Source organism: Parasteatoda tepidariorum, chromosome 9 (assembly GCF_043381705.1).
Source record: "Parasteatoda tepidariorum isolate YZ-2023 chromosome 9, CAS_Ptep_4.0, whole genome shotgun sequence".
NCBI classification, from domain to species: Eukaryota; Metazoa; Arthropoda; class Arachnida; order Araneae; family Theridiidae; genus Parasteatoda; species Parasteatoda tepidariorum.
The window spans coordinates 63040766-63112854 of NC_092212.1; the positions used below are offsets into that span (position 1 = coordinate 63040766).

The window sequence follows — 72089 nt, forward strand, 5'->3', positions numbered from 1 at the left end:
CAGAAAACCTTGAGTTTTATTTCGAACTTGTAGCAAAAGCAAGACAGGCAGATGCAGAAATAGCAGAAAAGAAAAAGGAAAACCTATCAAGTGTTCACATTCAATCAGTTCCAATCGTAGAAGTAATCGACACGCAAGATATAAAGGATATAGAAAATAAAAGAAAAAAATCTCTGAGACGAAAGTTGAAATATTTAACAAGTTGTTTTCGATTCAAAACCAAACAAAAATAATGAATGCAAGCGTAATCAATCTTTCATGTTTTTTTCTGGTTCTATTTCATTTTATGTGTTTGAATATAAGAGCTATGTGTGCACAAGAACATGCTGTGAACCAATAACTGAGCTGAAACCTGTTAGGCTCGAAATGTGCTAAGGGTGCAAACGTCAAAGAAGAACTAAGTCATTTGAAGAGAGAGGAGAGAAATAACAATTTGAGAGAAGAAATGATGAAAGGGAAAAGAAATTAAAGATCATATATCAGGTTTGAAGATAAGTTGAATCTAAATAAGCCGGAAAATTTTAAGCGAATGAGGAATGTTTAAAAAAAAGTATTAGAAGAAAAGAAAATAAGTAAATGGATGATTTGAAGTGAATTGGAATAAAAGAAGAGAGTTTGAAGTAAAAGAAGAGATTAAGATAAAAAAAAAAAGAGAGTGACGTGCTTTTAAAAAAATAGAGCGAAACAGTGGGTCATGCATATGTCTGAAACAAAATTTATCTGGAAATTCTATGACAGCATGAAAAAACTCAAATTTTATTTTATAGGTATTTATTACCTAGCTTTTTTAATGTATCAGGTTTGAATGTACTCACATAACAGAACTTCATAGGAGCAACAGATTTAGGCATATCTTTACCTATGTTTTAAGGTATTTAATTACCTTTTAATAGAAAGTTTTCGTAATTAGGAGGAAAAAAAGCTAGTACAATGATGAATTATTTAGCTCAACTTGACTCACTGTTTAGAGAAAGAAGCATCAAACATCAGGAATAGAGAGTTGAAAATTATCATTGAAGAAACATTAGAAAGAAACATCAGATCTAGTACATAAATGAGACTCGTTTAGATTAAAGATGCATCAGGAATGCATAAATAAGTCTCGTTGGAACTGAAAAACATCAGGAAAAGAGAATTTAAACTGGTACACAGTAAAGAAAAATGATGTATTGATCAGTAAGACTAGTTGAGATTGAAAAACGCGCAAGATCAGGAATGGTACATCATGAATTGAGAAATAAAACTTCGTCAGATACGTGAAACATCAGGAATAGAGAATTAAATTTTGAACAGATTAACGAAACATCTTGAATAGATAAGTAAAACTCATTGAGAATGATGAAACCTCAAAAAAATAACATCAGGACTGATTCACCATGCATTGATAAATAAGACTCGTTTTGCTTGAGAAAACATCAAGAAGAGAGAATTAAAACTAGTACAGATTAAAGAAACGTCTTGAATGGATAAATAATGCTAGTTGTGTGAGATTGAAGAAACTTCAGTAAGAAGCATCAGGAGTGGTAAAGATTGAAGACGTTTAAAAAGATATGGAATGCTTTGAGTTTTGGTCGCAAATGCGAAGAAAATTGTCACCATGTGTTAGTAGAGAAAGTAAATGTATTTTGTGCACCTGCTAAAATCTATAAAAAAATCATATAATGGAAACGCCGCAAAAAAGTAAAAAAGAAAATCGTCTCTTGTGTTGAAAACAGTCTCGTGTCTCGGACGAAAAAAAACAAATAAGAATAAAAAGAAAAAGAAAGAAGTTTCATAAAAACAAGGAATTTTATCAAAGAAGCAAAAAAAGAACTTGAATTTCAGCTTAGATCAGATTTATATGGCTTCATATGCTAGATTAGAATATTCATTTATTATATTACATCAGATTTTACTGTTCAAATATGTTATTTAATTTTTAGGTTTAAATAAACAACTTCAAAATTCTCTCTGAATAATTTTATTTAATCATTGTTTTAGTCATTGACTTATGTAACCTATTGCAGTTTTATTATTTTGCAGCATTATACTGCATATTTACATTAATTATTTACATGTAAAATATAATAAGCATTTCCATGGTCTCTATTTCTAAATTTAGTATGGCATATTTATAAATATTACAGTATTATAATAAATCATAAATATACAGGCATTACTTTTTTACGTTTATAAGAATAATGCAGATATATAATTCATTTTTTTAAGACATTCTCGCTTTTTATAAAAAGAATTTAGATTATTCAAGCAAACGATAGTCTTGATAACTGGTAACGTAATCTAAAGTAGCTTCACGAATTTAGCATTTCATGCCTTGGTGCGATATGTTTTCATTAATTATTTACATGAATAGCGTAATTATATGCAACACATTTCTGTTATCATTATTTTCCAATTTAAATATACTTATTATAAGTAAACAAACCACAAACGAATAAGAAAATAATGAATAAGAAAATAAATAATAAAATAACATTGTGTAATAGATAGTAATATAATAAAATATGTAGTATTATAATATAATATAAAGTATTATAATATAATAATAAGTAAATATGATAAATAGTACTTCGACGTTTCTAGAAAAATGCATATAAAAATTATAACTTCCTGGATATTTTACATAAAAAGTTTTCATCTGATTTTTCATGCACGTAATTTTACAAAAACATATTAACATTTTTCTTGTTCATATTACATTTCTCTTGTTAAATATACATGAAAAAAAAATGCGTAAGATAAAATTAGGCTGGATAACTGAGAATAACTTGGAATGTGCCAATCCAATGGTTTGACCATTCTCACTTAGAAACAAAATAGTTTCTTAGAAAATTATTTTCACTCTTATTTAAAGTGATTTTAATGTGATTTTCTACGTGTATATTTACATTAATTATTTATATGCACATTATAATTATGATACTAAATATTTCCATTTCCTATTTTTCAACTTAATTTTTACTTTTTAATAAATAGTGCTCAACTGCTTTATTTTTTTGCATTACTAGAACAATGCAGGTAAACATTATTGTACTTAGTTTTAAGAACTAAAATTAGATAATAAGACTTTTATTTGAAATTTTTTATATATATGAATAAAGAACATTTACAGAAATATTTGATTTAGTTATTTATATTTATAGCACAAATTAGCTACAGCACATTTTCATCATCATTTTTCTTAACTTTTTTAGAATAGTAATCAATTGCATCATTTTTTTTTTTGAATTTCAATACTGTAAAAAATTTAGCATCTAACTGCGGAAAATGTACTGGCGCGCTGAGGGCAGCGTACGTAAAATTCATTTTTACAGTAAAATTTTATGTACTAATTTTTGTAGTATTTATTTAATTACTGTGATTCGTATGGATTTAATTACAGTGATTTGTAAGTAAATATTACAGTAAAAACTATGGTATTGCAGATTTTTTTCGTAAAATGTTACTGTAAAAATGGATTTTATGCTTAAAAGTATTGACACCCTTAGTGCCAGTACTTTTTAAGATACTTTGAAATTTTTTATTGAGTAGTATAATGCAGATAAGAATGATTATGATGTGTTTTAAGTGTGGAAATCAGAAAAATAAGTTTTCATATAAATAATATGCAATAAATTTTATCTTACCTTATTTTAAAACAGCTCAGTACATGATCCAACTTTATTATTTCATGCATTCAAGATAATTGTAATGGAACAAACTGCTGTAAGACTTAATTTAAATTACCCCCACCTTGAATAATGTTCAAAGTGAAAGCTATAATTGATAAAAAATTCCCATTGTAGATTAAACAGGTAGGGGTAATCATACGCATTTGATAAAAAATAAACCGAAAAGCCTCGTACCTTATCTGTAAGAAAAATGATAAAAAAAAATGACTGGAACTGTCAAATAAGTTTACAATCTTTCAATATAATAAGGGTCTTATTTCTAATGTAAAGCAGATAGGTTTTGACTCTGTCTCAAGTCTTCATGATTACCTTACAATCTTTTTTTGTTATTTATTAATTTTCCTTTGTTTATTTATATTTATTTATTTATTTTGCTCATACTGATTTATAAGTCGAAACTAACAAATATTAAAGTAAAAGATTCCCATTTGTTTTCTCCATTTAACACATGTTTGGTTCCACAAATAAAAGAGTTCCTTAAATAAAATTAAATTAAACAGGGAATAATGACTTTTTAAAAAAAATTTCAATAATTTTCATTGAATTTTAGTTCAGCTGACCATCTTTTTGCCACTTGGCACATCCAATACTCCACAATTTTTCGAGATTTAATTTAACCTCTTAAGGCCCATCGGCTATTATTTTGGAAGATATTTGGAATTATTTAATGTACAAAAATATACTTTTAAGAAAATATTCCGTTTGTATCCCTATACAAAAAGATTGTCAAACTAAAAATATTATTGTATATACTACCAATACATACCAACATACCAGCCAACATATGTATAGATCAACCGTATTGCCATACGTAGTACATACCAACCTATAAATATGTATATTTATAGATTTTTTATTATATATATGTATATTATATAGGTATATTATATGTATACTATAAATATGTATATTTATAGGTTGGACTGTTTAATTACAACTGAAAATTATAAAGAAGAGTTTAAAAAAAATCTATTTAAGTAACCTTTTAGAAAATTTCGTGTTCCTAATATTGGAATCTAGTGGATTTTGTTTTATAATCAAAATTTGTAGAAATACATTATACAAATATCCTACAGCATACAAAGAATGCTAAACATTAAAATTTCTGGTTTTTTTACACAGGAAATAAAAATAACTATAAAAGTTAATAAAGTTTAATTCAGTGATTCAGTTTTTAAATAAAAATATTTTAACGCATTTTTGGGTGGGTTTACCTTCTTCCAAGCTACATATTTCCAGGACTGCCAACACTCTGAGCTACAAGCATGATGCTATAGGCAGAATTTATGAAAAAAAATTTATTAACTAAATTGCTTAATACATTCTCTACATTTTTGATAGAAGTTTCAAAATTAAATGTATCACATTAATGTAAACAAAATTGGTTCATTCAGTTGGCATTTTTTGTGACATTTGTAGAAGGGTTTTTAACTTCAGGCAGTTTAAGCTTTTTTTTCTCATTCTGTGGTAGGTGGGATGATTTTCGTCCTGTAATAAATCTCTTTTGAAAGAAACCAGCTGTAAGAATTGTCAAAAGCGAGAACATCTGAGAGAAAAACAATAAACATTGGTTATGAATACACATTGGTAATATAATTTTTATTTTGTATCAGTTTACTGATTATTATATAGGCAGTTATAAGAGCAATTAGCTGAAAGTTATTTAATATGAAATAAATGTTTAAAATTTCTTATAAGTATTTAAATTTAGTTAAAGCTTTCTTTATACTTCAACAAGAGAAGTTTATTATTTTTGAGCGATGTTAACACACGGTGGAAAAAATTATGTAAAATTTTGAACAGTAAAGTTATTGTTACGTAAGGTAATGACATTTCTGATTTAAAAAAAAGCAACTCTGACAATCTAAGCAGCAATATACGGCATTTAAACCATTCATTTGGTACTTTCTTCTCTCCTATGGTAAAGGTATACCGGAAATTCGTGTTTTTAAAATTATAGTATTTATTACCACACATTTAATAAGAAATATAAAAGTCAATTTTACCGAATAAATGGTTTTTATGCCATGTTTCAAGGTTATCATGATTAAATTGCCAAATCGTATCATATTTAAAAAACTTTATCATATATTTTAAAATCATATTTTATTGTTAACTTTACCAAACTCATTACCGAACCGATTCGGCAAAAATGACTTAATTTTTTGGTAATCCCACAGAGCCATGAACATGATAAACATTTTACCACAGTCTGCGTAAATAAATTTAGCACCTTGAACAACTTTTGATCTAATGAACCTCAAATATTCTAATAAACTAAAGCAGACGATACGCTAAAATACGAAATTAGACATATAAATGTTCTTAATCTGAATAAGTGTACATTTTTTGACAAATTTGAATTTTTCATCCTCAATTATGTAGCAATTTAGAAAATATTATCCCAATACTTTGGGCAGGAGAAGCTTAATGCTTCTTTCCCGGTTCGCATATTTTGTTAAAACTCGAATTTTTTTAATGTGGATTTAAAATTTTTTGCACACAATTAGGAAGTGTGTTCATCTGAAGATAATTCCAAATAAAATAGTTTTTAATAATTATTATTTGTTTTTTATTAATTTATTTAATATAATAAATATCTGAAATTATAATTTCAAAGAAATCTTGTATTTTACAATTTGCTTCTAGAGAACTATTCAGCAGATGTTCAAATTTTATACTTCATCTTTTGAAATTACATTCTTTTAAATGTTACAAAAAGTTTTATACCTTGAAATAATTTTTTTTCGATTATTAAGGAGTAAAGTAATTAGGAATATTAACATAAACAATATTTTGCATTGTTTTTTTAGATGCACAAGTTTTAGATGTACAAGTTCTCTAGAATAATTTAATAGCTCTCATACTCATTTAAATAGTTCTCTAGATAAAGCAATATAAGCAAGAAGTTAAATTACTAGTAAGGAGTTAAAACTTTCTGCTGCTTCCTCGTCGAAACTATATAGGGTTCAACTATATTCTATATACAAACTATATAAGGACCATATAGGAGTCTTCATGATTACCTTACAATCNCTTAGGGGAAGGATAATAGTTTGAGTAATTGAGGTAAACTGCCAACCCTTCTCTTTGTTCGTCCTCCCTTTAACTGACCCCCATTTCTTTCCCCACCCAAGAATCTCTTTTTCTACTCTCCCTACCCCAAAAAAACAAGACCGTCACGAAACGACACTTGCCGTAGTTTGCTTGTAAATGTCTTTTCATGACGCTTCGGATGCAAGGGGTTAAAACATCGTCAGCTCTAAAAAAAGTATATATAAGGTATAGGGCTCTCAAACTACTGATATTGAGTCTTAGTAAGCAAAATTCAATCATTAGATTAAAAGTTAACTATCGTGCTCATTTTTTTCTTCTTTTTTAGCTCAGTACATACTTTAGATACATGTTTTTGGACAACTGGCTTCGTTGCCCAAAATAAATAATCTTGAAAAAAAAGTCACAAATTGGCTTACAGTTGAGCAGTTAAACGAGAGCAAATAAATTCTTATTGTGCATAAGATGGGTTACTTATAGCCTCCAATATGCTAAAGGTGTTTGGTTATTGCTTCCCTGAGAATATATTATTGAAATCTATGAAAAAATTTAAAAAGCATTCGCATTAGGGGCTGAAAATATTTACACCAGAAAAAACTATTGAAATCGAAAGAAAAAATCCGCCAGAGGAAGGAGTTACTGAAAACATCATATTCGTGTGATTGCCGATAGAAACAGAAAGGAGTTTTTAATAAACAAACTGCTTAGGGTGTTTTTCTTCCATCTTGCCTTTCTCATTAGCATGAATCCTAAATATTCTCTAAAAAATGCGCATTTGGGTCTCCAAATCACTGTTTCAGTGAGAAAATAAATACTAAATCTTGACCAATCACCACTGAGATAAGTACGAAAGCAAAGCAAAGATATAAATCAGCTGAAGTTTATTTAATGGTTGAAGCATAATGACGATTCTTGGTGGAAAACGAATGCATTCCAGTTAAAGTTTTACATGATTTTAATCCCTTTTTTTTTTGGAAATATGTGTTAAGGAAAACTCTAATTTCTGATATTATTTTTTACAGACCTTTTGATGTATAAATGAGAATAAAGGAAAATTGGAGCAATAAAACTTACATGATCCAGATTTTTCGCAGACATGTATTCCCGTTTCCGGTTCCCAGGTAGTTTCAATCCTTTTTTTCTGAACCAGTTCAACTAATTCACCTTCAAGCGTTTTGAAATAAATTCCAAAACTAATATCCTTGTCTGTTGTTTCGAATTCCCACATCAATGCAGAGCCAGGATCTTCAACATCAACTAAAACATCAACTTGCAAACGCCTTGATACATAAAGATATTCAACATCTTCTTCTTGTTGAATTGATTTCTTGGAGAAGTAATACTCTTTCGGTACGTTCCCTCCATGCCTTATCTAAATGTATAAACAATATTAAACAATGAAATATAAACATATATATTTTATTTTATAACCGTCGTTAAACAGCTAACCCAATTTTATGGGTTTACGACTACTAATGTTCAACTCCGTAGCCTTGTAATTTTGAAACCAATTCAGAAGACAAGGGAACTCCAGGATCGAGTGTTGGGAGAGATTTGCCTTTGTGGAGGACTTTTTGATGGAGCTAATCCGCATTTGCGTTTCTTGGAGAGGAAGACCACGAGAAACTCCCACGGTTAGCCTGACGGCAAGATGACTCTAACTCATGATTCGTCTACCACTGAGGATATTTCACGTCAGCAGTGTGTGGGCGGTGCCAGCCGGATGTGGAGTTCGTATCGACTGGGGTTCGACCCCGGTTCGCAGCATTGGAAGGCGAATACTCTATCCCCTGAGCCATCGCGGCTTTTTCCATATATATAGTCAAGACCTATATGAACTAGCTTTTATGTGAACGAAGAAAAACTTTTGCACGATTCGTTCACTGTTAGGATGAGTGATTTTTTAAGGTGATAAAAAAAATGCTTATCCATCGCAAACACCTTTTTTTTTAAATTTCTCTTTACTACGTAAGATTTTACCAACATGAAATTGAAATCATTGATCTACTGAGCCATACAATACTAAAAAACAAATACAAGGAACTTATTTTAACTTAAAATTTATCCAAATAATGTTCAGTTTTCGAATTTTTACCAAAAAGCTAAATTTCGAACTTTCATGATTTCACTGCCATATACTGACGTAAGTTTCGATCATCACATGTTGATGGACAGCTGTTTTTTGTTATGAATATAATAAAATGAAAATAATGTTCAAGATTAACTGATGTGTGTCGAATCCCCCACCTTCAATAACAGAAACAAATCCATATTAGATGACTTAAGAAAAAAGCTACAAATTTAAAACTGCTAGTAGAGACTGTTTAATACTTATTTAGAACTAAGCGTTTTAAAAGATATTCATTTTAGTTTTACATATAATCTAAGCGGTTAAACTTTCAAGAGGCTTATTGACAATAAATATTATTTCTTTTACGCTTCTCTTACTTATCATGCTGTTTTGCAAATCTCTACTTGTCAGATTTAGATTAAAACAGTGTGCATTTGCGTAAAAATTCATAAAACCTGCAAATATTATTTTGCATTCCTTGTTTGTTGAAATATCTGAAGTGGTACATATTTTTTTTTTACCAGATAGTGACACTCATCCTATTAAGATTCATTACCCCAGACAAATTTGTTCACGTTGATCAATCTAAAACGAGGTTTTCTGTTGCATGTCAAGCATTATTGCATGGATATTTGTTAATATTGTCCACAGTCTGTATCATCATAATGATGATTTAAAAAAACAAACGGAAAAAAACACTGTTTTTTAGTTTTTCCTTGCCAGAATTCTCATCTGTTGGACAGTTGATTTGTTGAGTCACATTTTTGAAATTGACACTATAAGAAACTCACATACTATTGAAAGACCATACTCACAAATGTCTTACAGAGAGGATTTCCATCGGGATCGGTTCTATTTCCGCCAAGAAATGCAGGCAAGATATCGGCATCTATTGTCTCCAGTAACGTCTCCTTCACTTTCTCTGAAATATAATATCCTACACTGAATTCTCATTTCCTCAAATACTACAAAATTGATGAAGTGCTTGCGAAGTGTATGCTAATAAAACTTTAGAAGTATGTTATGTAGATCTTAGGAGCGGAGATTCCTTCAAAAAGAATAATTTGTAACTTTGACGATAGATGGCACTCTACTGCTATTGGAAATTATATTTTCTCTAAAAATCGTGGCAAAAATTAAAGCTGATGGCATTCAAAGGTTTCTAAACCAACTCTACTAAGTGTACCTGTATGAAATTTCATAAGTATAGTAGTATACCTTCAAATTTAGGTCATAGGGTCGAGGATTTCTTCAGAAATAAATAGTTTGAAATTTTTTCAATAGATGGCACTGTACCGCTATAACAAACTGAAATGGGTAATTCGAATAATTTCTCTACAAAAGGCATGGAAGAGCACATAGTTTGATCTCCACGATAATTATACACGGTAAAAAAATATTAATATGACAAGAAGTGTACAAAAGTGATTAAAACTTAAATCCCAGATTATAATGCCATCTCGTGCATTATATTTCTTGTATGACCTGCGTGATCACCAGATATGAAATTTCCTATCTTTGCCTATGGGGTTTTCACAAAGATCATCAAAGGTATAAAGGTTTCTCAAAGATGTTTATCAAGGACGTGTCACTAAGAAAGTGAAAATAAAAGCTAGCATCTCCCTGTATGTTTCCCTCATTCTTACTGATATATCGCATGTAGAGCACGCAGGTGTTAAAAAATATAAAACATTTTGCTATTCCTTAAATTTTTAGCTGCTTTCTTTAATTTTGCTGAGTAACAGTGCCGCGTGTTAGCCAAATTTAATTTTTTTAGAGGAAAATCTCACTCTCACGATTTTGAATATCGCATATGTGAAACTCCAAGAAATAGGACCTGAGTTACGAGCCTTTGAACCGTGATATAAATTTTAACGACCTGTATACTTGTACTCTCTCAGACATTTAAGAAATTCAACCAATTGCTCATTATTGAAATGAGTTTCGAATAGAATTTATTTTCAATGCGAAAATAAATTGGCTAATGGGGTAGTATGCTTACCAGTATTTGAATTCACCTTCGAAATATGAATTCAAAATACTATATAAAATCATTAAATGTAGTCAAAATTTTAACAGTGGTTTAAATAAATTAATTCTTGTAAACTCTACGATCAAATCAGACATGTACTCCAATTTTTTTATTAAAATCTATAATATGTAAATAATAATAGTAATTAATCGGAAAAAAATTATATAACAGTTTCTTTTGGTCAAAGATATTGATTATTTGATGAAAACTCGCTAATATGAGTTTCCCGCCTTCATATAAATTCTTCGACATCTATGAAATTTGTAATTTCCTAAACAATGAAAGGTGGCAAGGAGCGTCCACATACTTTGTGAGCATTAAAAAAGAAAATGGAGGTTGTTTTGAACTCAGCTGACAAGAAAAAAGACGAGAGCTTATGTTTGATTCAAATTTCTGTTAAGCGAAAAAAACAATAACATTTTAGCTTAAAATATTACGCGAGCATAGTTGGACAAGGGGTGGTAACTCGTTTAATTCGGTTGTCTAGACGAGGTAAAGGTTTATAACAACTAAAAATAGGCTTATTAGAAAAAATCCAAAGCTAAATTTACCTGTTTCAACAATCTGAATTTTTTTCAAGAGGCCAGATGTAATAGCTAGCTTTACAATAGCGAACATAGTTGAAAAATAAGAGGGAGCTGAAAACAGATACAAATTTTACTGATCTATCCTAATTTTATCAGATTTAAACAGATTTATCTGCCATCTTCTATTTTACTTCATAACAACCCCCGTTGAACAGACGACCCAATTTTGGGTTTACGACAACCAATGTTAAAGTCCGTAGCCTTGCAATTTTGCACCTAATCCAGAAGACAACCCTTACGGAAAAATTGAGGTATGAATGAGGAATTTTTCAAAGATATAAATTATGTTATTTAATTAAGTGGTTAGTTTGAAAATGGTGTTAACGAATACTTCAAAATTTACCTCAAATATACCTCCAGATGTATATATATATATCAATTTGAGGTGTTTCATCTTACATGTGGGGAGAGGTAGATATTTACTACTTAAGGTGTTTTGTTTTCAACCTTAGATCACCCAGAAATATATTTTTTCACTTGTAAAAGTAATTAAAAAACTACATAAGGTGTTTGATTTCACACTTCAGGTTATTTGGATTTACCTCAAGTGTGTTTGTTGACAGTTGTAAAGGTAATTTTTTACTAACATGAGGTGTTTTATGTTCTACCTCAGGCTATTATATTTCAACCTCAAGTATATATTTTTTGCTCGTGGAGGTATTTTTTTTTTATTAAATCAAGGCATTTTGCACATCAAATTAAAATAGATAAAAATATAGTATTTTTCGACAGAGGGATAGGTTGTTTCTTATGAACGTGAGGTGGGTTCTAGATTGGGTTCGAAATTACAAGACAACGAAGTTTGATATTGGCATAGTCATGAACTCAAAATCGGGGCGAAAGTTCAACGACGGTTATAAAGTACAAAAAAAAGGCATACATGAAATTATTACTTAATGAGTTATATGAAAAACATACCGTTGATTACATATACTCTTTTTATATGTTCTGGATAATTGTCTTGTAAAATGCCAAACCATTCCATTTCTGTTTCCAGAGCTGAAACAAAATTAATAAATGCAGAATCTAGTTAAATATTTACTTTATCAGCTACTAGCCTGTTCACAAATGAGATAATTATTCAATTTACTATGATTATATCAGGGGTAAAATGTTATTTTTAAAATAAATTTTGTCTTTTTCTAGTTTTTAAATTTTCAGGCATTTCTTCTATCTTTTTTTTTTGAATTTTAAGGCTTTAAAGATTTTTTCTATGAGCCAAGCCTACTGGTGGGTTAAGACTTTATGTCTGAAATATCTGGAAAATGTTTTTAAAAAAATGAAGTTGTTGGACTGTATGCTATAATATTGTCAATGATTTTCCCATATTTTGTCATATTATACAAAACATATAATAAAAATTAAATTTAAGTTCTGAAAAAATTGCAAGTTTGATAATATTGCTGGGGATCTTACCTAACAAAACAATGCTACAATGGATAAACAAAAGATGCTTTAAACTTTAAATCAAGGGAATGCTACAGACATATCCGTCATTAAGAATTTGAAAATCATTATAATGGCACATAAATTTAATTTTAGTAACGCCAAAATTGGCTAATTTTAACGCCAATTTCGATATGCCAAATAAGCTCAAGTTGATGTTCTGAAATTTTATTTCATTCATGTGAATGCCGATTTCTTGGTTAACATTCTCAATTCCTTATTATCCACTTCATTTTTTATGGAAATGTAGCCTGCTCTGATTTGCCGCTTTCGGCTACTATCGTTCTCATCAGCTGCCTCAGTTTTTTTTATCTTGTTTTGTTTTTAACTTAATTTTTTTTCTTTGGTCACTTGGTTGGTTATTATTTCACAAACCATAAAGAGCACAACGTCACAAATCTGATTATTAACATATTAAGCAAAAACTAATACAGGCAGTAACAGTAATCTTATTAAATAATTTATTTTTTTAGCATTTGTATTGTTAAATGGTTTTATCATAATATAATCATATCTATCTCAGATAGAAACCTAACTACTATTAATAAAGAGAGTGCGTGACTTATAAGTGATTATAATTTCTAAAATGATTTTTCTTAATTATGTAGTACACCTCATGTGTCATGAAAAAGAACTACGGAAATAATCAGAGTAAAGTTTAAAATCATTATCAAAGTTTTATTTTAGATCCAATATGAGTATCTGAAATATGTATTTTTTCCTCCTAGATGTGAATCCACCATCTTGTTCAATATGGCGGAAAACTTAGTAAAAATATTTTCCAACCTAATGCACTAATCCTAGAAAACATGTAACCTTACGGCAATCTTGTGTCACAATTTTCATTTCAATGTCACGAAAATGTTTGCCCTAAAATCCTTTTTTCAATAAAGAAAAAATATTGCAGTTTCAAACCTTTCATCCTTAGAGGGTTAAAAATTAATTTTAAAACTTTTTTTGAAAAGTTTTGCCACTTAAGTAAAATGGTCACATATGCCATAATGACGTTTTATCTGACGTCACACTAGCGATATGATCAAATTGCATTGTCCATTAAAATTTCATGACTAGGTGGAATTTAGCTGATCATAAAAGAAGTAACGAAAAGAAACCTAAAAATTATCTAGATTTAAGATTATTTTCACCTTAAGACTAACTTTTTTCAAGGATTCTTTTCACGCTTGAAAACCCTAAAATAACCTCGATTTAAGGTTTTTATATCGAAGAATGTTTTCCAAGGTTTTGGATTAGGCTAATGTGCGTAGAATAGAGCAGATTGTCGCAGATCTTGTTCTAAGATTAGAAGGTTTACACGTGAACCGCAAAAAAAACCTTTTTAGGTTTACATTAAGAGGTTTTTGCTGAGTGTAAATAAAGCTTATTTTGCTATCCGGGAATTATTTCTGCATTCAAAAACTTAGGTACTACCTAAATGATTAATGTTTAATGTTTCGACTTTCTGTGTTTGTTTATTCAAACAAAATTGTTTCAAAATGTTTGCTTACCTTTCTTGTTGGTGGCTTTTGAAAAGGTAATTTCAGCCATGTCACATATAATATTCTTCTGAGAAATTATTTCTCCTGTCTAAAAAAATAAATCGAGAATATTTAGAGTTAGATAAAGAAGAGTTACGTTAAAGAACATATTAAGCAAAGTTTTAGTGAATTTCAGAAAATTAGACAATGAAGCTGCGAAGCTGCATTGGTGTAAGAAATTAAGACAATTTGCAGACTTGGTCGATTATCTCCAGTACTATTGGACCAATTTTAATGAAATTTGATATGTACATACACTGATACAATACAAAACAAATAACCATTCAACAATTGTAATACACACTCATGATCGTGCATAACACTCGTTGGAATCGGAAGGTGTGAAACAGCGGTTGCAGAATAAGAAGAAAAAAAACATTGATTGGTTTACATTGATTGCTTGTCAACATTGATTGCTTTACGAATAAAAGCTTGTTAATTTTTCCTTACTTGTGTTGTTCTATCGAAAAATACAAATTGCTTATTTTTAATTTTCTGATGTTCGGTTTTCAAACGAAGTAATTTGGATAACTTCATACTTTGGTTTAACTAACAAACTAAGCCATGGAGCAATTTGAATGTCTTCCTTTGTTTTTGAAATGAAGTAATTTGGATGGCTTTATACATTGGCTTCTAAGTGACGAAATAATTTGAATGGTTTCATACTTTGCTTTCTAAGTGGTGAAGTAAGTTGCATGATTTCATACTCTGGTTCCTAAGTGGCGGTGTAATTTGAATGGTTTCGTATTTATGTTTCCAAGGAGACGAAGTAATTTAGTTGAGCAAAGAGTACATCGTGGCTTATCATGTAATGAAGCCATCCTACATATTATAAATAATCATTGTTGTGCTGCATTCCTAATCTTTACCGGAAGAGGAACTTCTTTTTGTCAATTTTTTTTAACATTTTGAGCTGCGAGTTGAAGAATTTCGTTTTTTTTTCTGAACGTGGCATGTAATATAAGAGCAGAAAGCGAATTAAAAAGCTACTTGCAGCATCAAAATTCTATTGCAATTTTTCCGTTCTGATCTTATTCACGTGAAACCAGTGCTGACACAAATCTTTAAGACTTACAATGCCCTATAAGCATGTGAACCTACAATGCATGTAAACCTACAATAACGAGCATATACATAAAATTAATTTTTTCAGAACAGTCAAAAAGTGCTTTTATGAGTTTTAGAATCTTTTTCGACAGAATAAATCATCAACTTTATTTAAGGCAAAATCAAATTTGTCACATAGCTTTTATTTCAATAAAAAAAAATTTTGAAGTCGTTGGAAATTGCAATAAATAATACCTGGCGTTGGTGTTTTATTGTATTATAACTTAAAAAAGAACACTGTGCTTAAGGAAAAATCGAATTTTTTCTTAGGTTCTCTAAAAGCTTATTGTGCGCGTATTCTAAAATTTTACTTTATTAGTTCAGTGAGCAACTCACAATTGTATCAGAGACTGCTATGCAAATACATGTGTAAGTCTTTAGTCTCGCTTCTACACGAATTCACTTTTTTTCATACCTTCTTCATTTCATATCACTGGAATCTGATTAACTTCTTTACAAAACTATGCTGATTTTTATCTGATTATATATTTGAATTTGTCGTTTTCGAAAATTAAGTAGAATACTAAAGAAGTGTTCCCGAACACTTAGGAGTAAATAAATTTTGATAAGAATCAGATAAAAGTGCTTTTTTAAATTTTGCTGATCTTACCATGAGAGATTTTTAGAACTTAATTTTTGGAGAAAAGCCTACTTTGTAAAAGTCATTACCTTCTTACTTCGTTCAAACATCCTTTCTACGTCTTTTTCTGTCTCAAATATACATTCTTTATGGAAATCAATTATTCTTATTGATTTCATGAGACCTAAAAATAGCGAAGAAAAAGAAATCAATCAATTGATTTTACAATACAATGAATTAAATAGGGTTTGACAACAAAAAAAATAGCATATCCAAGTAGCAGTGAAGAATTTGCAACAGCGTGTAAGCAATGATCTTTATCACAAAATCCAGCAAAGCTTATAAATGAAAAGCAAATGAACCCTGCAAGCGTGAAGCAATGTGAAATTTAACTACGCTAGTTTACACGATAATGAGGCTCGCAATAATCTTAAGCAACAATCATTTTATATTGAGATAAAGTTTGCCTCTACAAAACAAAGCAACAAAAAAAAACGTCTGAAATCGACGATGAAACATGCAAATCGAGATCAATAAGCATTCTTAAACCAAGAGAAATTCCCCCTCTCAGGGATTCACTCTAAATTTTATGACCATCCCTGAAACAAGGTTCTTAGATACTTTCTTTAACACTTCAAAAGTGAAGGTTGGCCTGATTATCAAGTTTTCAATGAAAACAAAAAGCTGCATTTGAGAAGATAGGAAGAGATAGAATGAATAAAAATTGCAAAAACGAAGTTCATAGTAAAAGCTAAAAAAATAATTTCATGCCTTTGAGGAAACAAGCTTTCAAATATGTTTAAAAATGATTATTTTGTCAACCCTTATTCGCCAACCAAATGAAAATGAATATACAAACGTTTGCCGTAAGGCTGCTTACTAACTAGGACAGAGGTGGCGAACCTTTTTGCACCAACGTGCCAATTTTCTAAAAAAATTGTTCAATGTGGTCATAGACGTGCCATCAAATAATTTTGATTTCGTGATCAAGTATTAATACTAAATACTATCAACTCAAAACTCTTTATATACTATGGAGAGAGAGAAAAAATTTGCAATGTCTCAGTTATACGCATAATTCAGCTTAAAGTAACATCAGTGTGACTTCTGTTGTTGCAAATTAGATGACAAATAACTTAGATTAGATTGTATGTTAGTTTAAGCAGGACTGTTAAATTTTTTTGCTAGTTATTTATTGTTAGCTTGTTTTTTATGGTTATTAATTGGGTTTTTTTTGGCATTAATTGCTAATTTTTATTCGTGAATTTTAATTTAAGTGTTAATATGCTTCATAGTGAACTTTGTGATGATTGGCATGCCCAAAAGATCGTGTCGCGTGTCATAAATGGCACGCGTGCCATTGATTCGCCATCCCTGAACTAGGATAATATCCGCTTCTTTGACAATCCCAACATTTTAATTAATTAATTAATATCGCGCGAAAAATCGGGCTTAGAAGAGTTTGTTAGGTTGTTTTAATTTTTCTATTGATTTTACTCAGTAAAAGAAAATATTCCGCTTTAATAGGTAGTTTGAGAGTTTTATTTGTAAAGTTTTCGCTCTCACCTGTAAACAATTATAAATGCAACCTAATTTATTCTTGACCCGAAAAGTTCTCCTCAGAGAAATTTATTTCATTGTCAGTAGGTAATTATTTTCTAAGTTGAATATGAAAGCACAAAAAGTAAGGAGGCTAACGTCTATCTATCATAGAAAACTAGAAATTTTTTTTTCATGAAATTTATGTTTTGAAGCGAGAAATGAAGATGATTGCCAAAAAAATAATGGGAGTTGGGAAGTAATAGAAAAATAGTATCAAGAAATAAATGAATGCATGCATTAAAAATATTGAACATCTAACAAATACGAAAATTAATTCTTCTTGAGGATCTCTTTTTAACTGCCTGTGAAATGATTTTTCAAATTTTCCATTATTGATACGTATCATTCTAAAAAATGCATTATACTTTGATATAAATTTGACAAAATCGCATTATATTAGAAAACTGATCATTTATTAGATTAGACGGTATTATTTTATGAACAGTAACATAAAGAACATAAAAGAGAAACCGCTCTTTTGATATAATATTTAGCATGGTAATGATTTTTTTTTGTAACACATACACATCTCTTGGTACACGTACACATCACGACGCCGTTTGCTTGATAGCTCAATTTTCCGACAGGTTTGTTTGTCTGACAACTCAGCAAGAACTCCGGTCAACAAAAATTATAGAAAATCTTGACTGATTGTCAAGTATAGTTTCTCTCAAGATTGCATAATAATATGACTGAATAACTGAGAAGTTATCATAATCAAGTAGCGAAAAGTGAAATAAAAAAATATTTGAAAAACACAAAATAAATACGTAAATAAATGTATAAATAAAATAGAAAAATTAAAAAATAAATTTAAAAAAGTTTAAAAAAATGAATGGAATAAAATAAAAAATTCAAAAAAAGGAATTTTAAAAAGAAAAAGAATAAAAAATTAAACCATAAAATAGAGAAGAAAAAAAAAACATTTAATGCTGCTATGAATCTTGCAATCTTTGAATCTTTTACTAGAAAACAGAGGGAAATGTTACTATCCCCATAAACAGTCAATAAATTGCCCTTTAATTTTTTTGCCATAAGTAGCCCAGCACTATAGAAAAAGTAAGAAACATTTCACTTTCGTTGTAGAAAATCCATGCATATATTCTTACATTCTAAGCATACTCATACATCCATGCAGATTCTTACATTCTTCATGCATATTACCTTACGTTTGCACTGGTGGTCAAATGTGTAAGAAATTAAGAGAATTTGCAGACTCGGTTGATTATCTTTAGTACTACTGGATCGATTTTAATGAAATTTGATATGAACATTCATTGATACGATTTAAAACAAATAACCATAGAACAATTGTATTATACACGCATGATCGTGTGCAACACTCGTTGGAGTTGCACGATAAGAAACAACGATTGTAGAATAAACAAAAAAAAAGGGTTTATAGGGGTTATGATTCCCTCTAACAGATATACTATACAGGCCTTGCTGCGTGATTTCATACTTGAAATAAGGCAGTTTATCAATTCCTGAGGTAATTGGCCTGAATTGTCCTGTGGCAATTTCATACCTTCCGACTCCAACGATTGTTACGCATGATCATACGTGTGTATTACAATTGTTGAATTTTTATTTGTTTTGTATTGTATCATAACAGATCAAATTTCATTATAATCTGTCCAGTAGTTCTAGAGAAAATCAACCAAGTCTGCAAATTCTCTTAAGCTTTTACACCAGTGTTCTTGTCAAGCAAATGATCTATCAGGAAAACAAAGCTGAACATTTGGTTTGCCAGGCTCAAACTAATACTCAAACTCTACTCAAAGCTTCTTGCAGATTTCGAATCGGTTTAATTTTTTTTTAAAACGCTTCAGCAAAAATAGGCGCGTAACATAAAATTTTACAATTAGCGATTCGAAACTTAGTACATAAAATGAGATAATAATAGAATATAATAGAACATCTTTTATTTCCGAAGTAATTACCTTTGGCATCCATTTTGAAGCAACCTACATAGTTGACTGGAGTTCCTTCTTTGTCATATCCAATGAAGCCATATGAATAGTATTTTTGCAAGACCTGATAGAAATGTAAACTACAAAATGTTTAAATGTTTAGTTCTACACGTCTTCGGAAACTCGTAAATTTAATTTGCCGAAATTCAGTTTCAGAATGCTGAGACTTGTGGGTTAACTTTTAAAATCCAACGAAATTCACCAGTCATCAGAAGCTTTTTTTTTAATACTCAATAATTTACGGGTTAATAAATCCAACAATGTCATTACTTTAAAGAACTCTTAATATCGATTATAATAGTTTATGAACATAGAAGTCAATTATAAGATAAACAATTATAAAGTATTCTGTACCTAAACTTGGTTGTAACTGTTTATAGATTAGTATGGAACATCTCAACTCTAATTGCTCCAGGGGAGGGGGCTACATTGCCGCTTAATCCATGCTGCCATGACAGGCCAGAGGTACGTATAGGCAGAGGTATATATTGTATTTTTTTCTACATTCAAAGATCATTTAGCTTTTATAAATTTAATCATTTACTTATATTGATGCTGCACTTACGCTTATAAAGTGAATGAATTTCAATTTGCAAAACTCAGGGCGATGTAGAATATTTTAAAAACTTTGCACATTGTGTCGAAAGTCTAATTTCATTTAATTCTGTATAAATAAAATGTATAGCAATTTTCATTGAAATTTATTGAATTCCAACTGAAATCAGGGGAAAGGACATATTTTCTTTGTGAAGTCACAGGTCAACAAAATATTAAGCCCGTGATTTAATAATCTATCTTATTATATAAAACGCTAATACGTACGTATGTATCAATAAAACCGATGATATTTCGTTTCTCGCGTTGGCAACGGTTTTCATTTTTAATTTATAGGCTTCGGCGCGCAAGAGCACGTAGTGAGCATCATATGTCTAATCGGGTGAATTCTCGCAAGAGTTTAAAACAAAACTCAAAAGAGTTTAAAACAAAACTTACAACAGTTACTTTTCTCAACAACTGAAATCTAGAATAGTGTGATTAAGAAAAATATGTGAACTGTTTGCAATTTCAAATTAATATTGAAATGCACAGGTTTATAACTTCCTACAGTGAAAAGTGGTCGGAACTTCAGTGTTCAAAAAAGTATACAAAAGCTAGACGTTAAGAACGTATCCAATGAGCGAATAAAGCGAGCATCGGATTGCGAAGCAATCCGAAATGAACTGCGAATGCAGTTCCGGGGGTTGGCGAGCACCAGCGAGCAGGGGGCGAAGCCTCCTAGTAATAAATAAAAGCCTTTTTTTGTAATCTAATTTGCACAGTAGTTCTTTTTCTTAACATTAAACATACTGAATATAATTTAACTTTCTTTATTGTCCTATCGTAATTTGGCACCTATTTTTAGTAATTATTTTTACTTCAGATATTGAAAGTCATACTAACTTCAAATATATTTTCTGATAAAAAAAAATTAACTTACCTCTGGTGCTTTGAAATCTGTTAGAATAGTGTCTATTCCAAATTCTTTTCTCCATAAAATGTGCTAGAAAAATTCATTGCATTTCGACAAATGTTTTTAGGAAGAAAGAATTATGAAAATAATAATCATTTCTTTAGGTTCTGCATTTTTAAAAAAAAATTATTTTTGATGGTAACAGCATTTTTTATGGTTTTACATACATTTATTTATGAAATGTTAGTAATTTTGTGATCCAAACTATAATTATTTAAGTAGAGTTGAATGTGCAATTCAATGGTGCAAGTGTCGGAATCGATTATATCATTGATTGATTCACAAAATGGATGATATACGATACAGTTTTGATAAAATGGAAAGCGTTTATGGTTTAATTCTTTTATTATTTAACACTAGAAAGACGGAAAATTAGTATATACCTATATTGCCGAAAAGCAGTCAAAATGACTAGATTGTGAATACGTCAATAAATTTGTTTAAAATTAATTTTTAACATTTTTCATATTATTTACAGTTATTTAACAAGTTATTAGTAAATATTAATAATAAAAAAAATTATATGTTGTTCAAAAAGGCACAAAATTCTGAGAAATCATGTAATTGTATACATCATTGTTTTTCAAATTGAAATTAAAAGCAGTCAAAATGACTTCCTTAGGCAATCTAGTGTTAAAAACTTTCTCTAACGGTGCGTTATCTTGGCTCACAAAAAATTATAAGAACAGAGAATACGGTAGTGATTTTAATAATTTTCATATGGGTGGAATTTTTTCTCTCGCTACATTGGCAATTTTTCAAAAAATACTTAAAATATTTAAGTTATTTGTCCGTTCTAGAGCTTAGATAATTCTTTGCTATAAGATCATATATATATTTCAAAATCATTGCTTTACTTCAAGTGTAAGGCATTTACATTGTGTCGTTCTCCTTGTCGGCACAGAGCTTCGAAAAATTATGTTAAAATTTGTATCTGAAACTTTTAGAGGCGAGTACCGAAATACAAAATGGCATGAAGGAAACTGAAACATTTTTAAAATTGGTTTGTAATTGTCATTTTTAGAGAGGATATTAGACCAATCCAGGAAATAGTCGAACCTTCATAGATAAATTAAATCATCATATAATCTTCTAATACAAAATCAATGGGACAAAAAGTCTCAAATTATTATTTAAATGAGGAATAGAAAAAAAAACATTATCAAAATCTGATGATTTATTGTCTTAGACCAATGTCAGCGTGAAGTACAGTTAAAATCAACAATGACTGATTAATTTGTCAGATAAAATTGAAGGAGGCTCATTGCAATTTCATTTAAGCTACATTTCTCCAATTTTTCCAATATTCTATTATTTTCATATCCGAAGTGCTTCTGCACATTTGCGCATGCGCCTGGTCTGTTTTGATTTCATTAAAATTACGGTGAATGAGACAAAAAATGATGAGTTGCTCACTTCTTCTCATGGCTTATGCTCGTTTTTAAATTTCCAAAAGTGCACATCTCAGAGCGTCACCCCTACTCGAAATAGAATCGTCCCGGACTAATAGTTTTTGCTTGCGAAAATGAACAGTAATTGCAATGTTTTAAATCTATATTTGTGGTATTATTGATTACGATAATTGACTTCGATGTTAGTTTTTATCTCATTACCTAAATATTAAACGTATTCTTTAAAAATAATAATTTTATTTTTTGAAAAAAGGATAAATGAATTGTGGAAAATTTGAAACACTGTTGATAATCAACTTTCAACAAAATATTTCGGAAACACTAATCAGAGGAATTAGAGGGAAAAAAACTTACTTTCCGAAGCATTGCTTCTGCATTCTTTAAGTTGAAATTTCGTGCTTTAAAAATGAAAAAAAAATGTATTGTTGCACAGTAAATCAAATTTTATATTTTAATATTTTTTGTTGTACATAAATTTATCAAAGTACATATTTAACAACTATTTAAATTTGAATCTCCAAAACGGTAGTTGATATTTAATATCCGGAGAACATTTCGATTACAGTTGCAGCTAACTAGAAGTTTTAGCTCTGCGCTATATTTAAGGTAACAGTGATGTCACAAATATTTTCATGCACTTAAAAACATGAAAGTGCAGTCATTAATTCTTTTGTGCAAAGATCTGAATGATTTAAAGCCGTTGTGGAAAATGCAAAAACTACTTCTCCCATATCATAGAAAGCTTACTGAAGAGCTATTTTAGCATTAAATAATAGTCAAAGTCAATTTAAATTTCAAGTTAAAATTGAATTGGAAATAGAGACTTCTGATCTTAAAGAAATGTGTATCTGTTAGAATAATGTACAAATGCTGCAAAAAGAGAGAGGAAAAAAAAGAAAAATTTTGGAGTTAGGATATTTTAATTTATACAGGAAAAAAATCCCGGTTCTCAGGTATAAAGATTTGTGACTTCTACGTTAAATGATAATACTTATTTTTCAACAATTTTATGTATTTGCATTAAAATAAAAATTCAGTTTCTCTTGTTAGAATACATAAATTACCTTTTAAAAATCGATAAAACAAGCTAGGATCTTCCAGCATTTTCGACGTACAATCCATTACAGTTCGTTTCCTTAACTATAAGAAATATTATTTATAATATATATATTTATCTATGATAATAATAAATGAAATGTTTTATAACACTTCAGCTTACTTCCTCGATTGCTTCTTTCTCTTCCAACGGAATTTCGTCTAGCCAGGTCATTCGAATTTAAAATATATATACCTAGTTAAAAAAGTTGGTATAATTTATTAAACTTTGATTTAAATTATGTTCCCCAAGAAATATTTTAAGAAAATAGCATTGAAAATAAATAAGATCAAAGAAGAAATATTTATTACCATGTTTGATCGTTCATCTGTATATCTACTATCACAGGTTCAAACACTCTCTTTAAACTTTTGAGTAAATATCACCATTTATAAAAAAAGTGTTTGATTTCTAAAAATGATTGTAAGAGTCCTAAAATGATTGTAGACTTCTAAAAATGATTGTAAGATCGTAAGGAGCAAGAGTCTACATGTTTACGCTGAACAAACATTTTATACTGCAAAATTATTTTTTTCATATCGAAGCAAATTTATGGCTATAAAATCCATTCGAAAATTTCTGTCAGTTAGTAAGGGAGGAAATTTTTCAAAGATCAATTAGAATTTCTCGTGAGTTTTTTCTTTCAATTTTCAATTTCATTGTTAAAAATAGGGTACAATTGGGTATTTGCAACTAATCATAGGGTTATGTTTAACCCTGTCGTTATGCATGGCATGTTAACGTTACAAAGTCTAGACTCGAGTTTATTATTGCGCTGAATCAATTTTTGGATCAGATTTAATTGGATAACTTCAAGCGTCGAGCCTGATTAGAAGACCCATACAGGACGCCGTTCGTAGGTATCCAACTGTATAAAAAAATTCAATATTTGCTAGATTGCTGCTCTTATTAAACAAAAATAGAGTATATTACTTTTTTCTATAATTAGACACTTCCGAGTGACCTCAATGTGTGCATCGATCCTGATTGGTTGTTGAAAGGTGACATTTGTTTATGTTAGCAACTATTCTGTCGGCTGGGATAGCCTGGTTGGCAGGGTGTTTGGCCCATGTCCAATAAATCGTGAGTTTGATCCCAGCCATCCCCAGACTCCCAGTATAGTAAATGGTGACTGGCGCATGTTAAATATGTTGAGTTACAGTTCTCCTTTTTAAATCAATACCTTTGGGTGCACTAAATTGGAGATTGGCAGTTCTTTGGTTCAGGTCAAAATTACGATCTGTCAATGAATGAATGAATGAATGGATGAATGACTAGGTTGGCCCTTTAATATGGGCTGTGACACGCATGCTTGGTTGAAGTCATAATTTTGGCCATAGATGGCGCCACTGAAAAACAAGAAACGCACTGCCTGCCTCAAAATCACTGAGATTCTCCAAGCAGGCTTACTGGTATTTGACAAGTGGCATTAGAAACAACCACACTGTTCCGTCCACTTTATTTCGAGTAATCCTATATCTAGCAAGTCTTTGTCGAGTAGCTAATTAAATATGAATTTACATGACTTATTATTCTTTCATAAGAAATATTTGAAATATTTCTTACTTAACACAAAGACAGGCAAGAAGCCCTGTGCGACATAAACAAACTAACAATGTAGCAAAGTTGCCAGGTACACGAAACGAGAAATGATCACGATTACAATAAAATATGTAAACAAATAATAAATCAATTTAAATAGAAAGCGCAGACAAGATGGAATTATATTTCAATAAATTTGATATGAGATACGGCATTGTATTTAATTAATTTCAAGTTAATTAACATTCTAACTTATGTGAAGAAACTTAGCTCGACATTGGTTAGAACAATATCCAGAAAACTAACACTCCTTCTTGTTTATAAACTACCAGTAAGTGCTGAGGCATAGCTTAGGTGTATGTGTTTCAGTGATCTTCTAAGTGAGTTGCAAGTGCCCAATTATTTGTGTTTGTTTTATTATTTCTGATAGATCAAACGAAATGTGCGTGAAATGACGTCACTGAAATCATTATTTGAAAACCACGAGTTTATTTTATTTATAGTTACGCTTTTTAAACATATCTCTACAAACCTTCAAAATTAAAATTAAACGTTAAAATAAAACGAAAGTTATTTGCTTAAGTGCAAATTCATGGAGAAAATTGCTTGATTGTGATAGATTTAAACGATCATCTGTAGTCCACTATCAGTAAGCAAACATTACTATTTTCAATGACAAATAATATTGAGTATAGTTAATCTTTATTTTGATGAATTGGAATTGCCAAATAATGGTAAAAAAATGTATTCACTGCTTTGATGAAAAGCGAGTTTTGGAATTCTACTAGGAAAAGTTTCATAACGATATCATAGAATTATACCACAATATTGTCAGATAATCACAAAATTGTACCATAAAACCTATATTTTTCGTATCACAATGTTTTTCTACGGTGTCTACTTTAAAATTGATGCTAAAGATTTAATAAGTATTTGCCTGCACACTGTAAATTACTAAAAATACTTTTAAAAAATGTAATAAATTGTCCAAAAATGAGTTTCAACGTAGTATTTAAGAACTAACATTTTAACAATCGATTTCATATGCAGTATCTTTTTTAAAATTGATTTGATATCGAGCAGTAAATTGTCAATAATCATCAGTTAAAAGTATAATATCTTTTTAAAAAAAGTAAGAAGAGAATTTCTGAAAATCGTACCTTGATGTCTAATTATTTAGGAATTTTTTCATACAGTACTCACCTTAAAACTGGTCTTATTTATTTTGCTTTCGAGTATAGACTTATTTTTTGAGCATTGAGTAAGTGAGTTATTTTTTACAAAATTGAGTAACATTTAACTTTACAAGAAGTGTTTTAAAAATCAATATCTCGAACTTATACCATGAGATTAAGATTATTCGAAAATAAATAGTAATACTCGAACATAAATTATCCGAACATAAATTCGAACGAAAATAAATTTAGAACAATGGCACTGGTAAGAAGTATTTAAGAAGAATATTAAAAGAAAGAAATATGTATAATAAAATTACTTACGTAATGCGAAAATTTTCTTTTTTTGAATGGAATATTTTCTATGAAAGTGCCACTGTGAAGTATGAAAAATCTTTCTTTAAACAGCTGTAGTGCCAAACCAATGCATGCTATTGTTCAAGCAGCGTGAGTATCGCATAAAAATTGTACTACCCAAATATACTTTAAATATAAGCCTTGAGCAATATTTCATGACCTGAATATTGAACGTAAAAGTTGAAATCTTGGAATTTTTAAGACTTCTACTTAAAAATATAAATTAATTATTTATATATGCTTAAATGATAAAACAATATTCGCACTAAAGCAAGAAAATTTCAACATTCATAGTTACTAAATTTTGATTCAAAACTTAAAAAATTAAAAAAAAAGTATTTTAACTCATTTTTTACTATTTTTTTTTTTGGTACTGATTATTTTTTCTAGGTGAAATACATTATTTCTCGACGAAAATCAGAAGCTTTGTAAATTAAATTGTAAATTGTAAATTTTAAGCCATCGTGCAACGACGAGCATTTTAAAATCCCAGAAATAATATTTCTATGTAGCACTGAAACGGGGGAAAATCCCATTCGGGAGTTGTTTGTCCCAGTAAAAAAATAAAATAAATTTAAAAAAATATTTCTAATTATCATTATTAATTGCCAGTGCATGATTAATTAACCCTTTACTTGCAATTTACTATGTTGTACCAGCACATGTGGTTCGCATGTTGTGCCAACCGTAATCAAAAGGCAACAGGCTGTGTTGAGGACGAGTTAACTCGTTCCTATCACACTAGGAATATTCCCTGAAGACGAGTTATCTCGTCTGTGGCGATGAACACGTTAAAGTTTCGATGGATTTTATATTCACACTATCTATAACTTATAAATTGTATTGAGATTAGTGCTGAATTATGGTCTTGCTACATTTATTAAAATGTATATGCATAATTTCCCAAGTAGCAAAACGATATTATCTAACATTAGAAAGATGTAATATAATACTGCCATGCTAGAAAACGCTAGACTCCTGAATCCTAAATTCCAATATTGGAACTAATATTATATAAGATTAAATAGTGTTTAATCTAACATTCGAACTTACAAAATTATCATCTATTTCATCACTTTCAGTCCAGTGCCATTTTTTGTGCAAAGGTATCCCATATTATTAATAAATAAACATTTATTTCGTTCATAAATAAACATATATTTATGAACGAAAACGATAAATTAAATATTCCTTAAAATATCCTTTTTAGCCAAAGCCATTTTAAGCCAGAAAATGAAAGAAAATGTTAGTGGAAAAAAAATTGTGTTCACGAATGATATAAAACTGGAAAAACTTTTTCAACTGTTGAGTTGTAACTTCTTTACGATTGCTAACATCATCATATTGTTCGTGTCGGCAGTTAGAATGAATGAATCGTTTTAACATCGTAAGGTATTTATGATTCAGTAATTTTTAGTAACTGCTAGTAAACTTTATAAATTTCAATGATAGTTACATAAAACAATACAACAGAATTGTAGTAGTGTTTTTCCCTTAGATAAAAATCAACTTCAAAAGTAAAATAAAACACAATGTGCTAGAGTGGATGATGTTGTAGAAGCATTCATTTTACTTAATAATCTTGACCACTTACAAACAAATCTTGACCACTTAAAACACAAAACATTTAAGAATTAATTTAATGATCATGTATCTAATAAAGTCAGTTATGAATTGTTATCATTATTGACAATGAGCAGTTCGCTCGTAGTAGTTGACTTCTCTGTTAAAATGTATTGTCGAACTATAAATAATTAGCTCAGAATATGCTTGTAAAACAACGTTTGCATAATTATTCATCTGTGACAGAATTTTTCTCCAAAAATTAAAAAGATGAAAAATAATTGTCTGTAAACAAATTCGCCATGTTGAAACAATTAAAAATTAATAATCTGCTACTTTTAGCTCAGTTCAAACCAATATATTGTAGAATGTTCAATGTTTAATCTAAACAATATTGTTAAAATTTCATGTTCAAAGTATTGTAAAACAATGAATTAAAAAAAATTTTATATAAATTTTTTGAATATCGACATCTGTATGTTTCTGATGCATCATTATTTACATTAAATTGTAAATGAATAAAAAATAAACAATAATATATGGTCTACTCAATATGGTGTTTATGGTGAATGAAGAGCAAAGCTAAAAGTTGGTACAATGTTTATTACGGACGTTTAAAAAAAAAAGCAAAAATTTCCTGTTGGCTTCTTTTAAATTAAAAGCTTTGATTTTGATATATTTTCGTATCGGAATATGCCTCAATGTTCACTCCAACAAAAAAGCAGACTTTTAAAGAACTTAATGCAAAAATATTTAGAGGGAAGATATATTTAGTGTATATATTACAACTTTGAAACATGTGAATAGTTAAAGAATTCTCTTTCAACGTGATTTTTTCAACCACGAATTGATAGATTCTAAATTCCCAGTGTTTCTTATTTACATTGACGTACTCTTACATTAAACGATTTTTAAAAAAAGCAAAAAAGCAATGGAAGAAAATAAGCACAGTTTTTTACTAAAAAAATTTTTTCGTTTGTTTTTATTTGCCACATGGCAAGTAGTTATTTTCATGCCTAATAAAAGGGATTAAAGGGTTTGGGTTTTGAAGTTTAAATTTATATNATATATATGGCTTAGTTAATCTCCTTAACACTGTGTTGTATTTTGCTTTTTGTGCTGGCTGCCAAGATTTTTTCAAACAGATATCGATTCTGAAATTACGTAGTATTCTTATTAAAATTTCACCAATTACCATAAAACCAGTAGCACATATTTCTAAAGTTAAGTAAGTAACATCATCATATGGCGATTTTGTATGGTTCCTATCAATAAATTTTCCATTAACTTTGCTTTTTAGCAAGTAGTTCATTTGCTTTTTGGCACGTTAACACAAATGCAGGTTAGGTTCCTCAAAAGGTCCTCCACTAAACCAAATTTTTCCCAATACTTGATCCAGGAGTTTCCTTATCTTCTTAATTGGATTCAAAATTACAAGGCAACGAAGTTCAACACTGATAGTCTTAAACTCAAAAATTGGGTCGTCTGTTCAACGAAGGAAATAAAGTATAAAATAATACATATAATCAGGAGCCAAGTAACTCATAGGATATAGTGCTTGACTCTATCCTCCGACTCTATCAACTTAAGGAAACCGTGGTTCGAATCTCAGAGATGGCTGGTTGATACCAATTCCACCCCCGACTCCCACCGACTTCAGTGCTGACGTGAAATATCCTTAGTGGTAGATGGATTGTGTGTTAGAGTCCCCAAGTCGTTGGGACGATTTCGTACGAGGATTTCATGGTTTTCCACTCAATGTAACGCAAATGCGAGTTTCTTATAATACTTGATCCAGGAGTCCCCGCTCTCCTCTGGATTGGGTTCAAAGTTACGAGGCAACGGAGTTTAACATTGGTAGTCGTAAACTCAAAATTCAGTCGGCAACGATGGTGATTAAATAAAATAGGATGAAAATTCTTAGTATCAACATTAATGAAGCATTATTGTTATCAATAAGAGTTTGGCAATTTTTTACGGTTTCTCTTTAAGAATAAGCACCTTTACTTCACTAATTTTGCTTTTTAGAACATAGCTATTTCTTTTATTTCCAATTATGTTCTAAATTATTTAAGAATCATAGGGGTAAATAATAGTAAGGCGATTTTTTTACGTTTCTCTGATGCGAATTCGAACCACTCTTCCGTTAATTTTTCCTTCGAATCCTTAATAAATTTTTTCATTTTATTTTCCGTCGATTTTAAAGTATTTTCTTGTATAGAAACACATTTTATTTGAATTACTCTAAACAAAATAAACATATCGTATCAGACAACTTAAGGAATAATAATTTGGTGACGTAGTCCATGATTGCTGCAGCATTAATGTTGTTTATTAAATTTATCTGTTATTTTGAATAAAAACTAATTAAATAAAGCACGTGCAAAAACTTTTTTTTATCTATCAGAAGCTAGCAAATATCACTAATGTTATCTTTAAAATATTTGAAAATCTGAATCGTCTATAGTTAAATTTAAAACAACGGATAACGCCTAACCAATCATAAATTCGTTTTTCGCTTATCCCGCTCGAACGGTTTGTGGTAGAATTCTCTTATGTCGACAGTGATCTTCATCGTGCTTCAATCTTTATGCCAAATTTCATTGCTCTCAGGCAGATAATTTAAGAGTCTAAAAAAACACAGAGACAGAGATTAATTTTTGTCAATATAGATTACTTTGTCTCTTTTATAGCTAAATAGAAATTTTGTAATTACATTAGCATTATTTTAATTTTTTCCTAAACTAACTGAACACAGTTTCATATACATATCCTGAATAACCTTTGAGGCAAAAGTGAAAACATTATGTTTGTATAAAATATAATTAAAGAAATTCATGAATATTAAGGATTACAAGATCATTTAAATCATTGAAGAGAGTAACAGCAAATACATACCCGAAAAAAACGCAAATGTAATTATAATTTAAAGCATTGACAAACTTAATCAAGCCGAATTTTATAAATGAAATCATTACTAGTACATATTTATGATTATCATTGCAGTCTTTTCAGTCTCGTTGCAGGTTTTTAGCAGTATTAAAAAACAATAAATACCTTTCAAAGTATCTGAAGTGACGAGCGACGTATGCGAATCTCGTAACTACTGTGATTGCGTACTACAGTTTATAAACAAGTTTTTACAGTTGATCGTTCGCGTTCGTTATCTTTCAATAATATTATCGTGTGTTTTCTGGCATACATTTTACAAAAAATATTTTGTTGAATGAATAATTTATTGTTTCCTTTCATAAATTATTATTTATTTATTAATAAAATGGATTGTCTTTTCACAAAAAGATGTTACACATCATAAGTAATAAAAAATAATAATTGTAAAAGATCGAAGGTTAAATGGAACACTATTTTATCTTATATATTATTAGCTTTAATATTCGAAGATAAGAATCGGGATACAACAAGGAGTCTATCAAGGCATCATTGAATTGCATCTATCTGACGTTAGATAATATCGTTTAGCTACATGGCTTATTTTTTTCTTCAGTGACACTGAAATAACACTTTAATTGCCATAATCAAGTCTCATAATTACCAGGGAATAAAGAAAAGAATAGTTTGATATTGATGTATATCGAATTAAGTTATTATTTTATTTATTTCATTCGGATTAGTAAAATTTACTTATAGTTATTTACACTTATTTTACACGTGGTGCCCTTTTTTCTAATATAAACTAAAGACAATAATATTTTTTTTTAATGGCGGGCACTTGGAACTATTGTCTATTGGCCACAGAAAGTGCCTGAACTGCTAACTCTCTTTTCGTTACCCAGTGGGCACCTATGGCGAAGCCAAGGTGGTGGAGCAGCGTCGCCCACGTCACACTACCACAACCCGTTTATAGGGCGGGTCACACTAAAGACAATATGCATTTAGTTAGATGTATCTACTTATAACCTATTTATTTTAAGTATTTCCTAGTCTTAGTTATAGGTTTTTATAAAATATATTATCAAATATTCCCAAGTGTACATAATATCAGAAAAGTAGAAAAATCTGACCTTATTGTGCATAATTTTCAAACATTTGTAAGATAGGAAAGGCCGCTGTTTTCTCTGTATTATATAAGGTTAGATTCTATACAAGCTCATATTATCTAACTTTCGCTGTGATGTGATTTTTCATTGGTTCTGATGCTCTATAATATTAGCTTTATATTTTCTGTCAATATCTTGGGTCGATTTTTTTTGAAATAAGCAAGAGGAAGATTTGGACGGTAGCAGAATAATACGACGACATATTTTTACTTAATTTTCTGTATTGTTGATAAGCAATAAAACGAAGAAAAATAGTTTTATCATGCCATTCCATGCATTATTTATTTAGCAATATAGAAATACTAAATAAAATTATATTGCCGTATTCTGCTACCATCTAATTTCCTTCCTGTTACTCCATATTATATTTCGCGTCCAGCTGATGTTTTTGAAGGAAAATTTCAAATTAAATGCTTGAATTAAATGCTTAAATGAAATAATGCTTGAGAAGTTAAATTTGTAAGAACTTTTCCCTGTTCTTTATAGAAAGCGTTTTCTGATAAAGTTTTAATCATTAATCATTTTAAGGTATTTATTTTTTGTTTTAAAAGCATCAATAATTTTCTTTTCTTCTAAAATACAGCCTATTTTATCATAATATGAATTCAATTTGTTTACAAAACATATTTTATAAAAGTCATTGCTCTAGTCCTCTCTCTCTCTTTACTCTAGTCATTTGTAATTTCAAAATTGTCATAATCAGATAAGAAAATTGTAAAATAAAAACCTCACTGCATGGTTTTAAAGTTATATTTTCATTTTGAGTGTGTGAAAATTGTAACTTTAAAAAATATTCTTTTTCTTCTTACTCTCTTAAAATATAAATATTAATTATCATTTATTTTCATAAATAAAACTGTAGCTTTATTTAAAGATTTAATCAACATGGAGAAAAATTATTGTTTGAGTTTTTAAATAGTCATTTTTCTTAATAGTGATAGAAAGGAAGATAATTTAAAAATAACCAAATTAATTACATCCATAAATTTTCTTCCACAAAGCAAAAAATATCAAGGAGAATAGGGGGTTGGTTAAAAATTGCTCTCAAGAAAACAATCACATATTTTTTTAAAAAGAAAACTATTCTACAAGACCCTTTCACTGCTCTCAGTTGGAGTGGACAATTGAGCGAATACTGATTCGAAAATATCTCAAATTCAAAAATTTTAATTAATTATCAGAAAAATCACAATGACACCTAACCATAAAAATATTTACNCACGGTATTTCTCAGAATACTGGCCCCAGAAGGGAAAAAAACCAGAGGGAGGACCGAGCTTACTTTGCAATTCATGATGTTTGTTGGAGATCTAGAGATTTCTGGATGGGAATATGCCAGGTATGTTGTTAAAAATAAATAATATATATGCCGAGATATGCGAATGTGACAAAAAGCACTAAGTGTATAAGTTAGTATAAAGAAATCTATACAACCACTTTTCTAATAAAATGTGGTTTTCATGGATCACTTTTTGTAGCCTGGCATTGATGAAATAAATGTACCGAGATTTGGTTTTGAAATTTTACCCCACTCAAATCATGTTTACTCACTTATTTTTGACATTCACATTTTTCCTTTATTAAAAAAAAAAGGAAAAAATGCACATCGATATAAAATTTAATACAGAAGAAGGAAGCAGAAAACAATGAAGAATTTTTTTAAAATTTATGTTAATAAGATAAGAGGATAACTTTGGATAAGTCGATCATGATGAATCAATGTAAATTAGACTGTCTGAGATAATGTTATATCACCTGGATAAACATTATTGCACTTATTTGAGCAATTGATTTCAGATATTGCGGCAATCTACAGAGACACATTTATAAACTTGGATAATGCTTTATGTAGTCCTGATTGAATAAATTTAACCTTTGTCACAGAATTATTATTAAACATATTCTCATAATTTTTTTTTATTATTTTGTATTATTTTATGTTCAAATATGTGAAAAATTATATTTTAAGCATCTTAGTAATTTATGGTTATCATGAACCATCGGTGTCACTTTCTGAGTTTTATGTAAAATTTTCCAAACACGGCTCACTTCCAAACAAGTTTTTAAATCTGCACTTATTTGTAGTTATATCAGTTAAGATAAACAGTTACTCATCTTTGAAATTTCTTTAATTCACAAAATCAATTATTGATTAATTTATGAATGTGAAGAGAAAAAAATGTTTAACTGCTTTTTTGTACTTTATATTTTAGTACAAATATAAATCAGATAATGTAACACATTTTTTTAGTAATTATTTGACTGTTTTTATGATAGAAAAATACCAAAATATATTTTTGCTTGTAATTAGGGCGTCAGAAAAAATATATACATAAAAGGGATACCTAAGTCCTATCTGCGTCAAAGGGTTAAGCGCCATTAAAAAACGAAAACAATTAATACTAGGAAATTTTAAAACATTCAAGCAAAATAGAGTTGCATGTTATGTTAGTGATGTGAAAGGGCAATCTGGAAATAATGTTTCTTTAGATTTGTACAAGAAAATTCTTTCATTAGGTCAGAAATAAATTATGATGCTTGTTTTCTTTCTTCTTTTTTTTGCGAATTATACAGTATTTTCTCAAGTGCATGGCGCGGAGCTGGTAGGACATCATGCACAAAATATACAGTACCTATGAAAAGGCATCGACCAATTTGGTGGATATATGGGAAACTGGACAAACGTTTCAACTTTGAAAAGAGGCACATTTACAGAAAGTAAAAAATAAGTTTCTACTTTTGATCTTGCTTATGGGCTAAACCTTTGGACAATGAACGTACGTTCTCACTGCTTTCATATCGCAGTTAGATAAAGTTTGATAACTGTTTATTACAGTTATCAAACTAAATGTAATTCTTACACGATGTAATTCTTACACGATACGTTACTAAATTTTATTTAACCATACAGGGGCGTACGCAAGGGAGGGGTTTAGGGGTTTAAACTCCCCCCTTGAGCTCAGACAAACTGGCAAAAATAAAAATTTTAGTAGAAGTTATGCGGGCTATTATTTTTTAAGACTATATATTTTTATTTGCCTTATGCCTACTTTCATTTTTCACGGTATTTCTCAGAATACTGAAAAAACATTTACTATAAAAGGGTTATACTTTTGAAACCAAATTCACGTGATACTGTTACGGGCTGGTTCGCAAGAATGTAACAATTTTGAATTATTTTGATAAAAAATCACGACCTGAAATTAGTTAGGTGACAGCATCTAGAACCAATAAAAGTTTTTCTGTTGAATAGAAATGCCATTCTTCCGTTGAAGAAAACGTTTCTAGCATAACAAAATCTGATGAATGTGAAAGTGGACCCCAAAGTGTTACTTCCCACCCATATGACATTGGACTTTTTTCAGAAGATATTACATTATGTTCTTAAACTTAAAAAATCAAATCAAAATTTAACAATGTTGTCTAAATAAAAAGTCAAAATTGTCTAGCTGTCTAAATTAGAGAAATAATAGTGCTTTATTACAGACTCGAATTTCTTTTAGTAGTTTCAAAAAATTATGAACACCCCCCTTGAAAAAATTCTGCGTACGCCACTGTATGAGTTGATCTTTTCCTTGGTTTTTAACACTTCCATCGCTGCTATGAAGTTTCTTCGTTTCACCCTGTGCGCTAAAAGTTACCTTCTTTTTTGCGAAAACTTCAAAAAGGTTTTCAAAATGGCGCGTCTCGCGCCATCTTATAGTAATGTTGTTAGGACAAGTAGTAAGGCGATTTTTTCGTTTCTCCGATGCGAATTCGAACCACTCTTCCATTAATTTTTCCTTGGAATACATAACTAATTTTTTTTTATTTCATTTTCCGTCGATTTTAAAGTATTTTCTTTTATAGAAACACATTTTATTTGAATTACTCTAAACAAAATAAACATATGGTATCAGACAACTTAAGGAATAATAATTTGGTGACTTAGTCCATGATTGCTGCAGCAATAATGTTGTTTATTAAATTTATCTGTTATTTTGAATAAAAACTAATTAAATAAAGTACGTGCAAAAAACTTTTTTTATCTATCAGAAGCTAGCAAATATCACTAATGTTTTCTTTAAAATATTTGAGAAATTGAATCGTCTGTAGTTAAATTTAAAGCAATGGATAACGCTTAACCAATCAGAATTTCGTTTTTCGGTCATCCCGCTCGAACGGTATGCGGTAGAATTCTCTTATGTCAACAACCTTTATCGTGCTTCGAACTATCTGTATACCAAATTTCATCGCTTTCTGCAGATGATTTAAGAGTCTAAAAAACAAACTGAGACAGTCATTAATTTTTGTCTATATAGATTACTTTGTCTCTTTTATAGCTAAATAGAAATTTTATAATTAAATTAGCATTATTTTAATTTTTTGATAATCTAACTGAACTCAGTTTCATATACATATCCTGAATTACCTTCGAGCAGTTTAGTATAGCAAAAAATTAAAATAATGCTAATTGCATTAACATTATTTTAATTTTTTGCTAAAGTAACTGAACGCAGTTTCATATACATATCCTGAATTACCTTCGAGACAAAAGTGAAAACATGATGTTTGTATAAATTTAAAGTAATTGTAATTAAAGAAATTCATGAATATTAAGGATTACGAGGTCATTTAAATGCTTCTCTTCATAATCTGATAAAACGTTTGAACGATTTTGAACAGAGTAACAACAAATACATACCGGAAAAAACGTAATTGTAATTATAATTTAGAGCATTGACTAACTTAAAAATCCGAATTTTATAAATGAAATCATTACTAGTACATATTTATGATTATTATTGCAGTCAGAAGGTTTTTAGCATTATTAAAAGACGATAAATACCTTTTAAAGTATCTGAAGTGACGAGCAACGCATGCGAATCTCGTAACTACTGTGATTGCGACATCAGTTTATAAACAAGTTTTTACAGTTGATCGTTCGCGTTCGTTATCTTTCAATAGTATTATCATGTGTTTTCTGGCATAAAATTAACAAAGAATATTTTGTTGAATGAATAATTTATTGTTTCCTTTCATAAATAATTATTTATTTATTTATAAAATGGAATGCCCTTTCACAAAAAGATGCTACACCATAAGTAAAAAGAAACTAGTAATTTTAAAAGATCGAAGGTTAGATCGAGCACTATTTTATCTTATATATCATTAGCTTTAATATTTGAAGATAAGAATGAGGATACAATAGCAAGGAGTCTATCAAGGCATCATTGAAGTGCATCTATCTGACGTTAGATAATATCGCTTAGCTACATGAGTTATTTATTTATTCAATGACACTGAAATAACACTTTAATTGCCATAATCAAGTCTTATATTTACCAGGGAATAAAAAAAGAATATTTCGATATTGATGCATATAGAATTAAATTATTATTTTATTTATTTAATTTGGATTAATAAAATTAAATTTACTCATGGCTATTTACGAGTATTTTATACGTGGTGCCCTTTTTTCTAATATTAACTGAAGAAAATATGCATTTAGTTAAATGTATCTACTTATAACCTATTTATTTTAAGTATTTCCTAGTCTAAGTTATAGGGTTTTATAAAATATATTATGAAATATACCCAAGTAACATGTAATATCAGAAAACTGAAAAATCTAACGTTATTTGCATAATTTTCAAACATTTGAGAGATAGAAAAGGCCGCTGTTTTCTATGTATTATATAACGTTAGATTCTATACAAAGTAATATTATCTAATTTTTACTGTAATATGATTTTGCTTTGGTTCTGATGCTCTATAATATTCGTTTTATATTTTCTGTCATAATTTTGCGTTGATTTTTTTTTTGAAATAAGCAAGAGGAAAACTTGGACTGTAGAGAATAATACGAGGACATATTTTTACTTAATTTTCTGTATTGTTGTTGAGCAGTAAGACGAAGAAAAATAGTTTTATCATGCCATTCCATGCATTATTTATTTAACAATATAGAAACACTAAATAAAATTATATTGCCATATTCTGCTACCATCTAATTTCCTCCCTGTTACTCCATATTATATTTTGCGTCCAGCTGATATTTTTGAAGGAAAATTTCAAATTAAATTAAGAAATAATGCTTGAGTAGTTAAATTTTTAAGAACTTTTCCTCTTCTTTATACAAAAACTTTTCGGATGAATTTTTAATCATTAAACATTTTAAAGTGTTTATTTTTTGTTTTAAAAGCATCCCTAATTTTTTTCCTTCTAAAATCCTACCTATTTTATCATAATCTGAATTTAATTTGTTTACAAAACATATTTTATCAAAGCCAATACTCTAGTCCTCTCTCCTTTTACTCTAGTCATTTGCAATTTCAAAATTGTCATAATCAGATTGTAAAATTGTAAAATAAAAACCTCACTGTATGATTTTAAAGTTAGATTTTCATTTTGAGTGTGTGAAAATTTTAACTTTAAAAAATATTCTTTTTCTTCTTACTATCCTAAAATATAAATATTAATTATTATTTATTTTCATAAAATAAAACTAGCTTTACTTAAAGATTTAATCAGGATTGAAATAAAATTGTTGTTTGAGTTTTTAAATTGTCATTTTTCATAATAGTGATAGAGATAAAAATAATTTAAAAATAAACAAATTAATTACAGCCATAAATTTTCTTCCAATTCTTCTCTCCCTAAAATTAAATAGAGAAATATTCACCTAACTTTATTTTTAAAATTTCTAAGATTTTACCTAACAAAAAACCTGAAGCAAAATTTAAAGGTACCTGTAAACAATTTTTTTCAGGGGGTGAAACCAGAAAAACATTTATTATTTTAAAAATTGCCAATATTTTTTTTATGTTATAAAAGTAATTTTAAGGGGCATTTTTAACAATTCTATAATTATTTGAAGCTACTATGTACAAAAACAACAATTTTTGCCAAAAAGTCTACATTACATTTAAACTTAAGAAAAGCAGTAAATACTGTGTTTCATCTAAATTAAGTTAGAACAAAAATGCAATTGATATGAAGCAACATACATTTTTTAAATCAACTTGTGAAAGCTGCATTTAGTAATTATGATTATGTCCGACCGAATAATTGTCCGACTACTAATGATTGTCCAACAAGTCCAACTATCATCAGTTACTATTTTGAGAACGCTGCTATCACAAAACTTACTTTTATTTAAAACAAAACAATTCCATAACATGTATTTTGCTGATAAGTTATTATGAATTACAAAAATAGTAAATAAGCCTCCCCCCCCCCAAAAAAAAACAAGGAGTAATATGTAAACATTCTAAACGGAACTTTTTAAAAGAAGATCACAAAAATATATTCTGCATTTACAAAACATATTGTGCAAAGAATATACAGGACTTAACGAATGAAAATTTAAACAAGATTTATTTTCTGCAATAATTAGAATTTTTTTCAATCATCATTATTTCTTTATTATATTAAATTAAACAAGATAAAAATATAAAATAAATACTTTTTGTTTTCAATATTTTTGAATAATTTGAAATTAAAGTAATAAGCACAATGCTGATAATATAAGTACTTATATGCTTGAGATAGTGTTTAATGTCAATGTTAAAAGTGAGTGTAATGAGTGCCCCTCCAAAATAATTTTTTTTGCAAAAAAAAATTTTTTTTAATATTTTTTTTGAAAAAAAAACTGGGTTTTTAATGCTAGTTCATTTTTTCTTTCATAATGAACAATAGAATTGTACATAAATAATTCAAGTATTAATAATTCACGCGTGGTGCCAGATTTTAGTTACGAGTTTCGCAAGTTTCCCTTTTTCACCTTTATACAATCTTTGGTTAAACCTGTTGAAGCGCGATTCAACATTACTATTGTTTACAATGAAACTATGACGAATTTCGTTTTAATCTTTTGGATTATGATTCTTGAAACAGTGAAGAACATAATTAAATGAAGAAAAAAAATCGAATTTTTCCGACCTACCTAGGTGTATATGCCCCCGTAAATAATTTTTAAAATATTTTTTTTTTTGTAAACTATTAAAAATATTATTATTTTTTTAAATTTGGGGGGTGTCATGACTCCAATGACCCCCCCCCCTCGCTGGATCCGCCACTGGAAACGTGGCGGTGACTATGGTAACGAGGCATATAACTATTTCAAGTAGGGTTGTGGCGTCACTGTTTAGGACATTTTTTGGCCCGGGTAGGTGGAGGAAAGCGATTATTATTCTTCAAAGTGAAGAGAAGCTACTCCCCTTGAAATGCACTATTCTTGTTTCCGTAGCAGCAGACGACCTCAGACTTTGTGGTGCAGGGAATTCTTGCCGTAGACAAACGATACGACACCTAAACTCTTCACCAGAATGTGTCATTTCCATTTACAAAGTCCGACAGCCCTTCCTTCTCAAAATTGAATTAGCTCTTGAAAACAAACGGTAGTTCCAACCTAGTGGATTGGCTTGAAGACGAAGCTGAAACTATAATAGAAAGAAAAAAACTTACATTGAAAACTCTAAAATTAAAACTATTAAGCCTTGAATATTTATTTGAAGCAACAATTATTTCATTTGAAAAATATTTTAAAAAATTTTAATATCCATTACAATGAAATTGGTTGAGTAAATTTCGGTATTGACGCGTGGGGCCAAGCAAGGAGCAAAAAATATCAAGGTGAAAAGGGGGTTAGTTAAAAATTGCTCTCACGAAAACAATCACATATTTTTTTAAAAAGAAAATTATTCTACAAAGCACTTTCACGCCTCTCAGTTGGAGTGAACAATTGAGCGAATACTGATTCGAAAATATCTCAAATTCAATAATTTTAATTAATTATCAGAAAAATCACAATGACACCTAACCATAAAAATATTTACGTTCACTGCACAAGCTTATGCTGCCTATATATATATANTACACTGAGTGGCCAAATTATTATGACCACCTCAGAGTTTTATGCAAATGAGTTATTGCGTCACAGCGCTGCCACTAGAGGGCAAGATAACTATAACACGGGAATGCTGGACAAATGAGTCATCAGTAATACTGTGTTGCTTGCTCAGATATGGGAAAGAAAAGTGATTTAACTGAATTTCAACGTGGAGTGATTGTGGGTGCGAGATGTCTCGGAACGAGTATCAGCAAAACGGCTGCACTTGTGGAGTGTTCTAGATCAGCAGTTGTTAATGTGTACAAAGAATGGACAATCAAGCAAAAAACCGGGTCTCAACGTCAGACTTGTGGTCTTCACAGGGTACTGAATGCTCGATCAGAGAGAAGGCTGGCCAGGGTTGTGCAGCGAAACAGGATAGCAACAGTGTGACAAATTGCAAGTGATCTTAATCAAGGAGCAACTGTGAACGTCTCTGAATGGACTGTTCGACGCACACTGCGCCGTATAGGGGCGCATTGCGCCGTACTGAAGGGGTGGTCATGATAATTTGGCCACTCAGTGTATATAACAGTCGTCTTTGTATGTTATACTTGTAATAAGTCTTGGTAGTCCGGATATTTTACTTCTCCAGAAAATAAGGTTGCTACATTGCTAGAAATTTTTCGGAAAAAGTGGTTGGTCAAATAACAATTTATTTAATTTTTATTTCACCATATTCAAACTAAATTGCCAAATAACCATAAAAAAGATGGTAATGACACTGTCAACTGTGAGAAAACCGTTTATTAACTGCTTTCACCTAATAAGGTTAAACAACCAGAATTTTATCGCCCCAACTGAGCCCATCTAATGAAATCACTTAGCTGCTTGAAACTGTGTGCATATTATAATCGAGAGGGCAAATTTTCCAGTCTCATGACAGACAGAACAGGGGCCCGAGTCCCATCATTGACACATCAACATTTCCAACTCCATTCCCTTCAGCGCTTCAGGAGTTTCTAGTGTCCTGCACTCTGCATTGCCTATAACCTAACAAAAAGCAAAGCTTCTACTGTGCTCCGTTACATTTCTTTTTAACCGTTTTGAAACCATGCTAATTGTGAATGGTTAGAAAAACGTGCATAGTTTTGCATTCATGGTCGGATAACCACACAAGCTGTAAACGGCTTCCAAACCATAAAGGCAAAATTTTTAAACGGTAAATTTTATTGTTATCCGTATGGACAGACTTCTGCTAGTTATTTTACCATAATTTTAGAATAAAAATCCGAATGGTGCATAAACTGACTTTATTACCAATTCTTTTCTCTTTTTCAGAGTACAAACAGCCATGTAAATTTGTTGTACTGAGCAATTTCTTTAGAAGGGGAAAAATCATTATTTAAGTCTGATTTATCATTGTCATATACACGACAAAAAGATATGACATGCATATTGATATTTTTTTATCAACGCTTTACATTTTTATTCGCTTATTATCTGCAAAGGAAAGGTTATTTATCAGTTGAAGCTATCACTTCTACGAAAACTCTTTAAAAGGAATTATTTTATTCAATTCGCACAGAAAGCGATAGGGTTTGTTCATGACTGTAACAACTACTATTACATGAGGTAAGATGAATTGTTTATTTTATTATTTTACTAAAATTTAATTACATCAATACTATTTGCTTTAATTTTTTATGCTCGCATAAATTAGGTAAGTTTAAGTCGTTTGACTGGAACTATACTTTAAACAATTAAATAAAAGTTCCAAAACATTTTTGAGCATTTCAATCGCCAATTTTTCTGAATTGTTCGTTGCATTTTAAATTTAAAAGTAAATTCAAATTGTATTCTTTTTATTTAAACAACTGGATAATAGCTTTTAGAGATGGTTTTAAGTATGATTAAATATGAATAAAGTAAACAAATAAATGCACGAAGATCACATGGTTGTATGTTAAACTAATTTGTCCCAATTGCGTATGTTAGAATGGTTCGAATCAATGAGAAGCAAAGCCATCGTTTGAGTAATATTTTGTAGTTTTGAAGGAGAATTCATTCGTAATTTGCGACTGACAGCTCATACTTTACTGATTTGTCACGATATTTCAAAATAAACTCACTGTTTATAACCGGACCAAGAATAACTACATTTTTGGAATAAATAAAGTGTTTGAAGATAAATCTTTATGTGATTAGCATTGCTTTTAACCACCAATGTTCAGCATAAACATTTGATGAGAGTTAGCTTTTATTTAGTTTTTTTTTAATTTTTTGTAAAAAATATAAAAATTGGCTGCTATTAGCTGGTTTTTATATTGGAGAAACAGAATGTGTGACATGCTTCAGTGACATGATAATTGAATAATATTGAGTATTTGATTTAGTAATCAAGAGGTATTATGTTTTTAATTTAAATGATGGTGAGTATATAGGAAAATAGATCTTTCAACGTTCTAAAAAAGTTTAAAGGAAGGTAAATAAAGGATTTTTAAATATGATACATTTTACTTTATTTTCTCACATTTTATCAAAAAATGCCATTTATATACTAAATTTATATTTGTTAATTTATTAAAATAGCCTGATGTAGAAAAAGGAAAAATGCTGAAATGATCAAAGAAAAAATTTCTTAAACCGAATGTGCATATCTGTTCCATCAAATTTTGTAGATTGCATGTGAGACCAGAACTGTTTGTTACCATTTCTTTCTAACAGGTAGAATTTTGAAATTTTTTCACATTTTTTTTAAAGACTTTATTGCTAGAATGAAGTGTGATAGTTTTTTGATTTGCAAATATATTAGATAATAATAATTTTTAGCAATCTGCCGTACCCTAGACGCTTATTATCATTATATATATATANCAAGTTAAAACTATGGTTACAAAAATCTAATCGTGTGAATGTGAATTTTTGTCAAACATCTACAGCTCATTATATATATATATATATATATATATGTTCAAAATGTAGAGAAAACAAGGGGAAAATTACAGAGCAATGAACAAAGGGGAAAAAAGGATAAAAAGTAATAAAAATAACAAAAAACCAGAAAATAAAAGATATAATCTTCTCATCAGCTCACACGATTATATCCGCAAGAAAGAGTGCTTTCTAATATTGCATCAATATAGCCAAAGCAAAATATATCAATGCAATAGTTTGAGAAGTACTCATAAAATTTTACCAAAAAATTACAACAAATAAAATAGAACACAATAAGTAAAAATATCACGTAAAAACAGAAAATAAAATATAGAGAAAAAACAGAATAAAACATGAGATAAAAACTATAAAGCGAGTAGCGAATTCAAATGAACTTACATGAGCGGAAATTTTTCAATAATGATTTAAAATATTTTCGTAACAAGATTGCCGGATTGCAAAAAATAAAAACAAAAGCGTAAATTGAGCTAAAAGCGTAACTAGGGCAGTTTTGTATTACAGTGCGTTCTTGCTGCATTAAGTGCGTTTGATTTGTTAGTTACCACGGATGAGCCCGAAAATGGATGTGCGCAAAGTAATATTATACGGGATAATTTAAAGAAGTTGACAATAAATAATTTTAGAATTAAAAAAAATATATAAAATAGAAGAAACATGAATTGGCTGTTTTCCACATAATTTCAGCCACGGATTTGCCCGAAATGGATTTGCACATGGAAAACATTAACAAAGAAATTTTTTTAGTAAATAACTTTTGCCACGGATTTGCCCGAAATGGATTTTCACATGGAAAAATTATATAAATTAACATAGAAAATTTTCACCAAATAAGTCCAAAATATACGATTAATTCAATGATTTTATATAGAATTTTATTACTTTAGTTGGGTATCCATTGTTTTTTTTAAATCAAATTTTGAAAGAGTTTATCTGTTTGTTTTTTGGATAAATAAATATCACTACATATTCTTTTAATTCTATTCATTTCATTAAAAATGGTATTTAAATATATATTCATAGAAACATTAGAATTCCAAGTAATTAGTTAATTAATATTAAAATTAAAATCATTTCTTTTATCGTATAAATGAACAAAGCAGATATTTACTTCTTTTAATACCCAAATCCAAAAAATATAAATTAATATTATTATCATGATTACGAAGCAAGATTAATTCCTCGGGGTAAATATTATTTGAAAAAATAGTATAATCTTGAAAATTAAAGATAGTTAAATCATCAATAAATCTAAAAACAAATTTAATACTAAGAGTATAATTTTTTTCATAATAATGCAAAAATAAGTTAGCTAAGATAGATGAATAATTAGATCCTTGCGGTATTCCACTTTTAATGAAATGAGTAGAATTAAAAGAATATGTACTAATATTTATTTATCCAAAAAACAAATAAACTCTTTCAAAATTTGATAAAAAACAATGGATACCCAACTAAAGTAATAATATTCCATATAAAATTATAGAGTTAATCATGTATTATTGTAGATATATTTACTAAAAATTTTCTTTGTTAATTTATATAATTTTTCCATATGCCATTAATAAATCCATTTCCGGCAAATCCGTGGCTAAAATTATTTAGTAAAAAAATTGCTTTATTAATTTATATAATTTTTCCATGTGCAAATCCAATTCCGTCAAATCAGTGGCTAAAATTATCTACTAAAAAATTTCTTTGTTAATTTATATAATATTTCCATGTGAAAATCTATTTCCCGCAAATCCGTGGCTAAAATTATTCACTAAAAATTTTCATTGCTAATTTATATAATTTTGCCATGTGCAGATCCATTTCGGGCAAATCCGTGAATAAAATTATTTACTAAAAAAAATTTTTCCTGTGCAAATCTATTTCGCGCAAATCCGTGGCTGAAATTATGGGTTAATAAGTGAGGCTACGGAAATGTTCAATATGATATCCACATTTTTTTCTTTCGACTTGAAAATGCGAAATAGCATATATGCAACAAATTGAAGTGTTCAGTAAACAAGGAATTGAAGCGTATTGTAAAAGAGTAAACAAGTGAGGGTAAGGAATTGTTCAATATGATATCCACGGTTTCTCTTACTTACTTGAAAATGCACGTAGCATGCAGGCAGACAATAAATTAAAGTGTCCACTACGCAACAAACTGTAGTCTTCTATAGGGAACAAATTAAAGTGTTCAGAAGACAACAAATTGATCTGTTTTAAAATTGAGGCAACAATTGAGGGTATGGAAATATTAAATATGATATCCACGGTTTTCTCTTACTACTTGAAAACCAAAATATCATGTATGCCACAAATTGAAGTGTATGGAAATAAATGTGAAAAGTGTGGGCATGAAATGTTCAATATGATGTTCACGGTTTGTCTTACGACTTAAAATGTCATGAAGCATGTTGGCAACGAATTAAAATGGCCAGTACGCAACAAACTAAAGTTTTCATTAGGTAACAAGTTAAAGTGTTCAGAAGGCAACAAATTGATCTGTATTAAAATTGAGGCAACAATTGAGGGTATGGAAATATTAAATATGATATCCACAGACGACTCTTACGACTTGAAAATACAAAATACCATGTATGCCACAAATTGAAGTGTATTTAAATAGAGGAGAGAAGTGTTTACAATGAAGAATAGTTTATAATTAATAATATTAAAGATTTATATATTTCTCCTGAAAATCAACTATAATTGAAGTGGATCTACTGTTAGGTTTTTCTGTTTTAGTCCGACTTAAAGGCTTGATTGTAGTCAGAGCAAAAACATACGCATATCTTTTAAAAACGACCGCATTTCCATGCCGCTAGGCTAACCCAGGGCTGAAGAGAATAGAAGGGTTAGTTTATTCCTCTCTTAGAACTGAAGCTACGATTTCTCTCCTCATGACGTCACTGTGTACACAGATCTTGGAGATTGCAAGCAGAAATATTATGAAAACTTAGCATCATTCTCCCTGTAAAAATAAGTTCGACTTTTTCTTAAAATTAAATTTCAAACTTTATACAATTAGCACATTATTTCCCTTGAAAAACATAGCTAAAAATTTTTCTTTACCAAAATATTTAATTAAGTACCATTTTAAACTTATAAAAATATCTTACTAGTTATCGCAAATGACGCTATAAATACTTTTTTAAAATTTTCGCTTTTAACTTTTATTATACTAATATTTCTTTGTTATAAACTTTTATTTTTATTATTATTCTACTGTAAAAAATTTTAATACATATATCGACACTTTTTTAGTTACAAATTGTTCGATAACAATAATTTGTAAAGTTGGGTTAAATTTAGAATCCTGAATTTAAAATATGCTGTAAATGGCAATTGGTTTATACTTAATCATTAGGAAACAACAGCCTTAAATGCTAATTAATGTAACAAAATAATAATTTAGATTCATAATAATATTAGAAATTTTACAATTGCTTATAGATGTTTAAATTTAAAAGAAAATAGTTTAAGAATCATACATATTTAGAATAACTACATTAAAAATTACGTTATGAAATTCGGAAAATTTTAACTATTAATTATTTATACTTTTTATTTAAGTTTCTTTTCGTTGACTTTATCCATATTTTAATATGTTCGTCGGCCTTTCTTTTTGAAGTAACTGGGTGGTTTCAATTTACATTGCGAATTCTTATAAAAGTTTTGAAAGACAAAATAAGCACATTGCTGTTTTATTCGCTGCGGGATATCGTCCCTCTAATTCATTTATAAGTTCTTTGATGATACTTTCTGATTTTCTGTAAAACGTTCCATGTACACTTTGAAAATTGTTCTCAAATTCCTGACAAACTTCCATCCATGCTGTTGATGGAACAATTAATCCTCCCAATTAATCTTATCTTATAAGAGAGCACTTGGTAGAGTTAGGACAATTTTAAAAACATTCTAATCGGCAATCTAAGCAAACTTCATAATCTTCTTTCAAGAAATGCTTACTGCATATTCATGCAGATTTTATATAAAACTGGGTTATTTCGTTTGCAACGTTGAAGCCATTCTTTACATAGTTGTTCATTTACTTTAGGAAACACGTTGAAAACTACATTTTTTCCTTTGTGTTTCTATCAGATTTTGCACGTTGCAATCGCACACACTGGCATTTTGTTAATAATTTTAAATTTTTGTAACTCACATAAGGAAACTGAGGAAAATAATTATAGAAAACAGCGAATGTCTTGGAATATGTCACAAAAAAGAATGCTCCAATATTAGTTAGAACTAGTTAGACCGAACTCTTCGTTCTTGAAGTAACAGTTCAAGCGTTGCGCCACCGTGAAGTCACAGGCGAAAGTCGGAGATTTGGCGTGGCGAGAGTTTCCTCAAAAGAGTGAACTAGCCCTTATATTCTCTTTAGCCCTGAGGGTAACCATGAGAGGGTCTCGTGGTTTCAATATCCATGTAACGCAAATGTGGGTGATTTCCATCAAAAAGTTCTCCACAAAGACATATTTTACCCAATATTTGATACAGGAGTTTCATTATCTTCTGTATTACGTACAAAATTACAAAGATACGGAGTAGAAAATTACAACGCTACCTTTAGTAGTCGCAAATTCAAAAATTGGGTCGACTGTTCAACGACGGTTATAAAATGAAATAATTGATTAGCGTTATTTATTAAGTTTCGAAATCAAACTCAAAAACATACTTTGTCGGTATATCAGAATTTCGATTTCAAATGATAATATCGCCACCTCTCGGGAAGTGCAAAGGGAATCGAAAACCATTATGTAATTCATTTTTTAATGATAATTCCTCGTAGAAAAAATTAGTTTTAATTTATTAGTTTTTTTTAATATTCAATAAGATTTTTAAAAAAATTTGAGTTGTAAAAAATGCATATTTTACTTATCTTTTTATTCTGAACCAAAAAATTCCAAAATTTGAACGATATTAGTTGAACATTGTTTGAGAAATTGATTTAAAAGTACAGATTTTTTTTCGAATTTTTATAACTCCGAGAATATTCGACAAAATTTGTTCAAATGCAGTATTTTGCCATTAAAAATTACAGGTTAAAATAATGTAAAAATTTGTATGCATTAGAATTTAAACATTTTTAAATGAAAATAATGACTTGGATAATAATTTCGGTGAATGTAACTAATTAATATTCCTTTTGTTATGCTAAACTAAATTTTTCTCAGAAATGTATCAAGCCGCAATGAAGAAAACACATCGTTCCGTCAGACCCATTTCTTGCAAATTTCCAAGCTAAATTTCTTTATGAAGCTATTATCAACCCCTTTCTTCAAAAATATTTCCTAACCTTTAATTTAAGCTTTCATTCAAGTTATGACTTTAAATGTAAACTTCAAGTCTGTCTATAAAATACTCTTCTTTTCCAACAGTTTAACCATCCATGATGAATAAAACAAAGATGGAATTCGATAGACAAACACAAAAGTTATTCAAGTTGCTAACGAAAACAGAAATTGCGACAATTGACCAGCTTCAGCAGTACAATGAAGGAAATCAGAATCTTTGCATGAAAACTTTACAAGCGATAAAAAAATCCATTAAAACTAATGATGGAGTACTATTTCGAGGATTATGTCGAATCTTGGCATTACTGAGTGATTTGAACATTTTTACCGACTTAATGTCTTGCTTTGATAGCGACGACAATTCTTTTATAAAGTCGAATGTGATAATAATGACTTGCAAATACAACCGATTGGAAATCCTGAATCACGTGCTGAATGAAAATTCTTCTATTCTGAGAGATCTCTCCAGTAAAGACGGTAGAACTTTTCCTTCGCCTGCCGATAATGATGATGAAGGTCACAATGCCTTTTATTACGCAGTACGAACAGGAAATACACAGATTTTAAAGGTTTTGATGAAGAAGTGGCCATTGGATTATTTTTCGACACACATCCAAGAGCTGTGTTTTCTCCTGTCAAAAAGCTTGAGTGAGTTAATACTAAAAAATGTTGATGTATCAACCGAAATGAAAATGTATATACACAGCTTTTTGCTAGACAACTACTTTGAGCAAGTCATTCCATCAGACTCAACTGATTATTCTCATGACGATATCCAGGAAAGTTTGTCACTTATTTTAGAGTATAGTGGTTTAGTTCAAACTATGTACAAAAACAGCGAATCAAAGTATCTGATGGTTTTCTTAGCGAAAAAAATAGCTCAGAATATAATGTTATCCAAAAAAAGACTGAAATCTACATATGATAAAATTCCTTGGGAAGAGATGGAATTTCACTTAATCTCCTTCATCCGGTATCTGAGTAATCAAGGAAGTTACATCAACTGCTTTGTAACAGAGAATGACTTTGTAAAATACCTCACTAATTTCTGTGAGTGCCTGGCCAATGAAACCAAAGAAATTAATTATATGAGCAAAGAAGCGTTAAGTAAGCTTCCTGAAAACGTAAAACATGATGATGTGGTAAGATGCATAATTTCCAAATATCCACAATTTGAAGAATTTTACCAAAATTATCGGATAATTCGTGATCATGAATCTCTCCATATCATTAAAAAATATGTCGACATTATGACAGAAGTAAACAATCTTGAAAATAACGGGAAAACTGTTATTGTTAGAGCTCTGCAAGTTTTGGGAGAAAATTTAAAAAATACACTAGAATCGCCTAAACTGTCTTCTGAAACAAATGACATATTGATGTTGTTTATACCTGACAAAACTAACGCTATTTTAAAATTCTTGCGAGATTCCTTTTCGCATGGTTTCCCTTTAACAACCTGTAAAGACATTGAAGAAATGTATGGCTCTGACTTTTACACATTTGTTCAGAATGACGTGAAAAAATTAGACCACGGAATCACATTAGCACTTCAGAAAATAAATTTTATAACTGTCAGAACATTGTTGGAGAGAGTTTGTGCATGTGAAGACATGAATGAATTCAATGAGATGCTTCGTATGATTCGACTGTTAACTATTAAACCTGATTTAACAAACATTCTACCAAGTAACGCTATTATGAATACATTGGAAAAGCTTATATCTGATTTAAGCGAAATTATAAAGGAAAAATCACATTTTGAAGAAATTATCTTCTCAAAAATAGCAGATATCATTAAATTTGAAAAGAGTCATTTGAAAAATTCAGGGAACGAATTTAAATTAACCATGGCATTGTTAAATAGTGCACACATTGTTCAGAGTCAAATGGGAGGTAGTTTGATTTCTGGAGTAAAGAATTTTATCAGAGAAAAACTAAAATACCTAAAACCTAAAACCATGTTGCAAGGCAAGAGCAGACTGGGATTATTGCTAAATGAGTTAGCAAAGAGCGTAAAAGATAAAATAGAAGAAAGGGATTCATTAAAATTTTATTCCATAATTTCTGAAATTGTTTACATATTTAATAGTGAAGAGCACGAAATTAAAAACTTGCAAGAACTCAAAAAGAACTTTACCAAAACTAAAAAAATAACCATTGATTATATTAGAAAAATAAAAAAGTCTTCAACCACATGTTATCAGGATATCCTGTCAAAGGATATAGCAGCTTTAAGGAAAATTGTATGCGAGCATAATCTATCTGAAAATGACCTGGATTCATTTTTTAGGTATAAAAATAATTTCAAAATACAGGTAGAAATTGAAATGCTTCTATTATCACTTTTGGCTAGCTTAGAGGATTCTGATCATTATTTAATAACTAGTCAGATATCTGACGAAGATGATCCTCTATTAGTTGGCAGATATCTAAGGAATTACTTAGCACATGGAAATCCTGTTGTTGATATTTTAATGGATTCAACTCAGTCAATATTTTTATTTGCTGTGAAGATTATCAAGCACGATATCTATCGGAAAGCAAATTTTGCCATCAAACACAAAACGAATCGATCGAATGCAAAATCTATTGTTGAAAATCAAGAAGGACTGTTTTGTGCTTTTTCTAATGGCTCCTTCAATGATGTGATACACTGGATAAAAAAAGGAGCTGATATCTATGGAAGAGACAGCGACTTGATGACAGCTTTACATTTTGCTTCAAGATCATCTAACATTGATAATGTAAAATTCTTAATTAACCGTGGATTAAATCCAAATGTTAAAGATTTCTGTGATAGAAATATTCTCCACGTCGCTGCAGCTTTGGATCGTATAGACATAGTAAATTATATAATTAAGGAACTAAAAATATCAGTTCATGAAATGTGCAAACAAAATCAAACAGCCCTTCATATTGCGACTGAAAATGGTTGTTTTGACGTTGTGAAAACTTTACTTCAACACTTGGGTACAATTGATGTGGAGCCACTATTTCATACGCCAGTTTTTAAAGCTGTGATTAATGACAATGTGAAAATTGTAGATTTATTTCTTCCTCATATAGAAGATATAAATTCGATCCGAAATTCAGAAAATTTAACGTTCTTACATGTTGCAGCAGATATGGGTCTTCCAAACATGGTGATTTATTTTCTTCATAAAGGAGCAGATGTTAACTCCACAGCAAACAAATTGGTTACGCCTTTGCATCTAGCTTCTTACGCTGGTCATACGGAAACTGTTCAAATATTGATTTCAAAAGGAGCACACATAAATGCTAAAGATATATTTGATAACTGCCCACTTCATTACGCTGCGAGCAATGGACACTCATGTACTGTTGAAGTTTTATTGATACATGGTGCAGATGTAAACGCTTTAGGAGATCGACAACATTTACCCTTGCATATAGCCATTAAGAAAGGACATATCAATGTATTAAAAACGCTAATTAAATACGGTTTAAGCATTAAAGATGTGGCAAAGAATGACGCTTCTTTATTTGAGTATGCCATACCACATAAGAATTTAGAACTGATTAATATTTTAATTGATAACAAAGCGCCCATTAATGCAAGGAATGATAATGATAACACTCCTCTTCATCTAAGCGTACGAAATGGTTCCACAGATATCGTAAGTCGGCTAATCGAATGTGGAGCTGAAATTAATACTTCAAATAAAAATGGTTTAACACCTTTGAGTTCTGCCATAAGACTAAGTTACTTTGAGATAGCGGATAAACTACTACTTGCATCGGCTGATACTCATTCCGTTGATAATGAAGGGCAAACTTTATTGCATATCTGTGCTTTAAATTCTGCACATCTGGTCTTTCTGGACGACTATTGCGAATTAAATAGTATAGAAAGTAATTATAATTTAATTCAATCAAGAAGGCTTGGCGTTTTTAAAAAAATTTTAGAAAAAGGATCTGATATTGAAGTTAGAGATATTTATGGCAGAACATCTTTGCACTTAGCTTGCAGCTCTGGTTATATTGAAATCGTGCAATATTTAATCGATTTAATGACCCACATTGATATCCAAGACAAACAAGGATTTACACCCTTACATTACGCTGTTAACAGTAATCATCCTGAGATAGTTAATATACTGATAGCGAGTGGGAAATGTTCTTTAAAATCCAAAACATTAAAAAGCGATACTGTGTTATGCTTGTCTTCAAAAAACAATTATGCTGAATTAACAAGATTTTTAATTAGTAAAAAAGCAGACGTAAATGATGGTGACCCACTCTTTAAAGCTCTAGTGCGGGGTAACGAGGATATATGCATAATTCTTCTTCGAAATAAATCAATTGATATCGAGAAACAGTTTCGAGGTAAAAGTGAAACTTTACTTCATCTCGCTACCCTCAAAGGCATGGAACGATTGGTGTCTTACATTTTAGACAAAAAGAAAGTTTCCAAATTAACTGACATTAACAATTCTTTGCCTTTGGCAATTCAGAGTGGTTTTGATGATATTGTATCTCTCTTGTTAAAGCATGGAGCTGACGTGAACATTGTCTTTGAAGATGATACTACACCTTTGCATATAGCAACTGCACGAGGTCATTCCAAAATCGTAAGAATATTGTTAGATAGGGGAGCAGATTTCAATAAAGTGACAACAAAATATCCAAGACCCATTGAGCTGGCTGTATGGCAAGGTCATTTCGACTCAGTGAAAATATTTTTCGAGAATACAAATGTAAACGTAAATGAAAAATTAGACGGAAAATACACTTTTTTACATATAGCTGTTGAATGTGGTCACCTAGACATCATAAAATTTCTTATAAGCAATAATGCCACCTTAAATACAGCTGATTGTGAAGGCTCAAAACCAATACACTCAGCAGTTCGAAACGGAAATTTGAATATTGTGAAATATTTTATTCAAATCGATGAAAAAATCTTAACAGAACGTGGCTATCAAAATAGCACGCCACTCCACTATGCTGCTGAAACAGGGCAAACAGAAATTGTTAAATATTTAATAGACAACGGAATAAATGTCAATGAATCTAGAGATGATGGAATAAGACCAATTCATTTAGCCGCAAAATTTGGTTTTGATGAAGTACTCAAAGTACTTCTTGAAAATGGTGCACAGTATGACTGCGTTGACAACATCTTTCATAATACGCCCTTGGATCTTACTGATAATGAAAGTATTAAAAAAACGTTACGAATGATTAAAGAGCTTTTTCTGGCCGTCAAATGCAACAATATTTCAAATTTAAAATCACTGATTGAAAAAGGAGCTTGCATCAATGCGAAGGATTTAAAAGATGCGACACTTTTACATTACGCGGCCTGGAAAGGTTATGCTAACATTATTCAAATTTTATTAGAAAATGGTGGAAAACCAAATGCTGGAGGAAAAAACGACGCCACACCACTTCATTATGCGTCAAAGTATGGCAAACTTGAAGCAGCTAAGACTCTGCTAGAAAACGGTGCTATATATAATGCAATGACAGCAGACACGAAAACTCCTCTTGGTCTAGCTTCAAGCAATGATGTTATTGATCTATTAAAGTTAATAGATCACGCTTTCAAATGTGTGCTGAATTGCAATATTCAGATTTTAAGTACGCTAGAAAACTTGAAAAATTCTTATGCATTAAAATCCGTAGCGTGTGCTAAAAACAAGGAAGGGAAAACTCTAATAACTTGTGCTATACACAATGATTTTCCCAAATTAAGCCATCTAAACAATATATTCTTCAAAAACTGTCAAACATCAAGAGATGAATGTATCAAGTTAACACTTAAGGAAAACTATGATGAAGCTTTAACCAATTTAAACGATTTTCAGAAGAAAACAGCTCAAAATATTGGTTTAGATAATCCAATTTCATTGGAATCCGATGAAATGTCAGCATTTATAATGTATAAACAACAAAAGTATAAACAAGCACTTGATATTTTTGAGAAAATATTCCAAAAAAAGAAGGAGCTCTTTGGCCTCAGCGACGGTCGTACCTTGATTACGCAATTTTTTATTGCAACAATCTTCCACAGCTTAGGTAGATTTCCAGAATCTTTAAAGATTTTTGAAGATGTTTACTCAGAACAAAACAAACTTTTTGGATTAGATCACGTTCCTACTTTGACTACATTATGCCATATGACGAAAGTATTATGTGCACTAGAGCGGCCGCAAGATGCACTGGAAAAAAACAACATTGCACTTAAAAAGTTTACTCAAATGTTTGGTCCAGACAATCCTCTGACAGTACTAGCTCAAGATTGTCTTGGCAATACTTTAACTCACCTGGGTAAATATGACGAAGCTCTGACATGCTATAAATGTGTTTATGAGTACAACAACAGAGTATTAACTTCATCTCATTCGGAAACTCTGTTGGCGCTTTTTAGCATGAGGCGTCTATCATGCCTTCAAAACTTAACTGATAAATCTCTTAAAGAGTTAAGAGAAGTTTTAGAGATTCAGAAAAAAATGTTGGGTTCAGAGCACATGGATACTTTACATACGGAAATGACAGTTGGAGAATTCCTATTCAAGAGCGGTAAATACAAAGAGGGTATCAAAATTTATAAAGACAGTGTTGAAAAACAAAAAGCGATTATGGGAGATAATAATCATTCAGCAGCATTACAATTGGATCAGCAGGTAGAAAAAATGAAAAATTATGTAGATTTGTTGAATTTGCAAAATTCGTCAAATTCGGATGATTTGGACAAAACTAAGCAAGTTCCTGCATCAAACGAGACGCTTATTAAAGAAATGTTCAACTTCGTAACTATTGATTCCGAAGGGAGAACCATTCTTCATTTTGCTGCGAGTGAAGGTCATTTATTTTTAGTAAACGATGCATTAAAGAATGGATGTAATGTTATGCAGACAACCCAAAAGGGAAACACAGCTTTGCACATTGCGTCATCCAAAGGGCACGCTGAAATTGCCGAAAAACTTCTAATGCATGCAAAAGAAAATAGCTCCGATGAATTGACTACATTTGTAAATGCAAGAACAAGGAATGGTGGCAATTCTGCATTGCACGCCGCTGCAAGCTTTGAAATCGTAAAGATTTGCCTAAAGTACGGTGCCATCTATAACATACGAAATAAGGATGGAAAAACGCCAAAAGATTACACCACAGTAGAAGAAATTTCTGATTTTCTACAACTTGTTGAAGAACTTTTTATTGGTGCTTCCATTGGAGACATCAAGTTGATATCCAAATTAGAAAATCTGCAATCCGAAGAAAAGTTGGCAGTTTCAAATGCGAGAAATGAACAGAACCGCAGTTTATTCCAAGTTGTTGTGACTAACGGACACAAAAATATTGCTGAATGGATTAAGCTTAACCTTTGATCTTGAAATAAAGAAAGTACGAAATTGTTTTGAAAACTAGTTATGGAATGTAGTAATTTAAGATTTCCGTCTTGGTTTTATTCTTTGTTCATTAACCATGCATTGTTATAAAAACGGATCATTCTTATAATTTTTGAACTATTGACCTGTTCATTCTTTAAAGTGACATGGCTTAAATTATGTATAACATTGATATGCTTATTTTGACTCAAAAACTTAATTTTAATGAAGAAAGGTACCTTTTTTCCTACTAATTCCTTAGACAGAAAACTTTATTGTTATTTCAAAACTATATTGCTTTGTATTACTATACTACTGTCGGCATGTTTTTTCGGCAGTTAAAGCATCGGATGATACAACTATGTAGCTAAAATGTTTTATTAAAATGTTATTTAGTTTTATTTTTCTGTTAATTTTGTAATAATATAAAAGTATAAAATTGTGTATGCATGATGTGATTATAACACAGAGGAACAAATTTTGTGTTGCATTTATTCAAAAGCCTGATCTTGCTTAATTTAGGTGTGAGGATTTCGAATAAAAAAATTAGTTTTTTTCCTAAAGCTACACATTTTTATGAAGACCATTTTTAGTGTATTTTTAGTCGAAGCGTAAGTTTAAAATCGTTATATTTTACATGGGGGGCGAGTAAATGATACGATAATTTTCTAGAAGAGTCATGGAACATCGTCAAAAATTGCTTAATCCCTGCTGAAATCTCATTGTTACGCTTCCCTCGGGGAGCCTCCCTATTATGACTTGTTCTGAAGCAAACAAAGAAACAGTATATAATAGGGAAGCACTTCTGGTAGCGAATAGCTACATTCTCAGCCATAGGTTCTTATGCGATTTTAATCCTGATGATATGCCCTAACTCAGTGTTCCCCAACCTTTTTATCACCGCGGACCAGTCAACGTTTGATAATTTCACCGCATCCCGCTTGGGGGGGGGCGTTGATTGTTTATATTTTTGATTTATTAAATTTGATTCAATTGTATTTAAACATGCCTTCTAAATAAAATACAGTTATACACCAAAAAATAAATATGAAGTGATTTAACATTTGAAATTACTAGAACGTTAAATCAATGAGAATCCTGAGCTTGCTTCTTTGCAATGAGACGGTTCCATCTGGGGGTAATCGGAGACAATGATACATTACAAACATTAAAAAATTTATGTCACTACCTTTGGGGGTTCCCTTTTTTATAAATAAACAAAATTTTAATGGAACACAGATATTTTAAATTTGAGGTATAAACCGCGGAATTTAAATTCAGGTTCAAAGAAATGGATGGCCTGGTACCATTTGATCCACGTACCGGTACCGGTTCGCGGACCGGTGGTTGGGGAACACTGCCCTAACTCACCAAGAAGTTAGTTAACATTTACGTAACATCTAATTACATAAAACATTTTTAAGTTGCACATTTCGGCGAAAATTAGAATGAAAATGTCATTTCAAAAAATATAGCTTGGATAGAAAAACAGACATCAGGTCTAAAATTAGCGAAGTGAAAATATCTCCTGAATTCGTTAAAAGGTATCATGCAACAGGAAAAAAAAATTGTTCCCCAGTCAAATTTATGACAAGATAATTCTTTTAAGATATAAAAATGAAAAAATATCTTTTCATGAACAATCAGTTTTTTATTAAGTTTAACGTTTTTATGAACGTTTTTGAGAATAAATGTTTATTTGATAATTCGTTCTTGAATTACAATGCTTGGACGTTGACTAAATGAAATGATACAGAATAACTTTAATTTATATATTTTTTGAAATTTATATATTTTTTTAATTATGAACTGTGTGTATAGTACTAAAAACTGTCAGCGAAAACATACTGTGTGAAATTATGAATGTTAATTTGTAGTAACTATTAAGTAACCAAATTTTGATTTTCAAACGAGAAGAAATAACAGAGGAACATTGTTTGTTTCTTTATTTTGTTTATGGTAACTGAAAATTAGTTTAACCATAGCACTAGTTTGGAATCAAAAGGAAACTATATATAATTAAGAATTTAGGTGATGGGGCATCCGTAATGTATTTTACTACTGGTCTTTATTTTTCAGACTTTATTTTTCAGTCAGACTGTACCATAAAACGAGCTTTCAATGCCAGACCAGTTGGCAAACGAAAAAGAGGCAGGCTGAATTTTAGACTGATATATGGCCTAGAAAAAGAACTCTTGGTTTCAAAAACTTAAAAGTGTAAAACGCTAGAAGAAAAAATGTTAGACAGAAAAAAAACTTTATGAGAAGGTCAAGGACCCCGCTGGGGCTGTTAAGCCATTGATGATCGTTACCGAATATTTTCTTTCCGTTTTATAAATTTAGGCTCAACAATTCATAATGCATTTGTAATCATTCTAAAGTATTGTAAAACATAATGCTTGAGATTTCCTTCTAAATTTTAGAAGTTTCTAACGTTAAATTTTATTCTCATAAATTTTAAAAACCTTTTGTGAGTCCTTATAAAATTGAGAGTGGAGCTCTATAGCACTGAAGGAATTTTTCAAATTACATTTGAGGGGTCGGCAAAAAGTGCATACTGTTATAATGATGGAGATAGTTTTTACCATCACTTAGTGATAACTTGCCAAAGGGAAATTTCATAGATGTATTATTTTAAATTATATCTTTTAACTAATTTTTTTCTTCCTAAAAATTACTAATTGCTGGGTCTGTCAAGCCATTGATGATGATAAAACGTAACCAAATATTTCCTTTCTTTTTTTTAATTTTAGGCTCAACAATTCATAATAAATTTGTAATCATTCTAAAGTATTGTAAAACATAATGCTTGAGATTTCCTACTAAATTTTAGAAGTTTATTACGATAAATTTTATTCTCCTAAATTTTAAAAATCTCGTGAGAAACCTTTTAAAATTGAGGGTGAAGCTCTATAGCACCTGAAGGACTTTTTCAAACAGCATTTGAGTGGTCGGTAAAAAGTACATACTATTGTAATGGTGGACAGTGCTTTTTACCCTCATTTAGTGATAATTCACCAAAGGGAAATCTCATAAATGTTATTACTTTAAAATATATATTTTAACTAATTTTTGTCTTCCCAATATATGCTAATTGCCTTCCCTTCAACTGAATTAATACTTTAGTTGTTTCAGAAAATGTTTTTCTTTCTCGGAACAATGACAATAGATAAATTAAGAAATTAAGATTAAAATAATTTTGTCTACAAAAAAAATTTGGTATAGAAGAATTTTTCCGATAATATTTCAGATAGATAAATAATCGTGTTGTTAAATTAGTATTAAAACAATACTGATAATTAATTTCTGAAGTTTCTTAAATAACCTTTGTTTTTAATATTTCTGAACTTCGTAACCACTCAAATAAATATTTCGCAGATATAGAAATTATTAATACTACAAAATTAAGCAAATACTGCGACTCTAAATAAAACAATTCTAGTTAACTAGAACTAGACAGTAAAACAATTTATTTCGTAGAATTCCAATTAATAGGAATAAGCACAGAATTAAATGAACCTAAAAGGGATCGACATAACAGCAGTGCTTCAAGTCCAAAAAAATTAAATAGTGGTAAAAGACAACTTAATCATACTTTTTTTCGAGTTTAACATATTCTTGACTAACAGAATGCACTGTTAGAATTTTCATTCTAAAATTATGGTAAAATAAACGACGATAGTCTGTCCATCCAATTAACCGGAAAGTGTGCGATAAAGAACATATTTTACTTTTATTGTTAAGAAACCGTTTACTCCTAAAATGCTTATGAAACCATAAATACAAAACTATTCAGTTTTCGAACCATTTACAACTATGATGGTTTCAAAACCGTAACGAAGAAATTTAACTGGATGTAGGAGTCAGGGTTTTCGTTAGTTAATAGGCATTGGAGAGTGCAGGAAACTTGAAACTCTTAATTAGTAGAAGCGAATGGTGGAAATGCTGTGGTGTTAACCCTGGGACTCCAACCCAAGTTCTTCCAGATTAGTTCTCTCGGCTATAATATGTACCCAGTTGCAAGCATATATGGCAACGTTACTTTTAAAAAGTAACGAGTAAAAGTACAAGTATTTTTTAAAAAAATAACGAGTAAAAAGTAAAAAGTTCTTATTTTAAAAAGTAACGAGTAAAAAGTACAAGTAAAAGTACAAGTACTAAACAAAAAAAGTAACGATTTAAAAGTACATTTCTAGGAAATCGAAAATTCAAAGTAACCTAAAATTTTATTGAATAATATTCTTATGTTCTTTAATGTTTTTGCAAAATTGTTGTTATTTATTTAATTATTTTTAATTTTGAAAGTTATGGACATTAATTTATTTTTAAATTCGGAAGAATATTATAATATAATTTTATAATATAATCGTATAATATAATTTTAAAATCAAATATAATTTTAATATCAAACTTTTTATGGATTTGCACGAAAAAGAAATTTTATCTATTGATTTTAATTTTTAGTTTATTATTTTTATTTATTTAAATTACCATTGATTTAAAATTGTTTTACTCTTTAGAAACGCGTTTTAAAAGCACAAACATAAACAAAGCAAACACGGGGTTTCAGATAGCTTTGTGATCTTTGAGCTAGTAAAAAATAATTGAATGTGCAGTATAAGTTGAAACAGAAGGTATTTAAACACGAAGTTAGCTGTGAATGCATATATATTGCACATTAATTTTATAAATTAAAAAAACATAAGCATTTTTTTTAAATTTAATTTTTTGTTTTTTTAGAAAGCTTACCGAGTTTTAGAAAAAAGTAACGATTTCATTCGATATTTCCGTTACAAATACTTGTACTTTTTCCCTAAAAAAGTAACGAAAGTACAAGTAAAAGTACTAAATTTAAAAAGTAACGAAGTACAAGTAAAAGTACGTACTTTTTACTTGTACCGGCGGTACAAGTAACGAAAGTAAAAGTACTGCCATGTATGGTTGCAAGACAGTGGCTTCTTTTAATGGGCTTAGTTGGAGCTATAAGTTTCTGGTTATTTACATTATTGGGTGAAATCATATAATAAACGGTTTTTCTCACGGTTAACAATTTGATTACCATCTTATTTATGCTTATTCAACTGTTTTTGTCTAAATATGGTAAAATGACAATGAAATTAAATGTTATTGATCCAAACATTTTTTCCGAGAAATTTTTAACAGTGTATAAAATGATTCAGCATATTTATCTAGCTGGAAATCCTACCTATGTGTGATTTATAAAAATAATCTGTTTAATTAAATAATTGTTTTCTAACCAACCAGTTTTTCCGAGAAATTTCTATCAGCGTATAAAATGATTCAGCATATATATATTCAGCTGTGAGTCCTACCTAAGAGTGATTTATAAAAATAAACTGTTTAATTAAATAATTGTTTTCTAACCAACCATTTTTTCCGAGAAATTTCTATCAGTGTATAAAATGATTCAGCACATATATATCCAGCTGTGAGTCCTACCTAAGAGTGATTTATAAAAATAAACTGTTTAATTAAATAATTGTTTTCTAACCAACCATTTTTTCCGAGAAATTTCTGTCAGTGTATAAAATGATTCAGCATATATATATCCAGCTGTGAGTCCTGCCTAAGAGTGATTTATAAAAATAATCTGCTTAATTAAATAATTGTTTTCTAACCAACCATTTTTTCCGAGAAATTTCTGTCAGTGCATAAAATGATTCATCATATTTATCTAGCTGGAAGTCCTACCTATGTGTGATTTATGAAAATAAACTGTTAAATTAAATAATTGTTTTTTGTTCATAAAATATTCATATCGCTTTATATTTTTTAGCTTAAGTTGTATCCGTGCAATAGTTACATAATAATAACACTGGTTAGTTTTTATTACATTGGATTTTTTAACGGAATATATTAAGACATTTTCGCTGATATTTCAGATATTTAGGCAGGATAGATATCAGGAAAGATATTTAGATATATTTTTAAATACTTTCGGAAATGCTTAAATGCTTAAACATTGCTAATTTCAAACCTGCAATCGTTTTCCTTTAACAAGCTACAGTTTTTATGCAAGTTACTAACCATACCCCTAGCCATGATATCTTAAAATTCGAATAAATATAGAGTAAAAGAGAGCAATGAGAAAATCAGCTAAGATTTTAAATACGTTATTCTTTCGTTAATGTCATTATTTTGAAAATAATTTTTGTTATTAATATTTTCGGATGCATAAAAATTGACTGTTATTAAAAACAGTTTCTTTAAAACATGGTTTTTCGTAGCTACCTCACCAAGAACAATAAAAAAGCTAGAATTTAAGTGGCTGACACTTGAAAGAAAACAATCATTTTAAACTATTAATGTCTTGCAGTAAAGAATTATCTGAGCTTTATAACAGACAAATAACTTAAATTATTTAAAAGTAACTAAACCTTTTTAAAATCGCCAACTTGGCGACATTTTTCCACCTAGATGAAAATTATAAAAGTTGCTGCCTTATTCTCAGTTCTTGCAAACTTTTATAGAAGCATTAAAGCTTTTAAATTAAACCAAGTTTTTAAATTATAAAAAATTAAACTACAAATGCTTTTCACTTTCATAAAATGAAGCTTTTCTCCCAGACATTCTTATACAAAGTTCATTATGTCCCGCAGTGGACTGATCGTTAAGACATGATTGCCAGTAGAACACCGAAAACAGGCATCACTAATTGTGGTTAGCGGATAGGTGATCATTTTGATCAGCCTTCGTAGGGGTCGAGGGAGCGTGGTATCAGTCCTCGTTAAACTGTTCTACCGTAAAGTACTCGACTTCGCGCGCAGGTTGTCAGGCTACCAAAGCAGGGATGCCATCCCCTCTACGGAGGATCAAATTTGCGATGGCATGTTTTCGGATCATTCTGAGGGATGTCAGACCCTCTCAAATAGCCCATTTTGCAACTCTAGTGCGACGTAAATAAAGTACCTACCTACCAAAGTCCTTTATGGCCTTTTAGAATTTTTTCCAGTTTGAAAATTGAATTCTTTTTGTAAAATGCCTGTCTGCTAGAGTGGTTTATTAAAACATATGATGGAATTCAAAATTTTCTTTGATGCATGCAATTTATCGAAAATGACAGTCCCATTCAAGCATATAACTATTAAGGCATTTTTCATTTGTTGGCATTTCTTTTAGCATTCATGAAGAAATATTTTAAAAATTACTTTTATGTATATTTTAATACATAAAAAAGTATATGGCGTTAAAATGATATCTAGGATTAGCTGACCAGCGTCCTCGGAAGATTGAAAAACTGGTAGCAAAATTTCAAAACACACATTTGAAAACTTACTGCTTTATCTCTCCAATTTAATTTTCTGCGTTTAGAAGTCTCTTTGAAAGATTATCTAACAGAATTACTTCTTTAAAAAATATTTTGATTTTTCCGACAGTTTTTTGGTTTCTAGAGGACGCTGGTCAGCTTAACTTAAAATATTAAGAATTTTCGTAAAAGTAAGTTACATCGCCAACACTTAGAGTCGTAATTGCCAAAATAATGACTCTTATACACACTTGTTCAAATTATTGATTTTTCACTGTAGGTAAACTGATTTAAGAATTGCATTAAAGTTAAGATTCATATGTTCAAATATAAATGATTCTAACACTAGGAAAATTTCTCAATGATTGTGCAAATAGACACCAATTGGCAAAATTCTAACATTTGTCTCCAGTAGATGGCAGCACAAAATATTTTGCATAAAATGAATGAGACAGAATAGCGATCAGGAGTGAAAGAATTAGTACTTGAGTAGGAATCTGTGAAATATCGAAGTCAAGGAGAATACCGATAAGAAAGTCAAGAAAACTCGAGCTATGACTGTGAAATGATCGCACGTCGAATAAGAAACAAAGAAAACTATGACAAGAGAATGAATGAGGCTGAAAATTGTGATAGAATAAAGGATAGAATAAAAGAATAAAAGGTTTAGAATAAAAGGATATTTGATAATGTGCACTGATTTCTCCGAGTTTAAGCTTTTCATCTGATAAAAATTTGCTTTCAATTCGAAGAGAAAGTTTTATTTTCTGACTACATGAATCTTAATTCTGAAATAAAAATATCCGAAATTTGAACGAAATTGGTCGAAAGCTTTATGAGAAATGAACTTTAAAATACAGTGTTGTTGAAAATTTTTAACTCTGAAACTATTCCATGAATTTTGATTAAATGTGGTATTTTATGATTAAAAATAGTTCAAAGTAATGTAAAAATTTATATGTATTACAATTTAAACATTTTTCAGTAAATATAAGAATTAGGATAAACATAATAATTTTAGAATAAAATAATTTATTAATATTTATTTAAGTGATCAAGTTACGCTAAACTAATTTTATCCTCAATTTTATTTTATTTTTAAAACTAAAATAAGTATATTTTCAGAAATGCATCAAATCCCTTTCAAGAAAACACACCTGTCTGGCAGACCAAGTTCTTACTAATTTCTGAGGTAAATTTCTTTACAACTATCGTATTTTTTAAAAACGTTACCTTACCTTTTATTTAAACTTTCATTCCAGTTATGACTTATAATGTAAACTTCAGGTTTGTCTTTAAAATACTTTTCTTTTCCAACAGTTTAACCATCTATGATGAATAAAACAAATATGAAATTCGATAGTCAAATACAGAAGTTATTCAAGTTGCTAACGGAAACAGAAATTACAACAATTGAAGAGCTTCAGCAATACAATGATGGAAATCAGAGTCGTATTTGCATAACTACTTTACTAGCGATAAAAAATTCTATTAAAACCAATGATGAAGCAATATTTCGAGGATTATGTCGAATCTTGGCATTGCTGAGTGATTTGAACATTTTTCCAGACTTAATGTCTCGCTTTGATAGCGACGACAATCCTTTTATAAAGTCGAATGTGATAATAATGGCTTGCAAATACAACCGAATGGAAATCCTGAATCACGTGCTGAGTGAAAATCCTTCTATTCTGATAGGTCTCTCCAGTAAAGACGGTAGAACTTTTCCTTCGCCTGCCGATAATGATGATGAAGGTCACAATGCCTTTTATTACGCAGTACGAACAGGAAATACGCAGCTTTTAGAGGTTTTGATGAAGAAGTGGTCATTGGATTATTTTTCGACACACATCCAGGAGCTGTGTTTTCACCTGTCAAAAAGCTTGAATGAGTTAATGCTAAAAAATGTTGATGTATCAACCAAAATGAAAATGTATATACACAGCTTTTTGCTAGACAGTTACTTTGAGCAAGTCATTCCATCAGACTCAACTGATTATTCTCACGATGATATCCAAGAAAGTTTGTCACTTATTTTGGAGTATAGTGGTTTAGTTCAAGCGATGTACAGAAACAGCGAATCGAAGTATCAAATGGTTTTCTTAGCGAAACAAATAGCACAGAATATAATGTTATCCAAAAGAAGACTGAAATCTACATATGATAGAATTCCTTGGGAAGAGATGGAATTTCACTTAATCTCCTTCATCCGTTATCTGAGTAATCAAGGAAGTTACATCAACTGCTTTGTAACAGAAAAAGACTTTGTAAAATACCTTAAAAATTTCTGTGAGTGCCTGGCCAATGAAACAAAAGAAATTAATCTTATAAACAAAGAAGTGTTGAGAGAGCTTCCTGAAAAAATAAAACGTGATGATGTGGTAAGCTGCATAATTTCCAAATATCCACATTTTGAAGAATTTTACCAAAATTATCAGACAATTCGTGATCATGAATCTCTCAATATTATTAAGAAATATGTCGACATAGTGATAGAAGTAGACAGTCTTGAAAACAGCGGGAAAACTGTTATTGTTAGAGCTCTGCAAGTTTTGGGAGAGAATTTAAAAAATACACTAGAATCGCCCAAATTGTCTTCTGCAACAAATGAGAAAGTGATGCTGTTTATACCTGACAAAACTAATGCTATTTTAAAATTCTTACGAGATTCCTTTTCGCATGGTTTTCCTTTAAGAACCTGTAAAGACGTTGAAGAAATGTATGGCTCTGAATTTTACTCATTTGTTCAGAATGACGTGAAAAAATTAGAACACGGAATCACATTGGCACTTCAGAAAATAAATATTATAACTGTCAGAACTTTGTTGGAGAGAGTTTGTGAATGTGAAGACATGAATGAATTCAATGAGATGTTTCGTATGATTCGACTGTTAACTATTAAGCCTGATTTAACAAACATTTTACCAAGTAACGCTATTATGAATACATTGGAAAAGCTTATATCTGATTTAAGCGAAATTATAAAGGAAAAATCACATTTTGAAGAAAGTATCTTCTCAAGAATAGAAGATATCATTAAATTTGAAAAGAGTCATTTGAAAAATTCTAGGAATGAATGTGAATTAACCATGGCATTGTTAAAGAGTGCACACATTGTTGAAAGTCAAATGGGAAACTGTTTTATTTCTGGAGTAAAGAAATTTATCAAACAACAAATAAAATATGTCAAACCTCAAATCATGCAGCAAGGTATGACTAGATTGGGATTATTACTTAATAAGTTAACTAAGTACGTAAAAGATCAAGTAGATGAACAGGATTTATTAAAATTCTATTCTATAATTTTCGAAATTTGTAACATATTTAATAGTGAAGGACAAGAAATTAAAAACCTGCAGGAACTTAAAAAGAACTTTACCAAAACTAAAAAAATAACTGCTGATAATATTAGAAAAATAAAAAAGTCATCAACCACTTGTTATCAGGATATCCTGTCAAACGATATAGCAGCTTTAAAGAAAATTATACACGAGCATAATCTATCTGAAAATGACATGGAATCATTTTTTAGGTATAAATATAATTTTAAATTACAAGTAGAAATCGAAATGCTTATATTATCACTTTTGTCTAGCTTAGAGCGTTCTGAGCATTATTTAATAACTAGTCAGCTATCTAACGAAGATGACTCTCTACTAGTAGGCAGATATCTAAGGAATTACTTAGCACATGGAAATCCTGTTGTGGATATTTTAATGGATTCAACTCAGTCAATATTTTTATTTGCAGTGAATATTATCAAGCATGATATCTATCGAAAAGCAAATTTTACCATCAAACACAAAACGAATCGATTGAATGCAAAATCTATTGTTGAAAATCAAAAAAGGCTATTTAGTGCTTTTTCTAAGGGCTCCTTCAATGATGTGATACACTGGATAAAAAAAGGAGCTGATATCTTAGGAAGAGACAGCGACTTGATGACAGCTTTACATTTTGCTTCAAAATCGTCCAACATTGATAATATAAAATTCTTAATTAACCGTGGATTAAATCCAAATGTTAAAGATTTCTGTGATAGAAATATTCTCCACGTCGCTGCAGCTTTGGATCGTGTAGACATAGTAAATTATATAATTAAGGAGCTAAAAATATCAGTTCATGAAAAGTGCAAACGAAATCAAACAGCCCTCCATATTGCGACAGAAAATGGTTGTTTTGACGTTGTGAAAACTTTACTTCAACACATGGGTACAATTGATGTGGAGCCACTATTTCAAACGCCAGTATTTAGAGCTGTGATTAATGATCATGTGGAAATTGTAGATTTATTTCTTCCTCATATAGAAGATATAAATTCGATCCGAAATGCAGACAATTTAACTTTCTTACATGTTGCAGCAGATATGGGTCTTCCAAACATGGTAATTTATTTTCTAAATATAGGAGCAGATGTTAACTCTACAGCAAACAAATTGGTCACGCCTTTGCATCTAGCTTCTTATGCTGGTCATACGGAAATTGTTGAAACATTGATTTTAAAAGGAGCAAACAGAGATGCTAAAGATTTCTTTGATTACCGCCCACTTCATTACGCTGCTTGCAATGGACACTCATGTACTGTCGAAGTTTTATTGATACATGGCGCCGATATAAACGCTTTAGGAGGTCAACAACATTTACCTTTGCATATAGCCATTAAGGAAGGGCATATCAATGTTTTGAAAACGCTACTAAAATATGGTTTAAGCATTAAAGATGTTGGAAAGAATGACGCTTCTTTATTTGATTTTGCCATACCACATAGGAATTTAGAACTGATTAATATTTTAATTGATAACAAAGCGCCCATTAATGCAAAGAATGATAATGGTAACACTTCCCTTCATCTAAGCGTACGAAATGGTTCTACAGATATCGTATGCCGGCTAATCGAATGTGGAGCTGAAATTAATACTTCAAACGAAAAAGGTTTAACACCTTTGAGTCTTGCCATAGAACTAGGTTATTTTGAAATAGCTGATAAACTATTATCGGAATTGGCTGATATTTGTCCCCTTAATAATCGTGGCCAAACTTTATTGCATTTATGTGCGTCAAATTCTGCATATCTGGACTTACTGAACGATGATTGCGAATTAAATACTGTAAAATGCAATTATAATTTATTTAAATCATGCAGGTTTAGCGTTTTTAAAAAACTTTTAGAAAAAGGATCTGATTTTGAAGTTAGAGATATTTTTGGCAGAACACCGTTGCACTTAGCTTGCAGCTTCGGTTTTATTGAAATCGTGCTGCATTTAATCGATTTAATGACCTGCATTGATATCCAGGACCAAAGAGGATTTACTCCTTTACATTACGCTGTTAATTATAATCATCTTGAAATTGTAAATATACTGATAGCGAGTGGGAGATGTTCCTTAAAATCTAAAACATTAAAAAACGACACTGTGTTATGCTTGTCTTCAAAAAACAATTACGCTGAATTAACGCGATTTTTAATTAGTAAAGGAGCAGACGTAAATGATGGTGACCCACTTTATAAAGCTCTGGTGCGATGTAACCAGGAAATATGCATAATTCTTCTCCAAAAAAAGTCAATTAATATTGAAAAACAGTTTCAAGGTAAAAGTGAAACTTTACTTCATCTCGCTACCCTCAATGGCATGGAACGATTGGTGTCTTGCTTCTTAAACAAAAAGAAATTTTCTAAATTAGCTGACATTAACAATTCTTTACCTTTGGCAATTCAGAGGGGTTTTGATGATATCGTATCTCTCTTATTAAAGCATGGAGCTGATGTGAACATAGTCTTTGAAGATAATATTACACCTTTGCACATAGCAACTGCGCGAGGTCATTCTAATATCATAAAAATATTGTTAGATAGGGGAGCAGATTTTAATAAAGTGACTACAAAATATCCAAGACCAATTGAGCTGGCTGTATGTCAAGGTCATTTGGACTCAGTAAAAATATTTTTCGAGAATACAAATGTAAACGTAAATAAAAAATTAGACAACAAATACACTTTTTTACATATAGCTGCTAAATGTGGTCACCTAGACATCATAAAATTTCTTATAAGCAAAAATGCCAATATGAATATAGCCGATTGTGAAGGCTCGAAACCCATACACTTCGCAGTTCAAAGCGGCAATTTGAATATTGTTAAATACTTTATTCAAATAAGTGAAAAATTGTTAACAGAACGTGGCTATCAAAATAGGACGCCACTTCACTATGCAGCTGAAACAGGCCAAACTGAAATTGTTAAATATTTAATAGAAAACGGAATAAATGTGAATGAATCTAGAGATAATGGAATAAGACCAATTCATTTAGCCGCAAAATTTGGTTTTGATGAAGTAATCAAAGTACTTCTTGACAACGGTGCGCAATACGACTGCGTTGATGACATTTTTTATAATACACCATTGCTTCTAACTGTTAATGAAGGTATTAAGAAAATGTTACAAATGATTAAGGAGCTCTTTCTCACCGTAAAATGCAACAATATTTCAAATTTAAAATCACTTATTGAAAAGGGAGCTTGCATCAATGCAAAGGATTTAAAAGATGCGACACTTTTACACTACGCGGCCTGGAAAGGGTATGCTAACATTATTCAAATTTTATTAGAAAATGGTGGAAAACCAAATGCTGGAGGAAAAAAGGAGGCCACACCTCTTCATTATGCATCAAAGTATTGCAAGTTTGGAGCAGCTAAAACCCTACTAGAAAACGGTGCTATATATAATGCAATGACAGCAGCCAGGAAAACTCCTCTTGATCTAGCTTCAAGCAATGACGTTATTGATCTATTACAGTTAATAGATCAAGCTTTCACATGTGTGCTGAATTGCAATGTTCAGATTTTAAGTATTTTAGAAAATTTGGAAAACTCTTACTCATTAAAATCCGTAGCGTGTGCAAAAAACAAGGAAGGGAAAACTCTAATAACTTGTGCTATTCTCAATGATTTTCCCAAATTAAGCCATCTAAACAATATATTCTTCAGAAACTGTCCAACATCAAGAGATGAATGCATTAAGTTAACAAGTAAAGAACAATTCGATGACGCTTTAAGCAATTTAAGCGATTTTCAGAAGAAAACAGCTCAAAATATTGGTTTAGATAATCCAATTTCATGGGAATCAGACGAAATGTCAGCATTTATAATGTATAAGCAACAAAAATATAAACAAGCACTTGATATTTTTGAGAAAATATTCCAAAAAAAGAAGGAGCTTTTTGGCCTCAGTGACGGTCGTACTTTGGAAACGCAATTTTTTATTGCAACTATCTACCGAAGCTTAGGTAGAGTTTCAGAATCTTTAAAGATTTTTGAAGATGTTTACTCGCAACAACGTAAACTTTTTGGGCTAGATCACGTTCAGACTTTGACTACATTATGCTTTATGACAAAAGTATTGTGTGACCTAGGGCGACCTGACAGTGCTCTGGAGAAAAATAAAACTGTATTTAAAAAGTTTCTTCAAATGTTTGGGCCAAACTATCCTCTGACAGTTGTATCTCAAGATTGTCTTGGCAATACTTTAGCCCACCTGGGTAAATACGACGAAGCTCTGACATGCTATAAATGTGTTTATGAGTACAGTAACAGAGTATTAACTTCTTCTCATTCGGAAACACTATTGGCACTTTTTAACGTGAAGCGTGTATTATGCTATCAAAATTTAACTGATAAATCTCTTACAGAGTTAAGAGAAGTTTTAGACATTCAGAAAAGTGTTTTGGGTTCGGAAAGCATAGATACTTTACACACAGAAATGACAATTGGAGGATTCTTATTCAAGAGCGGTAAATGCAGAGAGGGTTTCAAAATTTGTAAAGACAGTGTTGAGAAACAAAAAGCTATTTTGGGAGAAAATCATTCAGCAGTTTTAAAATTTGAACAGCAAGTAGAAAAAATGAAAAATCATATAGATATGTTAAATATTCAAAGTCTGTCGGATTTAGAAGATTTGGAGAAAACTAAACAAAATCCAGCATCAAACGAATCGCTTATTAAAGAAATGATGAACTTGGCAACTATTGATTCCGA

At 30.1% G+C, this 72089-nt stretch overlaps 2 protein-coding genes across 2 annotated transcripts in view; one reads left to right on the forward strand and one right to left on the reverse strand.

Moving 5' to 3' along the window:
• Positions 1-4954: 4954 nt before the first annotated feature.
• LOC107440011 (SEC14-like protein 2) lies at positions 4955-37328 on the reverse strand. The gene is made up of 13 exons (XM_043052027.2): positions 37200-37328; positions 23800-23871; positions 23645-23720; positions 22935-22978; positions 21136-21198; positions 19629-19722; positions 16173-16267; positions 14367-14445; positions 12334-12414; positions 11380-11466; positions 9612-9718; positions 7800-8097; positions 4955-5217 (listed from the first exon to the last, which is right to left on the reverse strand). The coding sequence occupies exons 2-13, from the start codon at positions 23848-23850 to the stop codon at positions 5129-5131; spliced, it is 1164 nt and encodes a 387-aa protein (XP_042907961.1). The 5' UTR covers positions 23851-23871; positions 37200-37328; the 3' UTR covers positions 4955-5128.
• Positions 37329-42767: 5439 nt separating this feature from the next.
• Positions 42768-72089, forward strand: part of LOC107440006 (uncharacterized) — a 30247-nt gene continuing 925 nt past the window's right edge. Inside the window, exons 1-4 of the mRNA XM_043052028.2 lie at positions 42768-42818; positions 43776-43910; positions 49517-56788; positions 65384-72089. The exon at positions 65384-72089 is cut by the window's right edge and continues 925 nt beyond it. Coding sequence (XP_042907962.2) covers positions 49528-56788; positions 65384-72089 — 13967 coding nt within the window. The 5' untranslated portion in view covers positions 42768-42818; positions 43776-43910; positions 49517-49527. The remainder of the gene's footprint in view (positions 42819-43775; positions 43911-49516; positions 56789-65383) is intronic.

Bases quoted from the DNA above. Each gene is read 5' to 3' on its own strand.
- LOC107440011 (XM_043052027.2), bottom strand. From the start codon at position 23,850: ATGACCTGGCTAGACGAAATTCCGTTGGAAGAGAAAGAAGCAATCGAG. The intron at 23,721-23,799 runs GTAAGCTGAAGT...TATTTCTTATAG, and splicing joins AGAAAGAAGCAATCGAGGAA to TTAAGGAAACGAACTGTAAT. The intron at 8,098-9,611 runs GTGAGTATGGTC...TTATACATTTAG, and splicing joins ATCCTCTCTGTAAGACATTT to ATAAGGCATGGAGGGAACGT.